This window comes from Monodelphis domestica, chromosome 5, assembly GCF_027887165.1.
Source record: "Monodelphis domestica isolate mMonDom1 chromosome 5, mMonDom1.pri, whole genome shotgun sequence".
NCBI lineage: Eukaryota > Metazoa > Chordata > Mammalia > Didelphimorphia > Didelphidae > Monodelphis > Monodelphis domestica.
In genome coordinates this window covers 45552244-45624332 of record NC_077231.1, presented here as the reverse complement: position 1 = coordinate 45624332, position 72089 = coordinate 45552244, and the positions used below count along the sequence as shown (strand labels likewise).

At 37.7% G+C, this 72089-nt stretch overlaps 1 protein-coding gene and 1 pseudogene across 1 annotated transcript; both read left to right on the top strand.

Annotated features, from left to right (window-relative positions):
* Window positions 1-21573: 21573 nt before the first annotated feature.
* Window positions 21574-38348, top strand: LOC100021232 (lysozyme C-like). Its single transcript, XM_001373409.4, has 4 exons — window positions 21574-21767; window positions 23356-23520; window positions 33425-33503; window positions 38161-38348. The coding sequence occupies exons 1-4, from the start codon at window positions 21632-21634 to the stop codon at window positions 38225-38227; spliced, it is 447 nt and encodes a 148-aa protein (XP_001373446.1). The 5' UTR covers window positions 21574-21631; the 3' UTR covers window positions 38228-38348.
* Window positions 38349-70537: 32189 nt separating this feature from the next.
* LOC100619465 (neuronal acetylcholine receptor subunit alpha-3-like) overlaps window positions 70538-72089 on the top strand; it is a 9993-nt pseudogene continuing 8441 nt past the window's right edge.

The following is a 72089-nucleotide window of genomic DNA, read 5'->3' as shown; positions in this document are numbered from 1 at the left end:
CACTTGACAATGTCTCCATAAGACACTGACTCTTCTGCTTCTATTCCAGAATTTAAGTACAGCTACTAGAATAAAGAGATGGTCTTTGGGGAACAACCACCTTGGGTAGAGTATGTCGGCATGGGACATGCTTTACAGGAAGTCATCTTATATACAAAAACTAACTCTGATATTCCTGGCATTTACTATTTTGAGAGACAATCTAAGGACAACAATCAGGCCAACAATTTGTTTGTGCCTTTCAATTGGACTGGACTAGTTGAGGCACCCCCAGTGTGCCTCTCACAAGACCATCCTGCATGCCTGCCCCTCAGATCTCTGCAGGCGCATTATTATGGTCATCCTGACCTGTCAGACTCTTTCTGGATAGGACCTTATCGTGTAGACAAAGGGGTAAAATATGAAGGTTAAGGCCAACTACAATATTTAGGATGGTTGGGGGAATCTTGTGATAGTATTTGGGGACAAGAAAGACCTATTTGTCCATATGTGATGGGATATGAACAAAGAGACACTATTAATGTGTTTCCGCCTTTGCTATCATGTAGATCTAAAAGGGCATCATGTATTCAATGGAAAAATATGACTTGGGTGTCTTGGCATAACAACATAAGGTGTGTTGGAAAGAAACTGGATTCTTATAAATTTCATGATTGTTTTATAGGATTCAGCTTGCCTTTGTGGGTGACGCCCCCAGAGCTAATTGGTTACATTCTGCTAATTTCACACAGATTTTGACTGATTATGGAAAGACAGCCCTGGCATTGGATAAAGTAAATATGTCTCATTATGTTAATGTTACTTATGATAGAAAAGTCCAAAAACCAGTAAATAGAAGTGTTACATTAGACATTCAAGCTTTCCTAACTGGAATATGCTTTTATAACTACAGTAAAAGATCATCCTGAAGCATTGAACATTACTGAAATAACACACAAAGGAGTTAGATATTGGAATATAACCTGCAGCAATTGTAGGGTCAGTCATTGTGTAGGATCACAAGGGAATGGGCTGGTCTTAATCATCAAGCTACCACACATGGCCATATGGTAGTCCAGGGGATCAAATTCTTCATGTATTACAACAAAAAATAACACAACGACGTAAACAATGTATTACTTGTATTGCATTAGGCATAGTAGCATTAGTTTCTGCATTGGCTTCTACTATAATAGGTTCTGTATCTTTGGCACAATCAGTTTCTAACTTACATACTCTTGAACATGATGTCAATTATTTGAAAGCATTGGCTGCTAATATAACCTCAGCATTAGAAAGACAAAAAGAAATTGATATAAGTTTTTACAAAAGTATTATGATGTTATAGAAAAATATGATTGACCTAATGAATGAAGTAGAATATTTGTCATTGAAAACACGCATGAAAAGTGATTATAGATATACTGCATTTTGCTTGCTACCCATAACAGTAAATAATGACACAGAAACATTGGAAAAAAATTAAATTACAATTACAGGGATTATGGGACCATGAAAACATCACCAAAGATATTAACAATCTCAGTATATTAATTCAGAATAGTGATTCATCCTTACAAGAGGACCTTGAACTGCATATTGCAGATTCTTTGTATAATTGGATTGAAACAAAAAAGGGATTGTTGTCCCCCTTAGTTCATGATATTACTCTTCTTGTAGTTGGTGCACTTGTGATTTTGTTGATCTGCTTATGCTTGCCTTGTTTACTAAAAGCTTTAATGACTAGTTTTGCTGTATTGCAAAAAACTATTAATCGGACCCTGTACCAAAGGGAATTGGATGGCATAAACAAAAAAGGGGGAATTGCAGTGAACCATTCATGACCTCATGGAATAGAGTTCCTCTTCCCAGGTGTTTGTGGCATACCATTCCAGAATGCCAAGAGTACACCAAGACATAGAAATCTTAGTTCAAGGCTGCATAAACAGTTCCAAGAAATCCTGGGAATGGGCTAACTCCCCAGTTCACATTCTGGGGGCGATTGGGGAGGATAGATTGTGTCTCTCGAGAAGAGCTTTAAATCTGGTGTGCTGCTTTCAATAAACATTCATTATCCTTTCTTTGATAATGTTCCAGTCTTGCTTTCTTGCGACTCTGTAGCTTTCCTTGGACAGCTATAAGCTGCCCCCCGACAGTTCTAAACTGTCCCATATTGCAACTCCATAGATGTCCCCGACAAGACATCATATTTCAAGACACCTTAAAAGCTAACTTCCAAGGTCTCTTAGAACCAGAGGGCAAAGTGGAAATTGAAAAAGTCCACTGATTATCTCCTAAAAGAGTCCTCCAAACAGAAACTCCTAGAAATATCATAGCCAAAATCCAGAATTTCTAGGTCAAAGAAAAAATACTACAAGGAGCCAGAAAGAATTTAAGTCAGAGGAGCCACAGTTAGGATCACACACAATTTATCAGCTACTACTATTAAGTAATGGAGGAAATGGAATATTTCAGAAGAAAAAGGATATGAATTCATCCAAGAACAACTTGCCCAGCAAAACTGTGTATAATGCTTTTGGGGTGGAAGAAATGAACTTGTAACAAAAATAGAATGTCATAGAATGACATTTTTCTTTTATCCCAAGGGCAGGAGACCTGGCCCAATTGAATGCTTTTCCTCTTTCTCTGGAAGGTAGGAGATCAGGCAGTAGATCTGGCTGTCATGGATAGAATGCTGACCTTAGAGTCAGGAAGATGCTAGTTGTGACCCACCACTGACATTTTCTTATTGTGTAATCCTCAGGAAGGCACTTAATCTCTTAATGCTTCATGCAACTCCCTAAAATGATTAATTGCAGAGAAGATGTTAACCAGCTTTGGTAGGAGTTTCCTTACCTACAACTCCCTATAGTAAGGAAGCAACAAGTCTAATCCTTAACCCCATTTCCTGTAGTAGTCAAAAGGCAATTCATTCAATTTTTGGATAGTTCTATTTGTTATCAAGAGGCACCTTGATGGCTCAAGGGATAAATCACTGGACCAGGAGTCAGATAAACCTGAGTTCAAAACTGGCCTCAATTATTTCCTATTGTGCAACCCTGGGGAGATCACTAAAGCTTTTTGCTTTAATGCACCAGAGAAGAAAATGTGGAACCACTTTAGTAGCTTTGCCAAGAAAACCCAAGGCACAATAAGGTCCTTGGAGTCAGAAAGAGTCAGTCACAACCGAATGACTGAAGGACAGAAACTGTTCTCAAGTTTGTCCTCATATTGACTAAAATCTACCATAATTTCCATGCATTGCTCCTAGGCCTTGTATTTAGACTAACCCTACAATCAGCTCAAGCAATCCCATTCCATTCCATTTCCAACAGAGTGCCTGTTCTGTCATTCCCACTCAATCACTTGTTTTCCATCTTTCCCTGTCTAGTGGCTCATTCCCTACTGTTTACAGTTATGCCCATTTCTCCTATCATCAAAAAAACCCTTGATCTATCCTTCTATCCCTGATATCATCCTACATCTCTTCTGCCTTACTGCTAAACTCCTTCAAAAGGCTGTCTACAATCTGTGCCTCCATTTTCCTCTTCTTGAAAGAAATAAAACTTCCCAAGCCAAAGATCTGACTTTATTTTGTGGGCACAAAATACCCAAACCAGAGGTCTGTAGTCATGCCCAGTTCTATGGTCTGAGATATCCAGGTTCCAGGTCACATGGATTTTATAAGCATGGACAGTGATTCACTAGTAGTGATGAATAGGATCAGGTGTTCAGAATATGGGCTCTGAATGAGTTCAGAACAGGGGTCCTGAATAGCCTAATGAGGTACCAGCAATAGGGGTTAGGACCAGGGCATTCTCTCTCTATTTCTCCTTTCCCTTCTCAGGTGTCTTGTTATGACACTGCAAGACTTGGGGTCAAGTTTCCTCATGTCACAGCCTTTAGAGCATGTGGCAAAGTAAGGGGAAGTACACAGACTCTTTCATCATTGCCGAGGCTTTTAATACTGTTCCTATTCTACCTTATTTGAATGATACAGCTACAGCTTCTCAAACTGTTATAAATTAAAATTAAAAATTGCTCTACAGAACCAGAGATAAGGATCTTTGAAGAAGGAAAGAAAGAAAGGGAAAAAAGAAAGGAAGGAAACAAAGAAACAGAGAGAGAGAAAGGAAGGAAGAAACAAAGAAAGAGAGAGATAAAGGAAGGAAAAAAGAAACAAAGAAAGAGAGAAAGAAACAAAGAGAAGGAAGGAAGGAAGGAAGGAAGGAAGGAAGGAAGGAAGGAAGGAAGGAAGGAAGGAAGGAAGGAAGGAAGGAAGGAAGGAAGGAAGAAAAGAAGGAAGGAAGGAAGGAAGGAAGAAAAGAAGGAAGGAAGGAAGGAAGGAAGGAAGGAAGGAAGGAAGGAAGGAAGGAAGGAAGGAAGGAAGGAAGGAAGGAAGGAAGGAAGGAAGGAAGAAAGAGAGAGAGAGAGAGAGAAAGAACAAAGAAAGAGAGAAAGAAAGAAAGAAAAGAAGCATTTGAATATATATTCAATCTATACCAGGCACTATACAAAGTGATTTATGAATTTTATCTCATTTGATTCCCATCAAAACCCTCAGAAGTAGGTGTCATTATTATCTCCAGTTTATAGTTGAGGAAACTAAGACAGGTTAAGTGACTTACCCAGTGTCAAAAAACTAGTAAATGTCTGAGGCTGGATTTACACTCATTTCTTTCTGACTCCAAGTCCTGAAGTCTATCCATCTCATCGCCTTGAGTCCATGACCTTGAGGGACTTTGTTAGATAGGCATAATGCAGGGAGCAGGAATTTTACTTGGGCAGAGCACCATGGACAGTGAAGATCCTAGTGGCAATTAGAAGTGGTGGGGGTTCTAAGCACAGCAGACTGTGGAATGATCCATGGCCCAGGAGCCAGGGTCAGAAGAGAAATCAGCAATATAGATGCAAGTAGAGTGGGCATCGCAGCATTACTTGGGACAGTCGAAAAGGCAGATCTGGTGTGACCCTTTCTAATTGTAATCAGGAACTGATGGAATTCTTTGCTAGGAAGGGTTTAGAAGCTCAAAGGGTGGATATTGGGGAGTGACTTACTTTCTGGAGATTTCAGGGAAGGGACCTCAGACAGCTCTTTCTTAGGGAGGGCTTAGAGTACCACAGGGTGGATGATGAGAGGTGGTCTGTTCTCTGGTGATGGCAGGACCATTCATTCAACCTACTCTGAATAATGGAGACAATCTCTCAGTGGAGGTCTCTAAAGGGGCAAAGATTTGGTCATTCACCTTCCACTCCTATGGGAGGTCCCAACTCCTGGGCTAGGTACCACTGTCTGATTAATAGCACTTAGGGAATATTGGGAGCAAGTTTGCCCCTGGGGCAGACTGCATGCAAGAGAGCTGGGACCTCTTAGCTCCCTTCCTGCATGCTTCCTGGTAGTCTAAGACAAAAACCACTCCCAAAGCAAGTTTTAAGTCTACAGAAGTCTCTCCCTCAAACTTCACCAGCACATCCATCAGTATGACCAAGACAGGGCTAGGGACTGGTCAACAGAATCAATGACATTTTCTATGAGGCTACTTTCTATGATATGACTAAGGAAATTGCCTTTAACTCACTGTGAAGTGACATACAAGCATCCCGTTTCATTGCCACTTTGAACCTGATCCAATAGGAGAGGCTAACATGAAACCCAGCCCCAGTGCATGACTGATTGGCAATAGTTAAGTGAAGAGAAGAAGGGAAATCAGAGAAAGGGAGCCTTGAGGCACCTTCCTGCTTCTGCACCCTCTGAGGAAGCTCCTGTTGCCATAAGGGGAATTGGATGCTAAATGGTCTGTGGGCACTAGGTAAGTAGGAACAGGTGGAAATGTGCTGGGTCTTGAGGAATCATGCTGAGAAGATGAGAACTGATGGAAGCTGTGGTTGGTGGGATTTTCATTGGGTTTGTTATAGGAGGTCAGTCAGCAAATAAGGCACTGTTAAAGCACTTTTGGTGCCAGACACTGTGCTAAGTCCCTGGGACAAAGGAAGGCAGTAAAATGACCCCAGAATCTCAAAATATAAATGGGGGGGGGGGGAAGCAAACATAAAATACAAGAAAAATGGAAAATAAATAACAGGGGAGGCACAAGAATTCTAAAAATCCCCAATTAAATACCAAATTGGAAATTATAAAAGTTAAAGGTGAGGATAACAAAACAAAATGTAAGAAAAGTATCGGATTGCTCTATTGAGCAAACTGAGTTTTGGTTTTATTTTTTAAAAAAGCAACAAAATATAAAACCATTGGTTAATATTGTAGGGGTTAAAATTAGGAGGTTGACAAAGATAAGAGAGCAGTTTAACAAACTTTTGTTTTACTTGAGAAAAAATAATAGACAGAAAGAATGAATAAGAGAGATTTAACTATCTACCCTAATACTACCTAAAAACCACCTAAATCTTCTTATAACAACCTATAAACTACCTAAAAACTATCATTTAAGAGACTCTCACTAATAAATCTTCAGCCTAGCCTATTAAATATTATTTAATATTGTATCAGAAATGCTAGCAATAACAATAAGAAAATAGAAATTGAAGGAATCAGAATGGGAAGAGAGGGAATAAAGCTATCTCTTTTGCAGATAATGTACTAAACATATAGAAAATCCTCGAGATTCAACTAAAATTAATTGAAACTATCAATAATTTTAGCAAAGTAGTAGGAAATAAAATAAACCCATAAGTCATCAGCATTCTTGATCAGTCAATAATGTCCTACAAGAAGGGATAATAAAAGACAACCCATTTAAATTAACCATTGATAGAATTAAAGACCCAGTAGTATATCTGCCAAAACAAACCCAGAAACTACATGAACATAAAACACTTTTTACACAAATAAGGTCACGTTTAAAAAGTTGGAGAAATATGAACTCTTCATGGGTGGATAGAGCCAATATAATAACAATGGCAATCCCACCTAAACTGATCTACTTATTCAATGCCATCCCAATTAAATTACCAGAAAGTATTTGATTGGATTAGAAAAAAGTCAAAATCTTTTGGAAAGACAAAAGGTCAAGAAAATCAAAGAGATTCATGGAAAAATGTAGTGTAGGGGATCTAGCAGTACCGGATTTCGAACTTCATTGTAAAGCAGCAAATATCAAAACTACCAGGTACTGGCTAAGAAATAGAAAAGTGGAACAGTGGAACAGGACAGACAGACAGCAAACAGTTGTAAAAGATCACGGTAACTTTGTGTTTGACAAAAATAAAGATGCAAGAGTCTGGGATATAGATTCACTATTTGGTCAAAATTATTGGGAAAACTGGAAAGCAGTCTGGCAGAAATTAGATATAAGCCAATATCTTACAACATTTACCAAGAAATGATGAACATGGATACATGGCCTAGGTATGAAGGGAGGTATCAGAAGCAAGTTAAAAGAATAGGCAACGTGTTATCAATCAGATTTATGGATAAGAGAAGAATTTATGAATAAGCAAGAAATAAAACGCATTGTGAGGTATAAACTGTGAAAAATGCTCTAAATCATTATTGATTAGAGCAATGAAAGTCAAAATAACTCCGGGATATCATCTCACACTTATCACACCTATCACATCTATCTGATTGACTCAAATGATAAAAGGGCAAAATGACAAGTGTCGGCGGGCATGTGGGAAAAGAAGGACACTAATGCGCAAATGCAGCTCTCTGTGTGGTGGCAAAGAATTAAAAATGGAAAGGATGCCTAGCAATCAAGAATGGCTCAGCAAGTTGTGGTATCCATTCATGATGGAATGCTGTTATGCTGTAAGAAATGACGAACTGGTTAATTTTGGAAAAACCTGGGAAGACCTACATGAAATAATGAAGAATGAAATGAGCAGAACCAGGAGAACATAATATAACAACAGAAATATTGCTTGAAGGGTGACTTGTGCATGTTCACCTCCAGAGTAAGAACTGACAAATAGAAGTAAATCAGACATAATTTTATGTATATGCATCTTTTCTCAAATGATGCCTTCTCTAATGGGAAGGGAAAGAAGGGAGAGAGTTAACTGGGTATATTAATATAGCAAGCAAACAAACAAATATATACTTTTAAAAAGCTTACTCCTCTTGTTTTACAAATAAGGGAACTGAGTTCCAGAGAAGTAATCATAACGTTCACAGAGCTAGTCTCTAAAATGGAAATTCAAATCCAGTCTTTCATATCTTGTGCCCTAACACATTGTAATGAAATTCTTGTTCAAGGCATAGTTTGGACTTTATGGAACTCAAGGCTCCTTCCTAGCTCAATTCTGTGATTCTTAAAAAAAAAAAGTGTGCAGTTTTCACAGCAGTTTTTGTCAAATAATGGGGTTTTGTCCCAGAAGATGGGGTCTTTGCCATATGTTGTCTTGCTGAGGTCACTTACCCCCAAGTCTATTCCATTGAACCTCCTTTCTGTCTCTTAGCCAGTACCAAATTGTTTTGATGACTACTGCTTTATAATATAGTTTGAGATCTGGAACTGCAAGGCTACCTTCCTTTGCATTTTTTTTCATTATTTCCCTTGATATCCTTGATCCTTTGTTCTTCAGAATGAACTTTGTTATGGTTTTTTCTAAATCAGTAAAAAAAAAATTTTGGAAGTTCAATGGGTATAGCACTAAATAGATAGATAAGTTTGGGTAGGATGGTCATTTTTACTATATTGGATTGTCCTACCCGTGATCAGTTAATGTTTTTCCAATTGCTCAAGTCTAGTTTTAGTTGTGTGGAGAGTGTGTTGTAGTTGTGTTCATATAGTTCCAATGTTTGTCTCGACAGATAGATTCTTAAGTATTTTATTTTATATAAGGTGATTTTGAATGGGATTTTTCTTTCTAATTCTTGCTGCTGAGCTGTGTTGGAAATATATAGAAATGCTAATGACTTATGCAGGTTTATTTTGTATCCTGCAACTTTGCTAAAGTTGTTGATTATTTCCACTAGCTTTTTGGTTGATTCTCTAGAATTTTTTAAGTAGACCATCATATCATCCAGAAAGAGTGGTAGGTTGGTCTCCTCATTTCCAATTTTAATACGTTCAATTTCTTTTTCTTCTCTAATTGCTACTGCTAGTGTTTCTAGTACAATATTAAATAATAGAGGTGATAATGGCCATCCTTGTTTCACTCCTGATCTTATTGGGAATGCATCTGGTTTATCCCCACTGCAGATGATGTTATCTGATGGTTTTAGATATATACTGTTTATTATTTTTGGTGTTTTTAATAGGAATGGGTGTTGTATTTTATCAAAGGCTTTTTCTGAATCTATTGAGATAATCATGTGATTTTTGTTGGTTTCCTTGTTGATATGGTCAATTATGTGGATGGTTTTCCTAATATTGAACCAGCCCTGTATTCCTGGTATAAATCCTACTTGATCATAGTGAATGACCCTATTGATCACTTGCTGGAGTCTTTTTGCTAGTACCCTATTTAAGATTTTTGCATCTATATTCATTAGGGAGATTAGTCTATAGTTTTCTTTCTCTGCTTTTGACCTGCCTGGCTTTGGAATCAGCACCATATTTATGCCATTAAAGGAATTTGTTAGAATTCCCTCTTTGCTTTTTATGTCAAATAGTTTGTATAGTATTGGGATTAGCTGTTCTTCAAATGTTTGATAGAATTCACTTGTGAATCCATCAGGCCTCGGGGATTTTTACTTAGGGAATTCTTTGATGGCCTGTTGGATTTCTTTTTCTGATATGGGATTATTTAAGAATTCTATTTCTTCTTCTGTTAGTCTAGAAAATTTATATTTTTGTAAATATTCATCCATATTGCCTAGATTGGCATATTTATTGCCATATAATTGAGCAAAGTAGTTTTTAATGATTGCCTTAATTTCCTCTTCATTGGAGGTGAGGTCCCCCTTTTCATCTTTGATGCTATTAATTTGGTTTTCTTCTTTCCTTTTTAAAATTAGATTGACCAGAACTTTGTTTTTTCAAAGTACCAGCTTCTAGTCTTATTTATTAGTTCAATAGTTCTATCACTTTTGATTTTATTAATTTCTCCCTTAATTTTTAGGATCTCTAATTTGGTTTTCTTCTGGGGGGTTTTCATTTGTTCGCTTTCAAGTTTTTTATTTGCATTTCCAATTCATTGATCTCTGCCCTCCCTAATTTGTTAATATATACACTAAGGGATATGAATTTTCCTCTGAGTATGGCTTTGGCTGCTTCCCATAAGGTTTGAAAGGATGTCTCACCATTGTAATTTTCTTCAATGAAATTATTGTTTCTATGATTTGCTCTCTAACTAACTGATTTTGGAGTATCATATTTAGTTTCCAATTAATTTTTGATTTTGCTCTCCATGTACCCTTACTGACCATTATTTTTATTGCCTTATGATCTGAAAAGTTTGCATTTATTATTTCTGTTTTTCTGCATTTGTATTCCATGTTTCTATGCCCTAGTGTGTGGTCAATCTTTGTGAATGTGTCATGTGCTGCTGAGAAGAAGGTGTATTCCTTTTTGACCCTACTTGTTTTTCTCCATATTAACTCTAATTTTTCTAAGATTTCATTCACTTCTTTTACCTCTTTCTTATTTATTTTTTTATTTGATTTATCTAAATTTGATAATGGTTGGTTCAGGTCTCCCACTAATATAGTTTTACTGTCTATTTCCTCCTTCAATTCTCCTAGTTTCTCCATTAGAAATTTGGGTGCTATACCATTGGGTGCATACATGTTGATTAGTGATATTTCCTCATTGTCTATACTCCCTTTTAACAGGACGTATTTACCTTCCCTATCCCTTTTAATCAGGTCTATTTTTGCTTTAGTTTTGTCAGATATCATGATTGAAACTCCTGTCTTCTTTCTATCAGTTGAGGCCCAAAAGGTCTTCCTCCAACCTTTAATTCTGACCTTGTGAATATCTACCCACTTCATGTGTGTTTCTTGAAGACAGCATATGCTAGGGTTTGGGATTCTAATCCACTCTGCTATTCTTCAATGTTTTATGGGTGAGTTCATCCCATTCATGTTCAAAGTTATGATTTTCACTTGTGAATTCCCTGGCATTTTGATATCCTCCCCTAATGCTGATCTTTCTTCTTTGGCTATATCCTTTTAAACCAGTGATTTACTTTAGACCAGTCCTCCTAGTCCCCTCCTTTAATATGCTTCCCTTTGTAGCTCCTCCCTTTTTGTTCGCTTCTTGTTTGTTTGTTTGTTTTTAGGGTCTGTTATCTTTACTCCCCCCTCTCCTTCCATTCCTGTTTATACTTCCTCCCCTTTACCCCCCCCCTTAATTTTCCCTTCTCCCTTACCCTGTTGGATAAGTTAGAATTCAAGATCCCCATGGATCTAGATGCTCTTCCCTCTCAGAGTTGATTTCACTGAGAGTAAGTTTTAAGTAATACCAATTAGCACTCTCTTCCTCTCCTTCTTATAGGAGAATTCTTCCCTTCCCCTTCCCATATGTATCTTTTTTGTGAGAAAGATTATTCTATTCCATTTTTTTCTATTTCTTCAAGTATATCTTAGTACCATCAACAATTCCCCCCTCCCTTTTTCTTTCTTTCCCACATTTCTCCATATTGTATTAATGCCCCAATATTTCCCTATGAGTGATTCTTCTAATTACTCTAATAATGCATACAATTTTTGAGAGTTAAACATCACATTTTCCCCACTTATTAATAGATATAATTTAAAATGTAGTCCTTATAGAAGAGAGTTTGAATAAAAGAAAAAGATAACATTTTTCTCCTTTTCCCTTTCCTTCATATTTACCTTTTCATGTTTCTCTTGCTCTTTGTCTTTGGATGTCAAACTTTTCACAGAGTTCTGGTCTTTTCTTTAAAAATACTTGGAAATCTTCTATTTTGTTGAATGCCCATACTTTCCCCTGGAAGTATATAGTCAGCTTTGATGGATAGGTGATTCTTGATTGAAGACCCAGTTCTCTTGCCCTTCTGAATATCATATTCCAGGCCTTGCGGTCATTCATTGTGGAAGTTGCCAGGCCTTGTGTGATCCTGATTGGTGCTCTTTTGTTTCTAAATTTTATCTTTTTGGCTTCTTGTAGGATTTTTTCTTTTGCTTGAAAGCTTTGGTCTATGAACTCTTTCAATGCCTATTTTGCCCCCTTGCTCGAGAACCTCAGGGCAGTTTTCTTAGATGATATCTTGTATTATGATGTCATGATTTCTGTTTATTTCTGGCTTTTGGGGTATACCAATGATTCTCAGATTGTTTCTCCTTCCTCTGTTTTCCAGGTGAGTCACCTTGTCAATGAGATATTTTATGGTATCTTCTAATTTCTTAGTCTTTCATCTTTGCTTTATTAATTCTCACTCTTTTGCAAGATCATTGTCTTCCAATTGCCTGATTCTGACCTTTAAAGACTGGTTTTCCTTTTCAGTTTGGTCTGTTCTGCTTTTTGAGTCTTCAAGCTGTTTTTGCAATTGCTTGTTTTCGTCCTTCAGATTGCTGAGTTCCTTTTGCATTATTTCCCATTTTTCTTGCCAGAAGGCTTCCATCTTTTTGATAACCTCCAATTTATATTCTTCAAGAGCTTGTGGGCAATTTCCATTTGTTTTGGAAGGTTTTGGAGAATTTATTTGGGTTTCCTCTTCTGCTATTTCCTCTGTAGTCTGTATTTTTTCTCCGTAAAAAATATCCAAAGTCAACCTCTTCTTCTTGCTTTTCTTGTTGTTGGGATGTTGCTCCTGGGTACTGTTTGCCATCTCTATGGCTTTTTTCTCCCCTTTCCAGTCATAAATCTGACTGAGGAGGGCTGGCTCTCTGTGTATGGGTCTAATGATCAAGGCTTTTGCCTCAGGCAAAATCTCAATTCTCTGCAGCTGCGCTGTCTTCCCGGGGTAGCCCAAGGTCTGCCCTCCCCTGCCTGCTGGGGTTTCAGGTGTTACTGCTCTCAGGGGTAAGTCTTTCTTTAGTGGTATTTAGTTAACTTCCAAGACCTATAGGTGCCCCTTGATCACTTTGGGGGTGCCCTTAGCACACTTATTGATTATGGTGTGCTGGTTCCGAGTGCCCATGATCTGAGCTCCCTTTGCCCACCTGCCAGGGTTTCGGGTGTTACTGCTCACAAAGGTAAGTCCTTGGTGGTCTTAGACTGCTCCCCAGACCTGGAGATGCCCGTTGCTCAGTCCTGGGGTGCTCCTCCCTCACTTGTTGATTCTGGCCTACACTGACTTTAACTCTGGCTCTGTAGGTGTGGTGGGGGAGGGTAGGTCAGCTCAGGTTTGGGTGGGAGATTTTCCCTTATAGTGTGGAAATGCCCAAATCCCATATACCTTCAGTGCTGCACTGTGGAGTTTCTCCATTCTTATGAGGATGGTTTTTGGGGGGTCTTTTGAGGTCGTCTATATCGTTGGGTCTGAGGAGGGGAAGCGAGATGCATGTAATCTGCCACCATGCTTACCCAGAAGTACCCGACACGGACATTTCTATTATACACTCCCTTCTCTCTTCTGATACTGTTACCCCAATGGTACTGATTCTTATCATCTTATACATAAACCATTATAAAATGATGGTGTTCCAGCTTCAAGTCGCTCCCCACTCTAGTCCTTCCTCTAACCATCTTTCAAGTTAGTCCTCCCCAAAGAGATCTGACCATGTCATCTCAATTCAATCCCATTCAATAAATCCCAGTAGCTCCCTATTACTTTTTTTTTTAAATACCCTTGTCTTCTGTCTTAGAATCTATACTTTCAAATATTCGTTCTAAGGCAGAAGAGCATTAAGGGTTAGGGATTGTGGGTTAAGTGACTTACTCAAAGTGACACAGCTGGGAAGTTTTTCAGGCTACATGTGAACCCAGAGCCTCCTGACTCTAATCCTGGATCTCTATCCACTGAGCTACCTACCTTTCCTTGCTCCCCATTACTTCTAACATCAAATGTAAAATCCTCTGTTTAGCTTTCAAAATCTATCCTAATCTGGTTTCTTAATTTTCCAGGTTTTTTAGACCTTACACCAAATATTCTGTGATGCACTTGTATTTGCCTCTGTTATTCCTTGAACAATGCACTCTGTCTCTTGACTGGGCATTTTTCCAGGCTGTCCCCCATGCCTAGAATGCTCTTTGTGCTCATCTCTACATCCTGGCTTCCTTCAAACTACACATAAAGTACCACGTTTTAGGGAATACTTTTCTTGACTCCTCTTAAAGTCTTCCCTCTCTTAATGGCCTCCAATTGATCATTCATTCATAGATATTTGCATGCTGTCTCCCCATTAGACACAGCTCCATCAGAGCAGACATCCTCTTTTGCCTTTGTTTGTAATTCCCAAGGCTTTGCACAATGCCTGGCCCTTAGTAGGTGCTTAAAGAGGCTTATTGACTACCTGGGTCAGACATGGTCAGGAAGTTCTCAAAAATTGAAGGCCATGCCAATGGAGGCTGGATGACCACTTCTCATGAATACTGTGGAAAGGAAGGCAGTTTGTTATGGTACAGAATCACTCTGAGATCCTTTCCAATTCTACATTTCTCAATACCTTTATTATTGTGTCCATGAGGATACCATGAAGTACTTTGTCAAATGCATCAGCTTAATTCCTCAATTCTCTGTATATGACATTCCCTTGAACAAAAACCAATCAACAAAATTGAGGTGAATTTGGCATGAATTGTTCTTAGTGAACTTGTGATGTCTGCTCGTCATTACTATCTTCTTTTCTGAGTGTTCACAAATTATCAGATCTCAGATTTGGGGATGAGGGTACAAGGTAACAGAAGATAGGAAAGGTATAAGGAGGAGGTCAGGAAGGAATTCCAACTCCCAACAGAAGGCCTTTAAAAAAATGAAAGATAGATCTAAAAGCCAGAAGAATGAATAAGAAGAAGGATGAAGATTATGCCATGGAATGGACTTGAAAGAGTGCTGTGAAAGGTAAAATCACATCTCTTGTACAAAATGACTCATGTGAAAAAATGTTTCACATGCTTGCACATGTAAATTCTGTATCAGATTTCTTATCCCCTCAGTGAGGTAGGAAGAAGGGAGCTAGGGAGGACAGAAAGGAAGAATTGGACTTAGAACTCAAAATGTTAAAAAATTAAGGAATTGTTTCTACATGAAATTGGGGAAAAGTAAAATATTGCTTTTAAAAAAGAGTATGGACTCCTGAAATTCAGAGTGAGCTGAGGGGAGTATCTTAATACCAGTACAAACAAAGAGTCTTAAAGGAAAAAAAAGTATTCCTCTTCTGCAACAGGCAGGTGGGGAAATTCCTTAAAAAAGGATTCTTGGGATGCTGAGTAAGTCCTCTGAGAGTCCTTTCAGCCTGTGCCACTGAATGTGGCATCCATGAGGATATGTGACTTTAGGCTTTCAAGGTAGAAGTAAAGATCCCAGACAAGACCCCCTCCTCCTTTGTAGCCTCTAAAGCTCCTAAGTGTTTGAGGCTGGATCTGAACTCAGGTCTTCCTGATCCCAAGGATGCCACTCTATGAACTGTATGACACTTAGCTGCCTTTCCACTGATTAGCATCCCACTATCATTTTAACCAGTTGATATTTCCTCAATACCATTGAAAACAAGTAGACATCAATTAACATTTACAAAGGGATATTTGCTGAAAAATAACAATAGCAAAAAAGACCTAAGGCTATTTCCTGAAAAAATAAACTAGAATTCCAAGAACCAAAACAAGGATCATCTGCACATTGAGGGCTCATCCTGTCCTTTGGCTTTTTTGCATTTCCATTGCATGACACTCTACCTGATATCTACTTGGCAACTAATAAAGTTTATTGGTGGATGGATAGGATAGTCCCCTTTTTTCTGCTCCTACTAGCTGAATACTTTGCCTCTGGGTGTTTGGCTTGGATAGTCATTGGGAAAGAGTAAGAAGCTAGAAACTGATTTTGCACACACTCTGTGTCCTTAAGAGTCATGCCGGAAGAAGATATATAATATAAATCTTTTTGATGAATTTTCATCAATTTTGCATTAGCAATGATAATGATTTGCATATCCATCAGGTACAGGTAGGCATGGGCAGTCCCTAAAGCCTGAATCTGAAGCTTTTCTAAGTGCCAAAGGAACTTGTCAGAATATTTTTTATAGAATTTGGGAGTCCATTAGATTTCATGGGTGCAAGGTAAAGAGATAAGTACCTAAGAATAAAATACTAAATCCTTCCCAGAATCCTAGAGACCTTTCTGGACAAATGTGCCCCAAACCCATCAGATTGTTTGCTAAGAAAAGAGAAAGCTACGTCAATTTTAAAAGAAAATGGCAGTTAGGTGGCTCAATATATTGAAAGCAAGACCTAGATATTGAAGTAGTCCCAATAAAGGAAGATAAAAATTGAAGAAGATAAAGCAGATCAATCCCTTCCTGCATTTTTAGAGAACAGACCCAGCTTCCCTCCCCCCAGGAGGTCAAGCTGTTTATGAAGACAGCAGACCAGTCTCTACTTAGCTTGGGGGTGAGAATTAGAAAGGGCAGGAAGACAAAGGAATTTCAGGACTATCAAAGAGGTCAGGATGGAAGCAAGATAACATATGGCTGACTAGGGCTAAGTGACTAAAATGAACAGCTCCTAAATAATAGCCCCCACATAAATCTGAGGATTGTCTCCTCATCTCTGACCCCACATTCCTGTGTCAGTGATAGGGTTTGTTTGATTAAGCACCTATGTGTAAAAAGAAATAACTTTGTATCCTGTAACCCTATATAACTGGTTCCAAAATGTTAGACCGATGCAGCTTCCACTAGGGAAGTCTATCACACCTGGCAGATTATTTATTTGTTTTTTTATTAATAAAGCGCAGTTCCAATAATTGAAATTCTGGATGTTTGAACTCACTTTGTGAAGTGCATCACTTCAATATGAAGGTACGGGACTCAAAACTGACCCTACCTTTGTGACCCTGAGTAAGTCACTTAATTCCCATTGCCTAGACCTTTACACTCTTCTCACTTGGAACCAATACACAGTAGAGATGCTAAGATGGAAGGTGCTCAAATGGCAGGAGTGGTTGGAGATTTCAGGGAAGGGACCTCAGACAGCTCTTTCTTAGGGAGGGCTTAGAGTACCACAGGGTGGATGATGAGAGGTGGTCTGTTTTCTGGTGATGGCAGGGAAGGGGGACCATTCATTCAACCTACTCTGAATAATGGAGACAATCTCTCAGTGGAGGTCTCTAAAGGGGCAAAGATTTGGTCATTCACCTTCCACTCCTATGGGAGGTCCCAACTCCTGGGCTAGGTACCACTGTCTGATTAATAGCACTTAGGGAATATTGGGAGCAAGTTTGCCCCTGGGGCAGACTGCATGCAAGAGAGCTGGGACCTCTTAGCTCCCTTCCTGCATGCTTCCTGGTAGTCTAAGACAAAAACCACTCCCAAAGCAAGTTTTAAGTCTACAGAAGTCTCTCCCTCAAGCTTCACCAGCACATCCATCAGTATGACCAAGACAGGGTTAGGGACTGGTCAACAGAATCAATGACATTTTCTATGAGGCTACTTTCTATGATATGACTAAGGAAATTGCCTTTAACTCACTGTGAAGTGACATACAAGTGTCCCGTTTCATTGCCACTTTGAACCTGATCCAATAGGAGAGGCTAACATGAAACCCAGCCCCAGTGCATGACTGATTGGCAATAGTTAAGTGAAGAGAAGAAGGGGAAATCAGAGAAAGGGAGCCTTGAGGCACCTTCCTGCTTCTGCACCCTCTGAGGAAGCTCCTGTTGCCATAAGGGGAATTGGATGCTAAATGGTCTGTGGGCACTAGGTAAGTAGGAACAGGTGGAAATGTGCTGGGAATCATGCGGAGAAGATGAGAACTGATGGAAGCTGTGGTTGGTGGGATTTTCATTGGGTTTGTTATAGGAGGTCAGTTAGCAAATAAGGCACTGTTAAAGCACTTTTGGTGCCAGACACTGTGCTAAGTCCCTGGGACAAAGGAAGGCAGTAAAATGTCCCCAGAACCTCAAAATAAATTTGGGAGGTGGGGGAAGCAAACATAAAATACAAGAAAAATGGAAAATAAATAACAGGGGAGGCACAAGAATTCTAAAAATCCCCAATTAAATACCAAATTGGAAATTCTAAAAATTAAAGTTGAGGATAACAAAATAGAATGTAAGAAAAGCATTGGATTAATAGAGCAAACTGAGTGTTGGTTTTATTTTTAAAAAGCAACAATATATAAAAACCATTGGTTAATATTGTAGGGGAGCTCTGGGGATGATATCACATGAAATTTTTCAAAGTTTCACTCACTTCCTCCCAAAATGTCAGTTACCCAAAGACCACACAGATCAAATAGAAAATAAAACCATTTATCCTGGCCAACAACAAACACAAATTGGGAAAGTAAGACAGATGGGAATATTCTAGAGAATACTCATAATGAATGAACTTTCTCACCAGGAAAAAAAAAGAGTCCAAGATCTAACTCAAGTAGAAATCCTCAAAGATATCTAATGGGATACACTGGGTACAGGGACACGTGTGGTCAAAATACTGGTTTCTCTGTGTATGAGCTTCTTTCCAGAATCATTCTATCCCTTCAGGGACTTCTTCCTGCAGAGTATCTGGAAGTAGATGTTTCTTCTCTGTAAGCTGAAAACCAGAAGACCAAGATACTTCCTCTCTTAGGTTTTTTCTAACTCCACTCCTTACTCAGGCAAAGAACATAGAGCAATCTAATCTCCACCAGTTAGGAGAATCTTAAGCAAATGGTATTGAATCCCTCATTACATTAAAATGAAAACAAATTTGTCACTTATGGAGCAGCCACAGCAGAGAGCACTCTAAACCAGTTTTCGTTTGAGACATTGGTAGGAGATAAGGGGAAGAGATTGGATGGAGGAGAATAGTAATAAGAAATTGGGAAGCAGAGGATAGAGAATATGTTTGAATGATGACATGTTTGAATTCAGACTCTCTGGGATGAGGAGGGCATGACCTGGAGAGAGTTTCTTCATCTCTGAATAATAAGCCCAAGTATCAGCATTCGAAAGGCTATTTAGACTCAGAAAGAGTCCTCTCAGGGTGTTAGGCTATTCTGGCAAGGAGACCAGAGGGAGAAACTGATAGAATGGCATTTCTTCCCTTCCCCAGAAGACAAGAGTTCCAACTCACAGAATGACATTTTTCTTTTATCCCAAGGGCAGGAGACCTGGCCAAATTGAATGCTTTTCCTCTTTTCCTGCAAGGTAGGAGATCAGGCAGTTGACCTGGCTGTCATGGATAGAATGCTGACCTTAGAGTCAGGAAGATGCTAGTTTGTGACCCACCACTGACATTTTCTTATTGTGTAATCCTCAGGAAGGCACTTAATCCCTTAATGCTTCATGCAACTCCCTAAAATGATTAATTGCAGAGAAGATGTTAACCAGCTTTGGTAGGAGTTTCCTTACCTACAGCTTCCTATAGTAAGGAAGCAACAAGTCTAATCCTTAACCCCATTTCCTGTAGTAGTCAAAAGGCAATTCATTCAATTTTTGGATAGTTCTATTTGTTATCAAGAGGCACCTTGATGGCTCAAGGGATAAATCACTGGACCAGGAGTCAGATAAACCTGAGTTCAAAACTGGCCTCAATTATTTCCTATTGTGCAACCCTGGGGAGATCACTAAAGCTTTTTGCTTTAATGCACCAGAGAAGAAAATGTGGAACCACTTTAGTAGCTTTGCCAAGAAAACCCAAGGCACAATAAGGTCCTTGGAGTCAGAAAGAGTCAGTCACAACCGAATGACTGAAGGACAGAAACTGTTCTCAAGTTTGTCCTCATATTGACTAAAATCTACCATAATTTCCATGCATTGCTCCTAGGCCTTGTATTTAGACTAACCCTACAATCAGCTCAAGCAATCCCATTCCATTCCATTTCCAACAGAGTGCCTGTTCTGTCATTCCCACTCAATCACTTGTTTTCCATCTTTCCCTGTCTAGTGGCTCATTCCCTACTGTTTACAGTTATGCCCATTTCTCCTATCATCAAAAAAACCCTTGATCTATCCTTCTATCCCTGATATCATCCTACATCTCTTCTGCCTTACTGCTAAACTCCTTCAAAAGGCTGTCTACAATCTGTGCCTCCATTTTCCTCTTCTTGAAAGAAATAAAACTTCCCAAGCCAAAGATCTGACTTTATTTTGTGGGCACAAAATACCCAAACCAGAGGTCTGTAGTCATGCCCAGTTCTATGGTCTGAGATATCCAGGTTCCAGGTCACATGGATTTTATAAGCATGGACAGTGATTCACTAGTAGTTATGAATAGGATCAGGTGTTCAGAATATGGGCTCTGTATGAGTTCAGAACAGGGGTCCTGAATAGCCTAATGAGGTACCAGCAATAGGGGTTAGGACCAGGGCATTCTCTCTCTACTTCTCCTTTCCCTTCTCAGGTGTCTTGTTATGACACTGCAAGACTTGGGGTCAAGTTTCCTCATGTCACAGCCTTTAGAGCATGTGGCAAAGTAAGGGGAAGTACACAGACTCTTTCATCATTGCCGAGGCTTTTAATACTGTTCCTATTCTACCTTATTTGAATGATACAGCTACAGCTTCTCAAACTGTTATAAAGGAGCCCTTAGAAGTGATTAAAAGCTATTTAATTAAATTGCTTTTTATACTCTCTTCTTCTTACTTTCCATCTCACAGTAAATACTCTGAATCGGTTTCAAGGCAGAAGTTCATGTCCCCTAACCAAAAGGAAGGCATCCTGGACCCTCTCCTCATCTCCTTCTATACTGCTTCACTTACTGATCTCACCAGCTCCCATGGATGTAATCACCACCTCAATTCTGACTGTTCTCCAATCTACCAAACCTGCCCCAGCCTCTTTGCTGACCTCCAATTTCACCTCTCCAGCTGCTTTTCTTTAAAAAAAATGTTTGTTTTTTTCTGAACTCATTTTGTTTGTTGTTTCTTATGGCATAGTAGTGTTCCATTACTACTATACACCACAACTTGTTCATCCATTCCTCAAGGACAACCAATAGCTTCCAATTCTTTGCCACTGCAAAAAGAGCAGCTATTAATATTTTGGTATGTCTGACTGCTTTTCCAACATCTCAAACTGCATTATTTAGGCTTGTTTTTCTCCACTGGTAATAATAATGATAATATTGTATATATGCATTCACACATCTGTATATGAAAAGATTTAAAGTTTGCCAATTGCCCTGCATATATTCTCTCAGACAAGTGAATAAAAGTTTCAAACTAGTTTAAGTAGAAATGATTTGGGCAGCTGTTTACCACTTCTGAGTGATTTTGTAGAGAGAACTTCTTGGGCATGGATTGTGAAGAGGCTGGACCAGACTGAAATCTGATTTTTGTCTGGTGTGTGTGTGTATATATATATATATATGAATTATTTTATCCCTGGCCTTCACCTGTTAAAGAATGATTTATTCCTTTGGCTTTAAATTTGAAACTAGCCTCTTGGCAAATGGATTTGAGGCTATCTTCCTCTACTACACTATCTGGGGTAATCTGAGGTAGCAATGGGCAAGCAGGATCTCTCCCTCTTCCCACCCTCAGGATTAATCTCTAGAATGCAGCAATCAATCAATCCATTTTGATTTCCATGTAGTTCAGGAGGTGGAGCCTTCCAACAGCAGGAAGAACTTAAGAGAGAAGTTAAATACCGGAGCTCAGCTCAGGCTCAGGAGTTAGACTGCTTTGACTTCTCAGGCATCATGAAGGTCCTGATTCTTTTGGGTCTTGTCTTCCTCCCCATGCTAGCTCATGGCAAGGTCTACAAAAGATGTGAATTGGCAAGAGTCCTGAAGCAAAATGGGATGGATGGCTACAGAGGTAACAGCGTGGACAACTGTAAGTCTACTTTTTTGAAGATATTCACAGGCAAGAGGGCAAAGAATGGGGGATTGACAGTTTCAAAGTGTTTCATCCTTTTTTTGGTCCTTGCTTTAAAATTTCTCTGGGTGTTAATTTAACTTGAAATGGAATTAAACAATTTAAAAACATCAACTGATCAACCTAGAAATGAAATTTGAAGGAGTTTGGTTTTAGGGGTGGGGAAAAAGAATTTCTCTCTTAAAGGCTTCAAAGAGGATCCCTTGGGTCCCTGGAATTCACTGAAAGGAGTCAGAAAATTTATCTTCCCCTGGACCTGTGTAATCTGAGTCTCAAATTGTCTACTCAATTCTTAGTCCCAGAACCCAGCTCTCCAGTTCAGTGCCTTCCAGGATTACTGAATTGACGGGTCCGGGCATTCCCTGGCACAATGTGCAGAATTTCAGAAGGTGGTGTGGTGTCTCTTAGAAGAGAGTTCAAATTTGGGGGACAAGATCCAGAAATTCTGTACAAAGCAACTCTTCTGCCTCTGGGTGCAATTCATCAGAAGTGTTCCTTCATTCCAATTTAACTGCCTCCAGCTCTGTTTAATAGCATAGACAGGCATAATACTTATGTATGGATAGAGCATTAGTTTCAGGAGTCCATGCATATCTTTATTTTTATTCATTTGTTTTCCTTCTGACTTAAAAAAAAAAAACCCTTCCCTTCTGTCTTAGAATCAAGACTGTGTATTGGTTCCAAGGCAGAAAAGCAGTAAGGGGTAGGCAATTAGAGTGACTTGCCCAGGGTCACACAGCTAGGCAGTGTCTGAGACCAGATATCAAAACAGGTCCTCCCAATGGTAAGCCTGAAACTCTATCCACCTAGCTACCTAGCAGCACCTCCATCTGTATCTTTAAAGTCCAACACTGAGGCAGCTAGGTGGCTCAGAGGATTGAGAGCCAGGTCCAGAAATGGGAGGTCCTGGATTCAAATCTGGGCTCTGATACTTCCTAGCATCCCTTGAAACTTAGTCCACATCTGACCTCAGACACTTCCTATCTGTGTGATCCTGACTAAGTCACTTGATGCCCATTGCCTAACTCTCACTGCTCTTTTGCCTTGGAATCAGGAAATAGTATCAATTCTAAGACAGAAGGCAAGGTTGTTTTTTTTTTTGTTTGTTTGTTTGATTTAAGTAAAAACAGAATAGAATAAAAATACACACAACATGTCTTTGTTTCTCTGATTTGTCCAAGACTTCCTTTGTACTAATGGGGCAAAACAGCTACACCCCACTATATAAAAGTCCAAATAAGAGCTACAGACTAAAGAATGAATGGCTCATTAACCAAAGGATTTTCCTATAAAAGAATTCTCCCAGTTCCTTAAATATGATGATTGTACATATTAAATTTATTCACGAGGCAATGAAAGAGAATTCAAATAAAAGTATTCCTAGTTAGTGCATATTGAACATCAATCACAATCACAAATGATGCTTTCAGAGATAAACATCGCATCTTTTTAATGTCAATGATAAAGGAGGATTAAAGCCTGTTAGTTATCTTGGAAAAAATAGATTGGAGACAAATTAATCATTATGAAAATGAACTCTTCACAGGGGTGTGCTTGGCAAAATGGGAAAGTGATTTTGACACAGAAGCCACAAATTACAACCCTGGAGATCAAAGCACCAATTATGGAATATTTCAGATCAACAGTCACTATTGGTGCAATGATGGCAAGACTCCTGACGCTAAGAATGTATGCGGCATCTCATGTAGAGGTGAGTGGGATCTTACGGATCGAGATGGGCAATATGACTGCTTGGCAAGGTGGATGCAAATTAAAAGGCACATGAGAGAAAAAGTTCTGGAAAGCCAATAAGAAAATCTTCACTTCTAACATATTGGCTCGGGAGGGAAGAGAAAGAAAATAAATCATGGAAACATGGAAAAATATTTTTAAAAATTAAAAAAATTTAATTCTTACTTCTCACTCATTTTTATCCCCTGGCTTATGATTGCCAACAAAGGATGTCTTCTCCTTATGAAGATATTATTTCTTATGTTTTGCAGGATAATACATATATAACCCAGATCAAACTACTCGCTCTCTCCAGGAAGGGGTAGGGAAGGGAAGGAGTGACTCAATTTGGATCTGATAACTTCAGCAAACTTAGGTGGAAAATTGTTATTCTGTGTAATTGGTGAAATAAAATATCTTTTAAAAAATAGAAAATATCCACCTCCAGAAAAAGAAATGTTGGAGTCAGAATGGAGATGGAAGCAGATGATTTTTCCATTGTTTATTTCGGTTTAGATTGGGGGGGTTGGGTTATAAGGTTAGTCACATAAAAATGAGCAATATGGAAATATGTTTTGCATGATAATACATGTATAACCCAGATTGAATTGCCTATCAGTGAAGTAGTTTACTTCAATAAGTGAGTCCAGACACCCAGAAGTTCAATTAATGGAACCAATATTTGTTTATTAATCTATTGATTAATAATATATACCTATCTGGCCAGGGCAGCCTTCCCAGTGAAAGCCACCCCAAGGCAAATACAGACAGTTTTTATAGGTTTACATACATGACAGAGGCAAGAAGGTAAAATGAGCTCATACAGAGCTAATGAAGGATCTATGGCTTTAAGTTTAAAATAAGTGAAATGTGGCCTTAATGACCAGGGCAGACCAACCAGGGCAGTCAAGTCTTATCAGACACAAGCCAGATGTACCACGTACTGGGGAGGATGGACCTTCCTTTGTATATCTTGTCCTACACCTGGTTTATCCCTTCCTTGAGGGGGCCAAACCCTGGTTCTGCTGACCATCTGTTGTTACAGCCCAAGAAAGCCCATTTCTTAAGCCTGCTTTCTATAAGGGAAACTATACTTTATTGATTACTACCTTTACCAATTGATCAGGGGCTTTGTTTTGCTCTACTTCACCAGCATCAGGAGGAAGAAAGGAAGGAAAGAAAGGAGTTAAGTTCAATCAGATATCTTAGGAAAACTTGCGTGAAAATTTTCTATAACAAGTATTTTTGGTAAAAAGAAATCCATAAATTTAAAAATAAAATACTGTTTCTTACCCATGGGGCCTATTCAATTGGCAGTCAGAAGGAATGGGTAGAATTCTTTGGTTTCTCTTAAAATTTCAGTCCCTGAAATAAGCTTCCAAGAAATTCCTGTCATGGAAATTCATGTTACTTCAGGCTGATTCTGCATATTTTATCTGAATATTACATTAATGTCTGACTTCTTAAGAATATGTCTCTTTTCTTGCTGTCAACACAGATGGCCTATTAGCCTAAACCCTCAGAGTTCTCATCAAGTAAGTTATTCAGAATACACGCATGCCATCAGAAATGGCCGGTCCTTACTGAGTGCGTTCTGCCAATCAGAGCTGTAAGAGACAGAGGACTTTTCTCTGCTCCTGGTTGTCCTAAGCAGAATCATGACTTCTTAACAACTGTTGCTTCTGACTTCTGGTCAAGATGGCGGTGTAGAAGCAGCGAAAGTTCAGACCTCCGAAACCCTTCCCTACCGATCTCAAACGAAGTGCTCCTAGGCCACCGAAATTCAAGCTGAACAACAGGATAGACCTGGGGAAACCTCCTCCTGGACCTGGATCAAAAGGTACCGCACCCCAAAAGCCAGAACCCTAGATCACTCAGATCTAAGGGGTAGACAGAAAGAAGGTCCCAGGACCCATCTCCCCCCCAACCCAGAGTGCTGAGCCCAAGGCAGCAGCGGGAACCTCAGGGCTCTGAGGACTCACCTTGAAAGCAACCCGAGCCAGTCTCCGGAGCGCCCAACACAGACGGCAGGGAAGCATAGAGAGAAGGGGGAACCCTGTGGCCTCCTGGCTGGGTTCTTCCCTCTGGGTCTCGGGGGAGGTCCCAGCTTCGGGGCACCAGCTGAGCCCAATCCCATCGGGAGCCCTCAGAGCTACTGAAAGGACAGAGGGCTCAGGGCTGGCAAAGGGGTGGCTCCGAAGAGCCTACCTTGAAAGTAACCCGGGCCAGTTTCTGGGCACTCAACACAGACTGAGGAAGAGGAGGTTGCTGCTTTTCTCTTTCTTCTTTTTTGGCTCCGGGATCATTCAGCCCACACTACCTGAACCTAATCCCATCAGGAGCCATCAGAGTCCAGGCAAGCCACTACCCCTCCCCCCTTAGAGAGCAGGGTCTTCTGAAAGAACCAGCTGAACCTAATCCCATCAGGAGCCCTCAGAGCTACTGAAAGGACAGAAAACTCAGGGCTGGCAAGGGGGGTGCTCCGGGGAGCTTGCCTTGAAAGTAACCCGGGCCAGTTTCTGGGCACTCAACACAGGCTGTGGAAGAGGAGGTGGCTGCTTCTTTTTTTTTCCCTTCCCTTTTTTGGCTCTGGGATCTTTCGGCCCACACCACCTGAACCTAATCTCATCAGGAGCCCTCAGAGTCCAGGCAAGCCACAACCCCTCCCCCCTTAGAGAGCTGGGTCTTCTGAAAAAACAGAAACCTAGAGGCGAAGTCAAGATGGCAGCCTAGAAGGAGCATAGACCTGGCAGCCTGGCTAGAGCTTTAGAGATCCTCCATATCTGCTCCAGCCGTCCAGGAAGTTTAAAACTCAGAATAAACCCATCCCAAATAAGCTGAACTCAATCCCATCAAAAGTCTCCAGAACACAGGGAAGCCCAGGCTCCCCATCCATCCTCACTGACTGCTGAACTTTAAGCCAATCAAAAGCCTCCAGAGGACAGGAAAGCTCAAACCCCCAACAACCCTCCCTCAGAGATTACACCAAGAGATCCTCTGTTAAAGCTCCAAGAGGGGAGACTGATAGAAGTCCCTAAAAAACAAAAAAAATGAGAGGAACAAGAGCACAGACAAATACAGGGAGGAAAGAAGGGGTGAATTTGAACAAACAACAGAAACAGAAGAAAGAAACTACAATAGACAGCTACTACTCACCAAATGGAACAGAGATCAGCAAACGATAAACCAGAAATCCCAGCGAATTGGATACAGGCTGTGGAAGAACTCAAAACACAGCTAAGAGAGGCTGAAGACAATTGGGAAAAGAACTTAAAAATTAAGATAAGTCATCTGGAAACAGAGGCACTTGAACTAAAACAAGAAAATAGTGTCCTGAAAGCCAAAATCATCCAGCTGGAAAATGAGGCAAAGGAGATGAAAGATGAAGCAAAGGAGATGAAAGACGAGATAAAGAGGATGAAAGACAATCTTCAAAGAAACTCAGACCAGAAGGAAAAAGATGACCAAAAAGCCAAAGATGAAATCCAATCTTTAAGAACCCGAGTAAAACAACTAGAATCAAGTGACCTCACAAGGCAGCAGGACACTATAAGACAAAACAAAAAGAATGAAAAAATTGAGGAAAATGTGAAGCATCTCATTCACAAAACAGACGATTTAGAAAATCGTTCAAGAAGAGACAATTTAAGAATAATTGGACTACCAGAAGACCACGACAAAAGAAAAAGCCTGGACATAATACTAGAGGAAATTATCCAGGAAAACTGTCCCGAAATCCTAGAACAAGAGGGGAAAGTGGAGATTGAAAGAATCCACAGATCACCCCCTGTTTTTAATCCCCAACTGACAACACCAAGAAATGTTATAGCCAAATTCAAAAACAATCAGATAAAAGAACAGGTATTACAAGCTGCCAAAAAGAAACCATTCAGATACCATGGAAACATGGTGAGGATAACACAGGATCTTTCTGCATCCACACTGAAGGACCGAAAGGCATGGAATATGATATTCCGGAAAGCAAGGGAACTAGGCCTACAGCCAAGAATAAAATACCCATCAAAACTGACTATATTCTTACAGGGGAAAGTATGGTCATTTAACACAACAGAGGAATTCCAAGCATTCATAAATAAAAGACCAGACCTGAACAGAAAATTTGAAGTCCAACCACAGAATTCAAGAGAATCATCAAAAGGTAATTAAAAAAGAGGGGAAAAACAACAACAACAACAAAGGTTTTTTTTAAGAGACTCAATAAGTTAAAATGATATGTATCCCTATAAGAAAAGAGGTCATTGGCAACTCTTAAAAACTGTTGCTATCACCTAAGCAGCTAGAAGAACTATACTCAGAGGGAAGGGACAAACTGTATAGGATGAAAGGACAAGACATAAATAGGTATATAGAGATATGCATGCATAAATACATATACATGTGTATGTATATATATATATACATGACTAAAGCTAAAAAAGAAAAGAGGTTATGACTAAAAGAAATGGGAAAAGAAACAAATGGGGGTAAATTTATATGTCACAAAGAAGCTCATGGCGGGAGGGGGGAGAACATTGATACACTGGAAGGGTAAAGAGGTCGGAGATAGGAAATATTCAACTCTTACGTACTTTGAAACTGACCCAAAGAGGGAAGAACAATCCAATCCATTGGGGAAGAGAATAGATTTGCGCCCTATAGAGGAGTAGAAGGGTAAAAAACAGACTGGTGGGGAGGGAAGCAGTACAAGGGAGGGAGAGGGTGGGGGGGGGAATTTTTAAAAAGACTACAGGGGAAAATAAGGGAGGGAATTAGAAGGGAGGGGGGTAGAAAGGGAAATACAAGGGGGACTGATTTAAAGTAAATCACTGGACTAAAAGGTAGAGCTGAAGAAGAAAGGTTAGAATTAGGGAAGGATATCAAAATGCCAGGGAGTCCACAAGTGACAGTCATAACATTGAACGTGAATGGGATGAACTCACCCATAAAACGTAAACAAATAGAAGAATGGATTAGAATCCAAAACCCTACCATATGTTGTCTCCAAGAAACACACATGAGGCGGGTAGACACCCACAAGGTCAGAATTAAAGGATGGAGTAAGACCTTCTGGGCCTCAAGTGACAGAAAGAAGGCAGGAGTGGCAATCATGATATCTGATAAAGCCAAAGCAAAAATAGACCTGATCAAAAGGGATAGGGAAGGTTATTATATTTTGTTAAAAGGGACTTTAGATAATGAGGAAATATCACTAATCAACATATATGCACCAAATAATATAGCACCCAAATTTCTAATGGAGAAACTAGGAGAATTGAAGGAAGAAATAGACAGTAAAACCATATTAGTGGGAGACTTAAACCAACCATTATCAAATTTAGATAAATCAAATCAAAAAATAAATAAGAAAGAGGTAAAAGAAGTGAATTAAATCTTAGAAAAATTAGAATTAATAGACATATGGAGAAAAATAAATAGGGATAAAAAGGAATACACCTACTTCTCAGCACCACATGGCACATTCACAAAGATTGACCATACATTAGGTCACAGAAACATGGCACACAAATGCAGAAAAGCAGAAATAATAAATGCAGCCTTTTCAGACCACAAGGCAATAAAAATAATGATCAGTAATGGTACATGGAAAACCAAATCAAAAACTAATTGGAAACTAAACAATATGATACTCCAAAATCGTTTAGTTAGAGAAGAAATCATAGAAACAATTAATAATTTCATCGAGGAAAATGACAATGGCGAGACATCCTTTCAAACCTTTTGGGATGCAGCCAAAGCAGTAATCAGAGGTAAATTCATATCCCTGAGTGCATATATTAACAAACTAGGGAGAGCAGAGATCAATCAATTGGAAATGCAAATAAAAAAACTCGAAAGTGACCAAATTAAAAACCCCCAGCAGAAAACCAAACTAGAAATCCTAAAAATTAAGGGAGAAATTAATAAAATTGAAAGTGATAGAACTATTGATTTAATAAATAAGACAAGAAGCTGGTACTTTGAAAAAACAAACAAAATAGACAAAGTACTGGTCAATCTAATTAAAAAAAGGAAGGAAGAAAAGCAAATTAACAGCATCAAAGATGAAAAGGGGGACATCACCTCTGAGGAAGAGGAAATTAAGGCAATCATTAGAAATTACTTTGCCCAATTATATGGCAATAAATATACCAATTTAAGTGATATGGATGAATATATACAAAAATACAAACTGCCTAGACTAACAGAAGAGGAAATAGAATTCTTAAATAATCCCATATCAGAAAATGAAATCCACCAAGCCATCAAAGAACTTCCTAAGAAAAAATCCCCAGGGCCTGATGGATTCACCAGTGAATTCTATCAAACATTCAGAGAACAGTTAATCCCAATACTATACAAACTATTTGACATAATAAGCAAAGAGGGAGTTCTACCAAACTCCTTTTGTGACACAAACATGGTACTGATTCCAAAACCAGGCAGGTCAAAAACAGAGAAAGAAAACTATAGACCAATCTCCCTAATGAATATAGATGCAAAAATCTTAAATAGGATACTAGCAAAAAGACTTCAGCAAGTGATCAGAAGGGTCATCCACCATGATCAAGTAGGATTTATACCAGGGATGCAGGGCTGGTTCAATATTAGGAAAACCATCCACATAATTGACCACATTAACAAGCAAACCAACAAGAACCACATGATTATCTCAATAGATGCAGAAAAAGCCTTTGATAAAATACAACACCCATTCCTATTAAAAACACTAGAAAGCGTAGGAATAGAAGGGTCATTCCTAAAAATAATAAACAGTATATATCTAAAACCATCAGCTAATATCATTTGCAATGGGGATAAACTAGATGCATTCCCAATAAAATCAGGAGTGAAACAAGGATGCCCATTATCAACTCTATTATTTGACATCGTACTAGAAACACTAGCAGTAGCAATTAGAGAAGAAAAAGAAATTGAAGGCATCAAAATAGGCAAGGAGGAGACCAAGTTATCACTTTTTGCAGATGACATGATGGTCTACTTAAAGAATCCTAGAGATTCAACCAAAAAGCTAATTGAAATAATCAACAACTTTAGCAAAGTTGCAGGATACAAAATAAACCCACATAAGTCATCAGCTTTTCTATATATCTCCAACACAGCTCAGCAGCAAAAACTAGAAAGAGAAATCCCATTCAAAATCACCTTAGACAAAATAAAATACCTAGGAATCTACCTCCCAAGACAAACACAGGAACTATATGAACACAACTACAAAACACTCGCCACACAACTAAAACTAGACTTGAGCAATTGGAAAAACATTAACTGCTCATGGGTAGGACGAGCCAACATAATAAAAATGACTATCCTGCCCAAACTTATTTATCTATTTAGTGCCATACTCATGGAACTCCCAAAAAATTTCTTTACTGATTTGGAAAAAAGCATAACAAAGTTCATTTGGAATAACAAAAGATCAAGGATATCCAGGGAAATAATGAAAAAAAAAACTAATGAGGGGGGCCTAGCAGTCCCAGACCTCAAACTATATTACAAAGCAGCAGTCATCAAAACAATTTGGTACTGGCTAAGAGACAGAAAGGAGGATCAGTGGAATAGACTGGGGGAAAGCGACCTCAGCCAGATAGTATACAATAAACCCAAAGATCCCAGGTCTTGGGACAAAAATTCACTATTTGATAAGAACTGCTTGGAAAATTGGAAGACAGTGTGGGAGAGACTAGGAATTGATCAACACCTCACACCCTACACCAAGATAAATTCAAAATGGGTGAAAGACTTAAACATAAAGAAGGAAACCATAAGTAAATTGGGTAAACACAGAATAGTATACATGTCAGACCTTTGGGAAGGGAAAGACTTTAAAACCAAGCAAGACATAGAGAGAATCACAAAATGTAAAATAAATAATTTCGACTACATCAAATTAAAAGGCTTTTGTACAAACAAAAGCAATGTAACTAAAATCAGAAGGAAAACAACAAGTTGGGAAAAAATCTTCATAAAAACCTCTGACAAAGGTTTAATTACTCAAATTTATAAAGAGCTAAATCAGTTGTACAAAAAATCAAGCCATTCCCCAATTGATAAATGGGCAAGGGACATGGATAGACAGTTTTCAGATAAAGAAATCAAAACTATTAATAAGCACATGAAGAAGTGCTCCACATCTCTTATAATCAGAGAGATGCAAATCAAAACAACTCTGAGGTATCACCTCACACCTAGCAGATTGGCTAACATGACAGTTATGGAAAGTAATGAATGCTGGAGGGGATGTGGCAAAGTAGGGACATTAATTCATTGCTGGTGGAGTTGTGAACTGATCCAGCCATTCTGGAGGGCAATTTGGAACTATGCACAAAGGGCGATAAAAGAATGTCTACCCTTTGATCCAGCCATAGCACTGCTGGGTTTGTACCCCAAAGAGATAATGGACAAAAAGACTTGTACAAAAATATTCATAGCTGCGCTTTTTGTGGTGGCAAAAAATTGGAAAATGAGGGGATGCCCATCAATTGGGGAATGGCTGAACAAATTGTGGTATATGTTGGTGATGGAATACTATTGTGCTCAAAGGAATAATAAAGTGGAGGATTTCCATGTGAACTGGAACAACCTCCAGGAAGTGATGCAGAGCGAGAGGAGCAGAACCAGGAGAACATTGTACACAGAGACAAACACACTGTGGTATCATCGAACGTAATGGACTTCTCCATTAGTGGTGGTGTAATGTCCCTGCACAATCTGCAGGGATCAAGGAGAAAAAAACACTATCCAAAAGCAGAGGACAAACTGAGGGAATAGAAACACCAAGGAAAAGCAACTGCCTGACTACAATGGCTGAGGGGACATGACAGAGGAAAGACTCGGAGCGAACACTCTGATGCAAATACTAACAACATGGCAATGGGTTCAAGTCAAGAACACATATGATACCAGTGGAATCACACGTCGGCCACGGGGGGTGGGAGGGAGGAAAAGAAAATGATCTTTGTCTTTAATGAAAAATGCATGGAAATGATCAAATAAAATACTATAAAATTAAAAAAAAACAACTGTTGCTTCTATGAGGGAGGATGCTTGAGGCTGAAATAGTCCATTCTAATATGTATTCTACAGCAGTGGTATATATTTGTATTTGCAATCATAACTCACAAAACTATATGTGAAACTGTATCAATAAAAATTTCCTTTATTCAGTTACAACCCCCAGCAGGGAAAAATCCCAGTGACACAAAAGGGAGACCTCGCTCCGTGTCTCTTTCTCTACCCATCTCTGTGTCTGTCTGCTTTTCTCTCTGCCTTTCTCTCAAGCATCCCCTTCTCAAGAACACATCTTCCATTGGAGAAAGCAAACAGTTATCTTAAAGAAATGAAAAATGAAATGTGGGCTCTGTGCAAGAGTCAGAGGACAGGAAGGAACAGTGAGGTATGAGTTTCACCAGTTCCTTTCCTCACAGCAGTGACTGCCATCACCATTCATTCTGCTTGGGATCCCAATAGTTCCCCACTCTTCACCTCCAGGCTTTTCCCAGCATCTCCCCTGTCCTCTCTTGAGTTCCTTTTCTGGAGGAGGGTGTGAAACCTCTTGGTCAGGGAAGCAGTGGCAAGGAGATGGTAGCAGCCTCCCTTGACAAGTTTAGGCTAATAGGTCAGCTATCCTGACAGCAAGATAGGGGACATCTTTTTCTTTTAAGTCAGATATTAATAGAATGGGTAGAATTTTCAGGATCAGCTTGAAGTAACAAGAATTTCCATTCCAGTGAACCCTACCCTCAGGAAATTTATTGGAAGCTAATTTCAGCATCTCAAAATTTATAAGAGAAATCAAAGAATTCTACTCATTTCTTCTGATTACCAATATAACGTTCTTACATTATCTCTGATTTCTATTTCAGATCTTTTAACAGATAATATCACCCAAGCTGTAAACTGTGCAAAGAGGGTTGTCCATGATCCCAGTGGCATTCTGGCATGGTATGTTTTAAATCATTATAAAGAATAATTCATTTTCTCCTGTAATGGGTATACTCAATGAAGGAGGATGCTTAAAGCCAAAATAAAGCCCATCTGAATATGGATTCTCTAACAGCAACCACACTGTAGAATATAATCATATTTGTAATTATTACATACAAAACTAGATGTGACATCTACAAATGACCCTTGGGTTGTATAGTGCTATTTTCTGTAAGCCTGCTGAAAGATAGTATGTCACTTTAATAATCATCCAGCAAAGTAGCACAAGATTGGAATTTCCCACAGCTCTTTGCTTAAAAGTTACTTTTTCTGAGACATTCTAAACAAAATCCTTTCCTAAGACACAGCAGTACTGGTCACCAAAAGTTGCTCAATTTGAAGATGTTAAGTCTACCCTACAGCCATTACCAAGCCCATACTCTGCCTGTTCTGGCATTGCAAAGCAGCTTATATTTATTTTTGAACTCAGCCCATTCTGGCTGGGTTCAAAATTAAATCTGTTCTGATTTTAAACAGAATGTTGTTCAAAATATTACTATATAATGTCTGCTCCTTGACTACCTCCTAAGCCACTACTTCTTTTGGATTCTATTCTTCTACTTCATTACACACTGAATTCATAGATTTAGAAACTTGGAATTCTATGATTATATAAATTATATAGACTAGAATAACATGGAGTAGAATAAAGCAAAAAAGGAATTAGACAAATTAATTCATGTCCAACCATTATTTTTTTTTTAATTATATTGAATTAGTCAATTTAGAATATTTTTCCTTGGTTACAAGAGTCATGTTCTTTCCCACCCCTCTCTTAATCCCTCCTGTAACTGACACACAATTCCACTGGGTTTTACATGTGTCCTTGATCAAGACCTATTTCCATATTACTGACGTTTGCACTAGGGTGATCTTTTAGAGTCTACCTCCCCAGTCATATCCCCATCGACCCATGTGATCAAGCAGTTATTTTTCTTCTGCGTTTCTGCTCCCACAGTTTTCCTCTGAATGTGGATAGTGTACTTTCTCATAAATCCCTCCAAATTGTTCTGAATCATTGCATTGCTACTAATAGAGAAGTCCCTTATATTCAATCGCATACAATGTTCTCATGGTTCTGCTCCTCTCACTCTGCATCAATTCCTGGAGGTTGTTCCAGTTCACACAGAATTTCTCCAGTTCATTATTACTTTGAGCACAATAGTATTCCATCACCAACATATACCACAATTTGTTCAGCCATTCTCCAGTCACAGGGTATCCCCTCATTTTCCAATTTTTTGCCACCACAAAGAGCGCAGCTATGAATATTCTCCTACAAGTCTTTTTCCTTATTATCTCTTTGGGGTACAAACCCAGCAGTTCTGTGGCTGGATCAAAGGGCAGACAGTCTTTTATCGCCCTTTGGGCATAGTTCCAAATTGCCCTCCAGCATGCCAATCATCTTCTGATTGCCCTGTGAGATCTCTTAGTGTAGTTGGGAAGAATCTGAATAACACTTCCTAATAGGAAAGGAATAATGGTAAGGGCATTCACTTCCCATCTTAGAATCATGACTGAAAAAGAAGTCAGCTTCCTATCTTAAAAACACAACAAGATTTTCAAAAATGATAGTCTTGGTTATTTGAATTTTTTTCCTAATTGTTCCCACTTTTAATTTCTTCTCTAGTTTGGGGACTCCTCATTGCCTACACTTGCTTTACACAGTTCCTTGTTCAGGTCTCCTCGTGGAATAATAACTTCTTTTCCTGCATCTCACAGTTTCTATGCCTCTCCATATGTTAATCCCTTACTCTTTCTTCCTGCTTCTTTCCCATCTTGGTAGTCCAAACATCTAGATATACAGAAAGGAAAAAGGAAGAGAGAAAGAAATTGCTGAGTGTATAGATTGTACCACTTATCTTATTACCATTCTTACCACCCCTCCTCCCATAGACAAAAAGTTTCTCAAACCAATATCATCAGAAATTGTTCTACCAATATCTTGTTCTCATCAAGAATCATCTCTATAGAGTATAAAGGAAAAAGACAATTCAAAGAGAAGGAAAGGCAGAGAGAGGGACAGGTTATATAAAAATTCATTTAAATTATCTTTGCAACATGATTATAAGGATCTTTCAACTTAGAAAAAATGGTGAGCAGTACTATGTACAGAACACTGTTCTGTGCTGAGATACAAAGATCAGACCCTGACCTCATGGAGCTTACAGTCTCATAGGAAGTTATGTCATATACTTAGATAACTATCATTAAAAATGATACCAAAGTCCATAAGTGAGATGCAAACTAAATCTAACAGGAGAGAACTGCTACTGATTCCAGAGTTCACCAAAAGTTTTGATGAAAAACATAGTTATGATCTGGACCTCCAGGAATGGATAGAGAAGATCAAATGATGAGAAGTTAGCAAATTCCATGCCTATTGGATAGTCCAAGCAGAGTAGGGGTAGGACAACAATAGGACATGCACAGAGAATAGGAAAAGTACTAGGTCTTAAAGGTAGGACTTGAGTAAATAATATGAAATAAGGCTGAAAGAGTTTAGTGTTACCAGATTATGGAGAGATTAGAGTGCCAGGCTGAGTTTGAATGTTATTTGGTAGGTCATAAGAAGTAATTAAAGAACTCTCGTCAATCCATGCAATAATCAGATTCATGCAACTTAGAGCAAAACTTCATTTGTAATACTCATATGAAGATCTGCTTATTGAGTCCAAGTCTATTGAGCCTTCCACCATCAGTTTAGGATAAGGTTAAGTCTTGTTCATTTATGTGAGCACTGTAGCTGTGGTTCTCATCAATAACTATCCTTACTTATGTTTATATTGTATAATAATGGAATACCCATGTAAGAGTAAATCCATATTATGCAAATGTAAACTGAAATGCAATCTATTTTAATTTGCTCAGACTCCAAAGATGAATTCTTCTATGGTACTTCACACTTTTTATATGAGATGGGAAAAGGGTCCTGGCAGAAGGTAGAACTTTAACTGAGTCTTGAAGAAAGCCCAGGGAAGCTACAAGGCAGAGATTAGGAAGGAGTTTTCTAGATGGGGTGGAGGCTGCCAGTGGAAATGCTCAAAATTAGAACATAGTGTATCACAACAGAGAAAAGAAAAAAGATGTCAATGTGACTAGAATGCAGAATATGTAAGTATAAAAGAAAGGATGGGGTGGGAAATGTAAGATATATGATTACAAACATAGGAAGGGGCCAGGCTATGAGGGACTTTGAATGCCAAACATGGGATTTTATAATTGATCCTAGAGGTGATAGCTATCTGGAGTTACTTAGGGGCAGGGAGGAAGAGGTAGAAGCAACACAAACCTTCTCTTTAATAAGATTTGATAGTTAAGTTGAGGATGGACTGGAAAGAGAAGAGACTTGAGAGTAAAAGATAAACCAAAACGCTATTGCAGTAGTCCAGGTATGAAGTGATGAGGGTCTTTATCAGAGTGGTGACAGTGCCAAATGAATAAAGGAGAATTTTAAAATGACAGGTCTTGGCAACAGATTGGATATGTGATTTGAGAGTAATGAATCAAGGATAATATCTAAGTTGAATAGGGTTTGGGCTATAATAGGGTAGAAGAATGTTTCTTCCCATCTGTCAACTTGCTTTGAATTTTTTCCTTAAGCAAAGAACTAGGGGCAGGGGACTCAGTGGATAGAGAGCTGGTCCTGGAAATGGGAAGTCCTGAGTTCAAATCTGGCCCCAGATACTATGTGACTCACACAGCTATGACTCTGGACAAGTTACTTAATTCCATTTCTAGCCCTTACTGCTCTTCCACTTTGGAAGTGATACCTAGTATTGATTCTAAGACAGAAGGTAAGGGTATAAAAACAAAATTTAAAGAAAGCAAAATTATGTGTTTAGAAGGCATAGTTTGAAAATCCAGGTTATCACCAAATAGTTCTTACATTCAAATTCCATTCAAGGCACTGTTAGATACCTGAGACAAAAAAGTATGTGTTTAGTAGGTATAGTTTGAAAATCCAATCCATCAACAAGTAGTTCTTACATTCAATTTCCATTCAAGGCACCTGTCTTCAAGAAACTTACAATCACATACAATCAAAGAGGTAATTTGATGGTTGTGATGCAAAATGTATTTGGGCCAAAGAGAGATACTAAAAAATATGAGGCGAAATTTGAATAGAGAGAGAATACTTTCATTTGGGGGGATCATGAGAAGCTACATGGAGGAGATGACCCCTAAATAACCTGGAAGAGAGGGGAGATTTTAGAAGGTGAAAATAGAAGGGCAGGGATAATGGATCATTCTATACATTGGGGACACCATGACAAAAGGCATAGAGATGGGTAAGGTCTGGACAAGATCAGGAGACAATAAGTAGTAGAGCCAGAATGTAGAATCATGGATCAAATATTTAGATTCTTAGTCATAAAGAATCATAGAAATTTCAGACCTGGAATAATCTTTTCCTAGAGTTCAACATTATCTTTCAATTAAGGAAACCAAGAACCATAGTAGTAAATTCTATTAAAACTTTTTTTGTTTTTTTATAATTCTATCTGCATAAAATTAAAAATATCTCTATTCAAACATATCAAATTTCATATGAACACTGTTCCAAATTTAGTCTTGCTAACTTTTTCATTATTTGGTCTCCTTTTCTCTGCAGGAAGGCATGGAGAAACCATTGTCAAGGAAGGGATGTTTCCTCTTATATCCAAGATTGCCGTCTGTAGACTGCTGGATTCAAATTCTTCACCTTGTCTTGATTTCTCTTCATTGAAGGAGCTTTTTCAGTTAAATGTTGTAATCCCTCAATAAAATGTTCTCAAATAAAGCAGACATAGAAAGACAAAATCATCTTTCAAGAGGTTTAATGCTTTAAAGTAGTTTTATGTCTAGCTACATTTTTTAGATCACTTACAGCATTTGTCTAAATTCCTGGTTAGCACAAAAACCTTTGGATTATTCCATTTTGGAGGTAAAGAAACAACTTAGCATCATGAAGACAGACATTTCATAGGTCTGGATAAGAAGAAATGTTTCCTAATGCCACATCTTAACATGGATTTGTAAGTGGAAATTCTGACCAAGCACTAGCTGGCACCTTATTTCTTCAGAAACCAGTGGAAACTGCTAGTGGGAAAAATGAAGTAGGAGTCTTTCTCAGACAAATATTTAATGCAAGCTTGAAAAGTAGATATTGTTTATATTCAAGAACCTCATCTGAATAGTATAAAACATTTTACTCAATTTTTTTTCTAAAAAAATATTGTTCTAGAGGGATATTACAGTTCGTGGCTAGATGATACCAACATAATAAAAATGAAAATGCATTTATTGATTAGATTCCCATACCAATTCAAATACAGAAGGACTAAATCATCAACCCAGACAAAATAACAACCAAATGAATTATGAGGAACAAAAATTCAGAATATCAAGAGAAATCATTTTTAAAAAGAAAGAGAGAATAACACTTCCAGACTTCAAGATCTTTTTTAAAATAGAAATCATCAAAGTCATTGCTGCTGAATTAAAAAATAGCAAAAAAAATGTGAGGCTCCAAAGAGTTCATGTGTGCTTGTGCTTGTGTGTGCATTGTAAGAAGAAATTTAATTAAGCAACTTTTAATCACTTATAAGGATTCCTCTGTAATTGTTTAATAAGCTATAACTGTGTGATTTAAATAATTTATCATAGGAATAGTATTAAAAGCCTCTGCAATGATGAAAGTGCCTGTATACTTCCCCTTTTTTGCCACACCCTCTGGAAGTTGTATCATGGGAAAACAGGGCCCCTCTCTTCCAGTGTTATAACCAAGTCACCCTAGAAGGGAAAGGAGAAAAGAGCAGGGCAGTCTGGTCATCTGGAATGTGGTTTATCACTGGAATCTATTATTAAAGAAGACCATTGCCTCAACCTGTTCAGTACGTGCTCTGGACATACTGTGAATTTTAAAACTATTCCACCCTAATCAGACCATTCTTTAGAAGATGTGATTTAGCTATTTCCTGATCAGTAACAATGGAGATACTTGGAATAAAAGAATCAGGTCTTGGAAACTCTACATTCTCCACCCTATTCAGTTTAACAAGATTTTTAAGGTCTGCATCAAACTCAAGATTTAATTATCTGAGGAGATGGCCTTCAATAGACATGTGCAAAGAAAGGACAGACCTCTGGGCTGTCCTAACTCAAGCTAAGTCCTCATTGGTATAGATGAGATGGAGAAAAGTGATGTAAAAATGTTCATATAAGGCCTGTCAGTTCCTGCCTCTTTCTCTTTCCCCAGAGAGATGACTCTGGCTGGCAGCGTGCTAAGCATTCCGACATCTTGGAGTGTTGGGTGGTGAGTTTTGCCCTGGAGCTGATTTCAGGTTTGGGCACCTTAGCTGAGCCCCTTTGGAGGTCAGGCTGATTCCTTCCTCCTTCATACTCCAAACCCTTATTCCCTTATCTCCTGATTTCCCTTCCCGATATTAATCAGGCGGGGGGAGAGGGAGAGAAAAAACCTACTCTTTTTTCTTCTTCTTAATCTTATCTACTAAATCAATTAAATCACCATAAAATTTGACAGCTGACTTGGGTATTTTATTATTTGGGTTTTTCATTAGGAATTTTATAAATAAAACCCTTGGTGACCTAAATTAATCATACATTCAGTCTTCTCAGCCATAATTTCACCCTTTACAATACTCAGAACCCATATTCTGAATGCCTGATCTTGTTCATAACTTCTGTTGAGACATTGCCCATGCTTATGATATCTATGCAATCTGGAAACTGGGTGTCTCAGATTGAACTGGAGAATCTGTAGATCCCTTGTTTGCCTTGCCCATCAAGTAAAGTCAGACTTTGCTCAGAGAGTACTTGGCCCAGTCTTTTCCTTTCAGTGAGTGTGTGGGCATGTGTGTGTGTGTGTGTGTGTTGCAAACCCTGGATCAGTGGAATACACTAGAAATGGAAGGATCAGAAATAATTGACTTCAATAACCCCAGCATCAATAAACCTAAAACAAGTTACCAAGGGAAAAACTCCTTATTTGAAAGGTTTTATTAGAAAGCAATCTTGAAGAAATTCAGTTTAGGTGAGTATCTGGCACATAACGCAATGAATTCAAAATAGTAAAAGATCCAAATATTAAAGATAAGACCATGACAAATCCGAAGGGAAGCTGATCTTGTGCTTTTCATAGCTGTGGCTAACAGGGGAATTCTTTAAAAACAAGGGATAACGCTACTTACAAGATACAAGTCTTAATTCCATGAAATTGAAGAACTATTACATGAAGAACATGAATACAAGTAGGATAAGAATGGAAGTAGCTGGCTGGGATATAACCTCAGTTGTTTATTATCACTGATAATGACCTAATACATGGAATGTATAGACCACCAGCAGAAATACATGTGGCAAGTTTATTGGTCACAGCTAGATATCTATAGAGTTGAATCGGGCAGATGGATTAGATCACTCACAATGGAAGTCAATGATTAACAGGATGGATAAACAATGGATTTAAATTACCTCCATGGCTTTGAACAGTTTTCTACAGGTGACAATTCAACATGTCCATGTGTGACCCAGCTTCCCACAGAATACTGTATCTTCTCACAGTATTCCTGCATCAGTAATCTCTTGGAAAAAACCATCCGGTATTTTGGGGAGAGAAGGGGTTGAGTTCTCCTGCTGAGGGAGGGGTATGCTAAGTGTCTAGCTGTTTCTAGGCTGTGGCTACCCAGAGAACTTGCAGACTGGGGTCCACTCTCACTACTGGGGGCTACATCTGCTCCTTTATATCGAAATGTAACAAATGGAAACAAGGTGAGTGCATGATTTGTGTGGATTGTGTAAGCCGAGAAAACTAAACTCTATTTTGCTAAGTTCTATTTGCTTGGAGTTTTAGTTCTTATCAGGGCTCTTTTCAGTATGCTCTTTGACCACAATAACTTGTCAAAAGCAGATGAAGAAAAGTTGTTTTGCAAGTCTCCAAGGCTTCAGTTTGAGAGCTGAAAATGTTTGTAGCTCTTGCCCAGAGTCCTTAGCCTTAAATCAGGAGGTCCGATCCTCGTGGCATTAAGATCTCCGTCCCAATAAGGCCTCTTCGTCTGAGCTTTTGCATAGCCTTAATGGAGGCTTATGATATTGAGAAAAAGTCTTTTTTGCTTCCATAACAAACATCACTTATCACAGCTTAGAACAGCCCAATATTTGTGTTTCAGAAATATCCAACTTTTAACGGTGTCCAATTCCTTTTCCCATATGTCAAGCAAATATTTTCCCTTACTTATAAATCGAATGTTTTATTCCTAAATATCCATGCTACTAAGAATTAGTCTGTGCTGCTGTGATTACTTGCTTCTGTTTTACTTATCAATTCTGCAATAAGTGAGTGCTGTGAAATGTTTGGGTTAAGTCTAGCTAAGTGTCGATCTATTATTCTCTGCTATCTTCCAGTGAAACAAGAGTGAGGTGACACTGAACTAATAGAAGGGGAAATACACTTTGAAAACTTACATTTGACACAGAAATAATTATACCTGCTATTAGATTATAAGGCGTACATCATTGTAAGTTACATTTTTCAAGGTAGCTGAGTCACAACAATAGTAATAGTTGGGCTGGAGTTAGTATTAAGGTGAGCTGTTCTTTTGATTTATTTCCAAGTCATGAGCTTTGGTGACTTGGATCTTTGGAGTAGACCTCTGGGTTTTCCATATTCAGCTGTTCCCCAAAGGTTCTCTGCTGTAGGGATTCATTGCCTACGTAAATAAAAACAAAACCTTGACCCCAAAGTAAAGCCTCCACTCTGGTGTTATATGTATGTTCCTTTGGACTATAATATTGGTAAATCCTTTCTTTTGTTTCTAAGTTGTATTCTAATGGGTATACTATGATGGATTGCTTGGTTGAGCTTTTTAGAGAAAGGGCCAAGCGTTTTGGGGAAAGTGGGCAGTGTTTTTGGCTTCGCAAAACTGCTTCCTGCTAAACTGGAGCAGTGTGGATGATTTGCTCTCAGCAGATGATTTTCTCATGGTCCAGACTCTATCTAAAAGGGCCTAATTTGGAAATGTAAGCCAATTGTATTGTTTTAATTATTTTGAATTAAACTTTCACTAACACCGGTTTGATTAATGGTAAGTTGAACTCACGGTTGTTTAAAGAAGCTTTTTCACTCTTGGGTAAGCACTGAGTTAGATTTATGGCTTTGACTAGCTAGGAAAGTTTGAGCTGCAGACTTCAAAGTATAATGGTTTGCAAGCAGGAGCTGTGATAGATGGTAACAAGGCACACAGTATATACAGAATTTTGACATCATGATCAGGGATTTTCCAAGTCTTGCAAAATTAAGATGTTACTTTCATCATTTAGGAAATATTTCTGCATTAACTGATTAAATTTTATCAATACTACACAGATGTAACATTTGTGGTATATATTTTGCTGTCAAGGTTTAATTCATAAACAGAGGAGAGGTACATAGTTTGCATATTACATTTGTACACATAGCATACATACTTCATTTTACACATAGTTACACATTGACAAATTGTAATTTAATGCATGTTAATCTTCAATGGCATTTCACAATAGCAGATTAATAATATTTGATCTTCTTTTCCCTTAATATCTGTAATTTTTTATTTTGATCCTGTAATAGATGATATTGGAGGGGGTGTATTTGATGGATAAATGATAACTAATGGATGAGGTAGTTATCTTCTTTTGCCTACCCTCCTCCCTTTTTATATCTCCCTTCCTCTCTCTTCTAATCTTCAGTTCTCCCCTCTTCTTCAGTTTCCCCTTCCCCAGCCTCCTTCTAAGTCACTCAGGGTGAGCTATGATGTTTCAGAGGAAATACTCTTTTCTCTTCTTTTATTCCAAATAAGAGTTTACTGGGGAAAACAGGAAAGGTAGAGGATGAAGGTAAGAGGGTTGGGGGTTTTCCTATTATCTACAGTGAGTCTTAGGTTGGAGGAGATTGAGAGAAATGACAATTCAGTCATTACCATTAAACAGAGCTAGTCAGAGAGAGATAAGTGGACTATTGTCCTTCTTCTTCTGCCTTCAAATCATCCAAGCCACCTCTAACTTGATTATCCTAAGTCCCAGAGATAAACCCAGCTTCTTCTTTCAAAGTCACCACCATCAGCCAAGAGGCCCAGAAAAACAGTCAGCAGTTAGTTCTTGCCTTCCACTATTTCCTGGTAACATTCCAATTGGAATTTTCCTTTGATTGATAGCTAACCAATCTCCAGCTTCTTGTCTTGCTGCATGCCTTGTAATTTCTCTTCTCTACACTCCTCCCTTTTTGTCTTAAAAAAATTGCAACCAGAAATTTTTAATGAAACTTGCCTTTTAGACATATTTTGTTATATTTCTAACTATCTAATTCTTAACCCAGTACTATATTAAATATTCCCTTACCCTCCCAAAATAATAAATCCTAAACTTACCTTAGCTATTCTGTCTATCTAGTTCTATGTTAAGTTTTGAGTATAGGATAAATGGTTTAGGTAATAAGGATTTTACATGAGCATGGTTTTGACATAATAACAAATCATGGAACAATTTTAAATTCCAACAAGTTGAACAGTATTTTGAATATGTGACTATCTTATTTCCTAATATCCAGAAATTCAACTAAACAAAATTTTCTATTACTAACAATTACTCACCAACAATTATAATGCAATCTAACTTCTATTCTTAGGTAGTCTTATGTCTGTCCCTACTTCCCTAAGACTTTGAACAAATTTTTCTAAACTGTCCCTATAGCTTAGTTATTGGAACATTTATAAATTATTCTAATATAGTTAGTTTGTTAGTACATTAGTATCTATATGTGTATATAAGTTGTATTTATACACATTTACATATGTACATCCACATACATTGTTCTAGATTTCTGTGCAAACTCATGCAGATAAGAAATATCTTCGTTTGAATTTTCCACAGAAATGTATATATCAGTGTGACTTTTGTGTTTTGCAACTATGCATATGTTGTATACTACCAATTCAATGAGATATCTTCCTACATTTTATTTTAGTGTAGCATGTGTTCCATGCATGTCACATTCTTACATAACCTCATGATCACAAGACCAAACTTTCAAAGTCCTTCCATGTCCTTTGATGTTGATTGTAGAAACTCTGTGCCTTTTGTCATCTGATCAGCATACCACTCTTGTCTGCTGTCCATCTTGATTGTCGTCCTGTGTTCTTCAATTCAGGACAAACTGGAACAATCAGGAACATACTGGAACAATCAGGAACATGCATGCATATAAGGTTTTTACATGTGCATGCATGTAAGATTGAAAATTTCATTGTGTATGGAAGTAAGCTATGACTTCTTCATGAGTGCTTGTCAGAATTCATTAGTTATTCTTCGTGTGGAAGTAAGCATTACATGTGTTCATCTTCATGTGTGGGTGTAAGCAGTATAGTATAATTTCTTAGAATTTTGTTAAGAATATGAATTTTAAGTTTTCTTATCTTTTTGCCTTTTGAATTTTTCACAAGGAGATTTATTGTATGTTGTCTTTAGTTATGTCTTGGAGATAGAATTTGGATATAACGTAATTCGTTTGATCATGTAGTTATGTATTCATTTGAAATAACATTGTTTCTTTCTTTTCTGTTATTATTATAGGCTGAGACTTTGTATAAAATATATAGAGGCTTTTCTAAGGAGTTAAATTTTTTAAATACATATTTTCCTTTTGTCTGTGTTACTGGCTGTATTTCTTTCTGAAGCTGTTTTATTTGCTTCAGGGGATGCTTTCCTGTTATCATTTTAACATGTGCAATACTCTCTTGTCTGTAATTTCTATTGATACTGTAGTCTTGTGTGTGCTTTCCTTTGTTTTCCATTCATAGGCTTTCATTTTAACATGTGCAATGCTCTCTTGTCTGTACTATCTGTTGATATGTAGTCTTGGGTACTTTCATTTGTTTTCCATTCATAGGCTTTCAAGGACTGTTATTGATTTTTGATTGTTTTTTATGGCTACTAATGTTTCTGCTCATGACTAGGGCATCTTTTTTTTCTTTTATCAGATGTCATTTGTATGTATCTTCAATGATGACATGATCACATTGTTGTTTCTTGTGAGATATCTGAAACTATGAGGTAATATCTTCATGATATACCCTCCCTCTCTTCCTTCCCCAATATAGATTTTTTAAGGTGAAGATTGAGAGATATGGATGGTACTCTATGCACTGCATGATACCTAGCTGCCCTACCATTGATTAGCATCCCACTATCAATTTAATCAGTTGGCATTTCCTTAATACCACTGATAAGAAGTAAACATCAATTGGCATTTACAAAGGGATAATTGCTGAAAAGATAATAGGAAAAAGACTAGGACTGTTTCCTGAAAAAATAAACTGGAAATCCAAGAACAAAAAAAGAAAGGATTTGGAAAGGACCACCTTGAGGGCTGGTCCTAGCCTTTGCCTCTTTTACCATATTTAAGTCTTGACACACTACCTGCATCTACTTGGCACCTAATAAAGGTTATTGATGAAAGGATTAGGATAGCCCCCTTCTTCTGCTCCTACTAGCTGTATTCTTTGCCTCTGGGTGTTTGAATTGGATAGTCACTGAAAAGGAATCAGAAGCTAGAAATTGATTTTGCATACACTCTGTGTCCTTAAGAGTCATGCCTGAAGAAGATAAATAATATAAATCTTGTTGGTGAATTTTCATCAATTTTGCATTAGCAATGATAATGATTTACGTATCCATCAGGCACAGGTAGGCATGGGCACTCTCTAAAGCCTAGGTTTGGGGCTTGTCTAAGGACTGTGCCAAAGGAACTGTTAAGAATGTTTTTTATAGCATTTGGGAGTCTTGTGGATGGAAGGTAAAGGGGCAAGTACCTGAGTGGAAAATACTAAATCCTTCCCAGAATCCTTGAGATCTTTCTGGTCAAATGTGCCCAAAACACATCAGATGATTTCCTAAGAAAAGAGAAAGCTACTCAATTTTAAAAGAAAGGGGCAGTGAGATGGTTCAATGGATTGAAAGTCAGACCTAGATATGAAGGTTATGGTTAAGTCACTTAATCCCCATTGCTGAACCCTGACCACTCTTCTATCTTTGAACCATAACCCAGTTTAGATTCTAAGATGGAAGGTAAGGGTTTGGGGAAAAAAAAAACACTTTGTTTTTTAAAAGAGAGAGCTTCTCTTATTCTAGTGTAGTATAATTTTTTCTCTCTGGAATTTCTAATATAAGATGAGTGAGGAGCCCCTGGGGGATGATCTTCATAGTAAGGCTTACACCAGGGAGACAGCAACAGCTCCCAGTGCAAAGCAGAGGGAGTCAGTGCTCTGACTGCAGGAATAAATGAATCTGAGGCAGGAGCTTGGACCCAGCAGAAGGAGACATTAGCAATACAAAGACTGCACCACTGGGGGTAGTGCTCAGGTCCCAGCAGTGGCAAGCCCTAGCACAGGTCAAGCCCAGGAATTATTGTTGAGACTTCAATAGGACATAGAATGCCTTCAGGATCACTCAGCCCAAACCAGGGGCAAAATGGTGTCAAACAGAGTAGCCAGTGATTAGGCCCAGGAAAAGGAAAGAAGTGACAGGTTCCAGTTGTGGCAGGGCCCATAGGAGTTCTTGGTCATTCAGGGCCAACTTAGGAAGGAACATGATTCTAGCCCAGCAAAGGGAGACTCTCCATCATTGCTCTACAGAACCAGAGATAAGGATCTCTGAAGAAGGAAAGAAAGAAAGGAAAGAAAAGAAAGGAAGGAAACAAAGAAACAGAGAGAGAGAGAAAGGAAGGAAGAAACAAAGAAAGAGAGAGATAAAGGAAGGAAAAAAGAAACAAAGAAAGAGAGAAAGAAAGGAAGGAAAGAAGGAAGGAAGGAAGAAACAAAGAAAGAGAGAAAGAGAGAAAGAGAGAGAGAGAGAGAGAGAGAGAGAGAGAGAGAAAGAGAGAAAGAGAGAAAGAGAGAAAGAGAGAAAGAGAGAAAGAGAGAAAGAGAGAGAAAGAAAGAAAGAAAGAAAGAAAGAAAGAAAGAAAGAAAGAAAGAAAGAAAGAAAGAAAGAAAGAAAGAAAGAAAGAAAGAAAGAAAGAAAGAAAGAAAGAAAGAAAGAAAGAAAGAAAGAAAGAAAGAAAGAAAGAAAGAAAGAAAGAAAGAAAGAAAGAAAGAAAGAAAGAAAGAAAGAAAGAAAGAAAGAAAGAAAGAAGCATTTGAATATATATTCAATCTATACCAGGCACTATACAAAGTGATTTATGAATTTTATCTCATTTGATTCCCATCAAAACCCTCAGAAGTAGGTGTCATTATTATCTCCAGTTTATAGTTGAGGAAACTAAGACAGGTTAAGTGACTTACCCAGTGTCAAAAAACTAGTAAATGTCTGAGGCTGGATTTACACTCATTTCTTTCTGACTCCAAGTCCTGAAGTCTATCCCTCTCATCGCCTTGAGTCCATGACCTTGAGGGACTTTGTTAGATAGGCATAATGCAGGAAGCAGGAATTTTACTTGGGCAGAGCACCATGGACAGTGAAGATCCTAGTGGCAATTAGAAGTGGTGGGGGTTCTAAGCACAGCAGACTGTGGAATGATCCATGGCCCAGGAGCCAGGGTCAGAAGAGAAATCAGCAATACAGATGCAAGTAGAGTGGGCATCGCAGCATTACTTGGGACAGTCGAAAAGGCAGATCTGGTGTGACCCTTTCTAATTGTAATCAGGAACTGATGGAATTCTTTGCTAGGAAGGGTTTAGAAGCTCAAAGGGTGGATATTGGGGAGTGACTTACTTTCTGGAGATTTCAGGGAAGGGACCTCAGACAGCTCTTTCTTAGGGAGGGCTTAGAGTACCACAGGGTGGATGATGAGAGGTGGTCTGTTTTCTGGTGATGGCAGGGAAGGGGGACCATTCATTCAACCTACTCTGAATAATGGAGACAATCTCTCAGTGGAGGTCTCTAAAGGGGCAAAGATTTGGTCATTCACCTTCCACTCCTATGGGAGGTCCCAACTCCTGGGCTAGGTACCACTGTCTGATTAATAGCACTTAGGGAATATTGGGAGCAAGTTTGCCCCTGGGGCAGACTGCATGCAAGAGAGCTGTGACCTCTTAGCTCCCTTCCTGCATGCTTCCTGGTAGTCTAAGACAAAAACCACTCCCAAAGCAAGTTTTAAGTCTACAGAAGTCTCTCCCTCAAACTTCACCAGCACATCCATCAGTATGACCAAGACAGGGCTAGGGACTGGTCAACAGAATCAATGACATTTTCTATGAGGCTACTTTCTATGATATGACTAAGGAAATTGCCTTTAACTCACTGTGAAGTGACATACAAGCATCCCGTTTCATTGCCACTTTGAACCTGATCCAATAGGAGAGGCTAACATGAAACCCAGCCCCAGTGCATGACTGATTGGCAATAGTTAAGTGAAGAGAAGAAGGGAAATCAGAGAAAGGGAGCCTTGAGGCACCTTCCTGCTTCTGCACCCTCTGAGGAAGCTCCTGTTGCCATAAGGGGAATTGGATGCTAAATGGTCTGTGGGCACTAGGTAAGTAGGAACAGGTGGAAATGTGCTGGGTCTTGAGGAATCATGCTGAGAAGATGAGAACTGATGGAAGCTGTGGTTGGTGGGATTTTCATTGGGTTTGTTATAGGAGGTCAGTCAGCAAATAAGGCACTGTTAAAGCACTTTTGGTGCCAGACACTGTGCTAAGTCCCTGGGACAAAGGAAGGCAGTAAAATGACCCCAGAATCTCAAAATATAAATGGGGGGGGGGGGGAAGCAAACATAAAATACAAGAAAAATGGAAAATAAATAACAGGGGAGGCACAAGAATTCTAAAAATCCCCAATTAAATACCAAATTGGAAATTATAAAAGTTAAAGGTGAGGAAAACAAAACAAAATGTAAGAAAGGTATCGGATTGCTCTATTGAGCAAACTGAGTTTTGGTTTTATTTTTTAAAAAAGCAACAAAATATAAAAACCATTGGTTAATATTGTAGGGGTTAAAATTAGGAGGTTGACAAAGATAAGAGAGCAGTTTAACAAACTTTTGTTTTACTTGAGAAAAAATAATAGACAGAAAGAATGAATAAGAGAGATTTAACTATCTACCCTAATACTACCTAAAAACCACCTAAATCTTCTTATAACAACCTATAAACTACCTAAAAACTATCATTTAAGAGACTCTCACTAATAAATCTTCAGCCTAGCCTATTAAATATTATTGAATATTGTATCAGAAATGCTAGCAATAGCAATAAGAAAATAGAAATTGAAGGAATCAGAATGGGAAGAGAGGGAATAAAGCTATCTCTTTTGCAGATAATGTACTAAACATATAGAAAATCCTCGAGATTCAACTAAAATTAATTGAAACTATCAATAATTTTAGCAAAGTAGTAGGAAATAAAATAAACCCATAAGTCATCAGCATTCTTGATCAGTCAATAATGTCCTACAAGAAGGGATAATAAAAGACAACCCATTTAAATTAACCATTGATAGAATTAAAGACCCAGTAGTATATCTGCCAAAACAAACCCAGAAACTACATGAACTTAAAACACTTTTTACACAAATAAGGTCACGTTTAAAAAGTTGGAGAAATATGAACTCTTCATGGGTGGATAGAGCCAATATAATAACAATGGCAATCCCACCTAAACTGATCTACTTATTCAATGCCATCCCAATTAAATTACCAGAAAGTATTTGATTGGATTAGAAAAAAGTCAAAATCTTTTGGAAAGACAAAAGGTCAAGAAAATCAAAGAGATTCATGGAAAAATGTAGTGTAGGGGATCTAGCAGTACCGGATTTTGAACTTCATTGTAAAGCAGCAAATATCAAAACTACCAGGTACTGGGTAAGAAATAGAAAAGTGGAACAGTGGAACAGGACAGACAGACAGCAAACAGTTGTAAAAGATCACGGTAACTTTGTGTTTGACAAAAATAAAGATGCAGGAGTCTGGGATATAGATTCACTATTTGGTCAAAATTATTGGGAAAACTGGAAAGTAGTCTGGCAGAAATTAGATATAAGCCAATATCTTACAACATTTACCAAGAAATGATGAACATGGATACATGGCCTAGGTATGAAGGGAGGTATCAGAAGCAAGTTAAAAGAATAGGCAACGTGTTATCAATCAGATTTATGGATAAGAGAAGAATTTATGAATAAGCAAGAAATAAAACGCATTGTGAGGTATAAACTGTGAAAAATGCTCTAAATCATTATTGATTAGAGCAATGAAAGTCAAAATAACTCCGGGATATCATCTCACACTTATCACACCTATCACATCTATCTGATTGACTCAAATGATAAAAGGGCAAAATGACAAGTGTCGGCGGGCATGTGGGAAAAGAAGGACACTAATGCGCAAATGCAGCTCTCTGTGTGGTGGCAAAGAATTAAAAATGGAAAGGATGCCTAGCAATCAAGAATGGCTCAGCAAGTTGTGGTATCCATTCATGATGGAATGCTGTTATGCTGTAAGAAATGACGAACTGGTTAATTTTGGAAAAACCTGGGACGACCTACATGAAATAATGAAGAATGAAATGAGCAGAACCAGGAGAACATAATATAACAACAGAAATATTGCTTGAAGAGTGACTTGTGCATTTTCACCTCCAGAGTAAGAACTGACAAATAGAAGTAAATCAGACATAATTTTATGTATATGCATCTTTTCTCAAATGATGCCTTCTCTAATGGGAAGGGAAAGAAGGGAGAGAGTTAACTGGGTATATTAATATAGCAAGCAAACAAACAAATATATATTTTTAAAAAGCTTACTCCTCTTGTTTTACAAATAAGGGAACTGAGTTCCAGAGAAGTAATCATAACGCTCACAGAGCTAGTCTCTAAAATGGAAATTCAAATCCAGTCTTTCCTATCTTGTGCCCTACCCACATTGTAATGAAATTCTTGTTCAAGGCATAGTTTGGACTTTATGGAACTCAAGGCTCCTTCCTAGTTCGATTCTATGATTCTTAAAAAAAAAAAGTGTGACCTGAATAGAAAAAAAAACAAATATATTGTCAAAATTTATAATTATGCCAATTGATTTTATCAATTTAAAGTCCTTTGATTTTCTAGAAACTAAAATTTGTTTTTCTTTTACTTCTTTTCACTGACAATTCTTTTTTTATATTTATAAATATTTTTTTCTCCAAATACATGCAAAACATTTTTTTTATTCATCTTTTAAAAAAAATTTTGAGTTTCAAATTCTTTCAGTGGGGTCCCCACTTCATGACTCTATTTGAGGTTTTCTTGGCAGAGACAGAAGTGGTTTGTCTTGTCTTTCTCCAGCTCCTTTTACAGATGAGGAAACTGAAGCAGACAGGGTTGAGTGACTTGCCCAGGGTCACAAAGCAGAAAGGTACAGGGCACTGCAGGATACGGATAAATAGGGTTGTATTGGAGCCAAGTCTAACTATCTCAATGAGGGTGGAATTTTCTCTTCCCACCCTCCCATTTGTTGGTTACCCCTTTGGGGCGAGGCAAAGGCCCCCGATTTTGGAAACCATTGTACCACCATACTACCTCCAGTATATTACCACCAAGAATAACAAATACAAAGAATCTGCAGAAATATAGAAAGGCCTGTATGTATCACACAATGTAATCTAGGGTGGGAAAATGGAAGGAAAAGTGTGTAAATGCAAAATCACAAATTTCAGGGTGTGTTTTTAATGATTTGTTTTCCATTAATACCCACACATTTAAGCATAGTTAAGAAATTTTATTGTAAGCTTGATGTGTTCATGAGAAATGAAAGTCATTTCAAAACTAAAGTTTGATAGACCCAAAGACCACAAATAGTTCTGGGGAAACTATTTTGTTTTGTAATGTAGTAATGAAATGTAATGTAGAAATGAAATGTAATGAAAAACTATATAGTTCCCAGCCTGGGAACTAGCATGTTGCCACTAGATCCTTTGGCTTGAAGAATACATGCGAAATCCTTCAAAATAATGTCTAAAGTTTTTCATTTCTGTCAATAGACCTGGGTGGTCTTCTAGTGTGGATGGTTGGCTTTCTCCTCTCAAGTCCTGCGACTTCTGGCTTCTCCAGGGTTTCTCTTGCTTGACTGCGTGGTCTATAGATAATGGCAACAAGAACACAAAGTTTTCAAAGTGAAATTCTTGCACTAAGAAAGATGCAATAGGCAAATAGTAATCACACAGGATGTTAACAAAGTCCTTTCCTGGCAATAAAAACTGGGCAACAGCCAACAAAGGAATCAAACTAATTCTTCACCAGGAAACCAGAAACATCTCAATACAAATTTCAAGGAAGATTTCCTTTACCCTGGGTTAAAGTTTTGCATAAATGTCACCATGACAAAAGATAAATGACCTTGTGAATTCTCACTGGGCAAGAAACCAATGTCAAGAACCCCACGCTAAATAAATGAATCAACAGGAATTTATTAGATGCCAACCATTTGCCAATCATTAGACTAACCACTAAAGAGAGAAATACAAAAGTGAGACTCTCCTTGTCTTCAAAAAGTTTCCATTCTGCTGGGTTGGTTGCATTTCAAACCTATTAAAATAAGAACGTTTCCAAAATAATGGGTCACTGATGTAGCAGATGGCTGCATTTGCTGCAAACTAGCAAAGATAACAACAATAAAAGCAGAAGTCAGTGCTGGAGAAGCCATAGTAAGATAGCACACACATATGGGTTTTTTTTAATTCTTTTTTTATTATGAGCTTAGAGGAAAATTCCATTAACAAAGAATGAAAAAAGTTGTAGATGAATATAACAGGATATCATCATGTAGTAAGAAGTGACAGATAGGAAAAACATGAAGAAGCAAAGGAAGATTTGTATGGATTGTTATAGAATAAAACAAGTAAAAGTAGGACCAATACACAATGACTAAGCAAAGTAAATGGAAAATTTTCTCTAAAAAAAAGCATACTCTACTTTTTGGAAATTTTATTGGAAATAAATAATTATAGAAATTAACTAACAAAATATAATCTGCTCTTCAAAGCTAAGAATTGCAAACATTTCTTATAAGACAAAGTTCAAATCTGGAGTGAGAGAGGAATGGAACATTCAGAAATTTATTTCTGGGGGAAGCTTGGTAGCTCAGTGGATTGAGAGCCAGGCCTAGAGATGGGAGGTCCTAGGTAAAAATCTGGCCTCAGTCACTTCCCAGCTGTGTGACCCTGGGCAAGTCACTTGACCCCCCATTGCCTAGCCCTAACCACTCTTCTGCCTTGGAGCCAATACACAGTATTGATTCCAAGACAGAAGGTAAGGATTTAAAAAAAAATATTTCTCTCTTTTTCAAGGCAATTGGGGTTAAGTGACATGCGCAGGGTCATACAGCTTGGAAGTATGAGGTCAGATTTGAACCCAGCTCCTCCCAATTCCAGACCTAGTGCTTTATCTACTCTGCTACGTAACTCCTTCCTCTTTTATTTATTTCCTATTTACCCTGTATGTAGCTTACTATGTATATATTTATTTGCATGTAGTCTCCCCCATTAGATTATAGTCTCCTTGAGAGCAGGGACTGTCTTCTGCCTCTTTTAGTATTCCCAGTGCTATCACAGTGCCTTGCACATTAAGGGTTCTTAATAAATGTTTATTGACACTTCCTAGCTGTGTGAGCCTGGGAAAGTGTGGAAAGGGAACAAGACTGACAGTTGGTGGGGAAAGGGGCAACTGGGGGTGGCAGTTGGGTCTTGTGACTAGCACTTCTTCCTTCCTGCCAGACTTCACTTCCTTCCTGGTGTTGGAGGAGGGAGGAGCTCATGTCAGCCCAGTCTGGAGTAGAGTACCTCTACTCTGTTCAGCCTGAAGACACAGGCTTCTGAAGGTTAGAACTGTTCTTGTTTGCTTTCTGTCTACTGCTAAGATCCTGAATTTGACAAAGCTAGCACAGATATAGAGTAGATGGGAGGGGGGGAAACCTTCCACCAGCCTTTGAGGCCTGGCCTCAACTCTGAAGCTGGGAAAAAAAGTCCAACCATATTTAAGGGCATCCCTCGCTTCTTTCCTGATACCTCTCCAATCCAAACTGGTTATTAAACTTTATTTTATTTGAATTCACAGTCAGATAAGTGGACTACTTTTTCTGGGGCATAGAGGGAGCTGAACATCAGTTCAATCATTCAACGACAAACAGTCCTTATCGGATCCCTGCTGCTTCCTCTCGGCAGGGGGCATGTCTCTCCTTTGCCCCAGCAGCAATATTCCCTCTCTCCCTTCAACTCCTCTATACCCTACTACAGACTTTCCATTTATCCCGTGTTTTTTTCAATCCCCCCATCCTTTCCTAATAAATATTACACAAGTCACTTGATTCCCATTGCCCAGCCCTTACCACTCTTCTGCCTTGAAACCAATACACAGTATTGATTCTAAGATGGAAGGTAAGAGTTAAAAATAAAATGTTTATTGAATTGAATATAAAAACAAAAAAAGGCATGGATGAAACTGTTTTTATGAGGGGAAGAAAAGTGAATATTACCAATCCCAAGGATGAAAGCTTAGTCTAGATTCAAAAATCTAGTAAAAAAAAAAAAAGTCCTTCTCTATGGGAGAAATGTATTTGCCATTCCCTTCTTCCATTTAATATAATCTAATCCTCGTTGGCAATAATACATCCTGCACATATTGCTAACCAATAGCAGAGGAAGTTAGGTCTTCACATATCCCAGATTCATTACTTCTTCTGGAATAAGCATTTTTCCTGATTCCTCAGCTCTCCAATCCTGTCCATACATGGATGTGGTCTAGATTCACCAAATTATGGGAAGTTGCAGGACTGGTTGGCCAACAAAGAAAGTTCAGAATCAGAAGTGAGTCAACACAATGGCTAAAATACGACTGCTGAGATCATCTTCAGTGAGACTGGTTTGGATGTGTAATTGGGCTTTCATACAAACCTGGAACATTCTGCAGGCTGCTACAATTGTAGAAAATTGGCAGAAAGAATGACCAATGTGACATGGGACTGAGTACTTGTATGAGGGATAGAGCCAGTGCCAAAGCTTTTTCTCTTTTTGTTCAATTCTATTTTATTTTCAGTTCCACACTTGCCCTCCCCACTACCCTTCCCCCAGCATTGAGACGGCAAAAAAGATAAAGAACTCAAACAAATATATATAGACATGTGAAACAAATTTCTGTACCAGCCAAGTACCCCCATTCCCCAAAAAAGGCAAGGAAAAGAAATGGAAGAGATTCTAATTATGCTTCAATCTGTACTCCAAATCCATTAGTTCATTTTCTGGAGATGAATTACACAGTTTTTCATGAATCCTTTGGGGGGGGGGGAGTAATATACTGTGTTAATCTTTTAAAGTTTATTATTGTTACACGATTGCTGTGACAGTATTAGTTGATCTTCTGATTCTGCTCACTTCACTTTGCATCAGTTCACATGAGCCTTTCTAAGTTCTTTTTTTCTGAAACTATCACCTGTCTTATAGCACAATAGTATTCCATCACAGTTCTATACCATAACATGTTTATTCATTCCCCAATTCATGGTTATCTCTTCAGTTGCCAAATCTTTGCCATCATAAAAAAGAGTTCCGACAGATGTTTTTGTATCTTTTCCTCTTTCTTTGACCTCTTTGGGAGGACAGCTGTAGTTGCGGTATCACTGGGTCAACTGGTAGGTAGACTCTAATAGTTATTTGGGCATAATTCCAAATTACTTTTCAGAATGGTTGGAAGAGTTCAGAGCTCCACCAACAGTGCATCTGTCTATCTATTTTTCCATATTCCTTCCCTGTTGGTAATATACAAAAATATTGCTGATTTGTGTGCTTTTATTTCATATCCTGCAACTTTGCTGAAGTTGTTCATTTTTTAAATCAGTTTTTCAGTTAACTCTCTAGGGTTCTATAAGTAAATCAATGAATCATCTGCAAGGAGTGACAGTTTTCTCATTGCATATGCTTATTCCTTTAATATCATTTTCATGAGTTATTGCTTTTACTAGTATAATATTGAATTATAATGGTAATGATGGGCATTCTTGCTTCCCCTTGATCTTTCTGGAAGGGCTTCTAGTTTATCCCCATTACAGATAATGCTTGGCATTAGTTTTAGATAGATACTGGTGGGTAGTTGCTTTCTAACTTGAAAAGAACCAAAATGACATCTCTGCTAATGCTTTTTCACTCACATAAATTATGTTTAAGTGAGGCAGAATTACACAAAGTTATCAGCTTTACTCTCTCTTCTAGAGTCTTCAAAGTCTACTAGGGTATCTAGGTGACACCGCACTTCCTAGCTGGATGACCCTGGGCAAGTCACTTAATCCTGTGTGCCTCAGTTTCCTAATCTACAAAATGAGCTAGAAAAAGAAAAGGCAAACGACTCCAATAGCTCTGCCAAGAAAACCCCAAGTGAGGTCACAAAGAGATGAGCAGGACTAAAAATGACTGGATAACAACAGAACTAGGCATTACATTTCCCAAATCTTTGCCTGACTCTCTGCCATGAATAAGCTGATGGTCCATCTCCTACACTCCCTTTTCTTAGTCCCATTAGTTCAGAAAAATACTACTTATATTAAGGAAAATGATTTATTCTTATGCTTTCTAGTGTTTTCCATAGGAATCGACATTGCGTTTTATTTATTGCAAGATTTTTTCTATATTTAACAAAATAATCATGTGATTGTTGTTAAAATGTTTGATCATGTTTAAAGTTTTCCTTCTATATAAGTAGCTCTGAATTGTTGGCATTTAGTCTGATCCTAGTATATTATTTTTGTGATATTATACATATGTGTTTGTGTGCATCTGTACTATGTATATCCTTGCTAGTATTTTATTATAATCTCCTTGCTATCATTTTATTTAAAATTTCTGAATTTTATTTATTTATTTTATTTATATATATTATTTATAAATAAAAATATATTTAGAAATAAAAATATTTATTAGGGAAATTGGTGTATTAGTTTCTTCTTCTGTTCAGAATCTCTGGTGTAGGTGTTATCAATGTTCTTTTAGTTAATCTCATTCCTGACTTTCCCAGAGGTTAAAACAAGGAACTCAACTAAATAAATTAACAAATCCAGAAACTGGAGGTCTGAATTTGAAAGAGGACTGTCCTATCAGAAGACTTGCAATCTCTGAAAGCCTCATATGAATATATGGATCTGTGAGTGTGTGTAGTAAAGCAAGTGGTTTCTCTCTCCCCATCCTTATCCTCTAGGAAGAAGTAGGACAGATGAGATGCAAATAACTGTGACAAAGAACCATTTTGAATAGTTGACTGAAGCTTTGGAGGGAAGTTGATTTGAGTGTTGGGGAATCTAAGCTAAATTAAACAGGGTGAAAATGGAGCCCTAGCCTCTCTCCCTTTCTTTGGCACCCCGACAGTCTTTGGATTTTAAGGGGAGAAAGGTTTATTCTTAGACTTGAAGCTATCGCTTTGCTTCTTCCCCCAGGTTCTGGTTGAATAAGAATGCAGACAAAGCCTTTGGTTTATCTGTAAGATAGGGAGGTAGAGGAAAGTGAACATGAGCACTCTGGAGCCATTCTAGGGTCTCTTGACTCCTGACATTCAGGTGACCCTTGTCTTTTGCCCTACCTGAAGTCAGAGTCCTCCAATTGGAGAGACGTTGGAAAGTGACACCACTAAAAGCAGAAACTGGAGTACCAGGAGGAAGTGGGGGCTTTCCCCCCTAGGAATCCAGAGTAAGAAGACGTGTCCTTGCTCTCTGGAGAGAAGGCAAGGCAGTTGGTCATACATGGGTGGCTGGTGCCCTCTCTTTCTCTGGCCCCTTTTTTATTATTTAATAAATAATTATAGATTAAATTATAGTCTCCAGAAAATTTTAATCATAGTAAACTCCAACATTAAACTTTATAAATTATGTTTAATCTAAGTCTGGGTTAACTACTTTGAACCAATTAAAGTAGAGAAAAGTACTTTATGGTATGAAATGCTACACTCATATGAATTTTTTAATAATGATTTATAAAAAGCTTTGGTTTCTAGAAGTTTGCATACTTAAGATCTGGGTTTTGTTTGTAGTATTTATCTACTGTATTTTTTAGATGAATTTTTTTCTAGAACAACCTTAAATGCTTCCAACTTAAATGTTAGCCACTACTGTTGAAAGGTGTTCTAACCATTGATTCCCCCAACAGCAGAGATTATAGAACTTGTGATCCAGATATCAGAATCTCCAGCAAGAGCCAAAAGAAAGGCTCAGGATTTATGCTTTAAATGCATGAGTTTATATTTTGGTGTTTTCCTTATAGCTTTTGGGTATTGTGAATGTGGAAAATATTGCATACAGTGCTGTTGGGTTTTTTTTTTTAAATGATGCCAGTAATGGCATGCTTTTTTTTTTTTATCCAGAGCATCTCTTGGGATCTGAATACTATGATTTTTAAAAGCTTAAGTTATTCCCTATTTGTCCAAAGAATATAGTGCTCTTCTGATTAACATGTGTGTGTTCTGGATTGTCAAAAAGTTAATTTGGATTTGCTAAACTGCAAATCTGACTAGTATATTGCAAATGGAAAAGTTCTGCAAGGACTAAATATAGATCTCTCTGTCTCTATGTCTCTCTCTCTGTCTCTCTCTGTCTCTGTCTCTCTCTGTCTCTCTCTGTGTCTGTGTCTGTCTCTGTCTCTCTCTCTCTGTCTCTCTCTGTCTCTGTCTCTCTCTGTCTCTCTCTCTGTCTCTCGGTCTCTGTCTCTCTCTGTATCTCTGTCTGTCTCTCTCTGTCTCTGTCTCTCTCTGTCTCTGTCTCTCTCTGTCTGTCTCTGTCTCTCTCTCTCTGTATCTCTGTCTGTCTCTGTCTCTCTGTGTATCTCTGTCTCTGTCTGTCTGTCTCTCTCTCTCATTAAAATGCTTTGTGACTAAAATAAAGAGCCTTGAGTGTTAATCCAATAGTCCAGGTTCATTTGGCAAGCAGCTTCTGCCTGAAGGAAAATGAGGATCATTTGGGGCATAGCTGATGCTGATGCAATCTTTCCTGGGAACTTACAGGGAGAGTGGAATAAAGAGGTAAGACAGGTGGATGGGTTTGGCACAAGCTCACTTCCAACACACCCTCCTTGAGGAAGTACTAGAAAGAATTACAATGTAGAAAAGTAAATAGAATAAAATATTATGGGGAAACTCGGTGTAATGTCTTCTAGACCAATCTATGTGAAAACTTAGGAGCTCTTAACGCAATGCCTGACATTCAGAAGTATAAAAACTCAGTTTTGATTTGATTGAAAGATATCATGAAATTGGGACCAGCTAGATTCTAAAAGCAAGGGAGGGTCCCTTCAAAGCAACTAAAATTTAGAGGCCCTGATGTAATGCTTGAAAGCCTCATGAAGAATAATGCTAAATAACTGAAAATTCTGAAAGAGTTCTAAATTAACTTATCTTAAAAGCGTTTTTAGTTTATCAATATGTACAATGAGTAAAAATGCTTAATTTGATGCCTATTGTGAAAATAGTAACTTCTTTTAAATCTAGCTTCTTTGAGAGTTGTAGAGTAAGAGAAGACTGTAACTTATACCTTTGAAAATTAATGTTTTACTGTAATTTTCATTTTTAATGATCCAGAAGGCAGGAATAAGACCTATTTATGACAATAAAAATCTTACATAGAATGTGGTTAGTTTAATTAGTTCACAATGAAAACCAAAAGGACCGATTAGATTTTTAATTTTGAGACCCCAGATGTAATCTTCTGCTATAATTTATAATCTCTTCCATTTAATAACAATCTGTCATTCATCCATGAGAATGACTATATAAATCATCTATTGTTCCCTATTTATAAGTGGTTATAATTGACCAGCATCTTACATTTTAAGAGAAATTAGACAAATTTATTTTGATCACTAATTGAGCTTTTGGACATGTTTGGTTAATTGGGAGGGGTGTAATCATTTGTTTACCTCTGGATTTGGAGTTTTTTTGGACTAAGAAGTTGATTTTCAGATACCTTTCTGGGGGGGGGGGAAAGCCTACTGATTCACATGTTGCAGAGTTTAAGTCCACACTCTTTAGCAATATAAATGGTAGCCACTGTAGTTTTAAGTACTCTATTCTGGTTTAGAGGAGATAGTTTTTCCTTAATCATCCTGTACAATCTTTGGGTTTTCTGGGAATCCTTAAGGATTCTGCTTTTCCAAAAATAAAAGGTCACACTTTGCAACCAAATTTATTGGGAGTTTTTGATGTAATTTTCCAAAATGCAACCATCATGTAGAATTTTTCTGTTTGTTTTTTAAACCCAAATGACTGCCCTTTTGTGTTGTATTGGATTTATCTCATCCCTTTTAAGCCTGGAAGATTTATTTTATTTAGTTTCCATCTTTGGATATTTTTTTTGGAACCTCTGTAAAAGCTATTACTAAAAAGGATTTCCCAACTAAGTATTCCCTAGAGACATCCTGTACATACCAGTTTGGTAAGATAGATTAATAGCACTATTAAGGTTAAGTTTGCTAAATATCTGAAGGATTTCCCTTTTTGCTCTATTGCAGAAGACTCATTCAAATCTCTGCAACTCTACCTATCCCATAGTCCAGGCATTCCATAGGGAGCTACCCCCAGAAAAGGTCACCCTGCAGCTGGAATCTGAAGATAGAGTCTCTAGAAGGCACAGGTGCAAGAACACCTTCTAGCCAAATGGTAAAGATTTCACCTAGTCTCAGAAGCCTCTAACCATGGCTAAGTGTCCTCCCACATCATCCCCCCTCGCTCTCCCTAAAAAGTATATAAGCCTCTCGAGTTCTGCTGGGTGTCATGTACCTAGTCTATTCTGATCCACCACTCTAGCTCTCAGCCAGTACCAGATTGTTTTGATGATTACCACTGCAATACAGTTTGAAATCTGGCATGGCTAGGCTTCTTTCCAGCACGTTTTCCCCCTTCAATTCCCTTGAAATTCTTGGCCTTTTTTCTTCCAGATTAAATGTAGCTATTATTTTTTCTAACTCTATAAAATAATTTTTTGGTAGTTTGATTGGCATGGAACTAAGTCAGTCAATTAATTTAGGCAGAATTGTTATTTGTCATTTTTATTACATTGACCTAGCTGATCTGTAAGCAATTATGGCTTCAGTCTGATTTTATTTGAATATTTTGTCATTGTATTCATACAGTTCCTGATTTATCTTGGCAGGCAGGCCCATGAGTATTTTGGGTTGTCTATTATAATTTTAAAGGGAATGTCTCTTTCTACCCCTTGCTATTGGACTTTGTTGGTAATAGCTAGAAATGTTGCTGGTTTATGCAGGTTTATTCTATATCCTTAGACTTTGATAAAGTTGTTAATTATTTCAACAAAGCTGTAGTTGGTTTTATACGGTTCTCCAAGTATACTATCATATTATCTGCAAAGCAATAGTTTTGTTTCTTCATTTTTAAATTTCTTTTTCTTCTCATTATCCTAGCTAGCATTTCTAGCACAATATTGAATAATGGTGGTGATAATGGGCATTCTTTATTCACCCCTAATCTTATTGGGAAACCTTATAGTTTTTCACCTTTATAGATAATGCTTAGGTAGATACTACTTGTGACTTTATGGAGGACTCCCTTTATTCTTATGCTTTTGTGTTTTTAATAGGAAAGAGTGTTGTGTTATGTCAGAAGCTTTTTTTTTCAGAATCTATTGAGGGAGTCAAATGGTTACTGTGGGTTTTGTTATTGATATAACTCATTTACCTAATATTGAACCAGCCCTGCAGTCTTAGAATAAATCTCACCTAGTCATAGTGTATGATCTTTGTGATATATTATTGTAGCTTCCTTGTAACCATTAAAAAAACTCCTGTCAATATTCACTAGGGAAATTGATCTATAGTTTTCTTTCTCCATTTCTGTTCTTCCTGATTTGGGCATTAGCGCAATATAAAAGAATTTTTTAAGACTCCTTTGCCTATTTTCTCAAATACTTTATATAGTATTGAGAGAATTCACTTGTGAATCCATCTGGTCATGTGGATTTTTTCTTAGGTAGCATGTTCATTTTCTTTAAGATGAGCTTAGTTAAGTATTCTATTTCCTCCTGTTAATTTGGGCAATTTATTTTTCATAAATATTCATTTGTTTCACTTAGATCGTCAAGTTTATTCTCATATAATTGGGCAAAATAGTTCCTAATAATTGCTTAAATTCCTTCTTCATTGGTGATGCATTTAGTTTTTTCATTTTTAATGCTAGTAATTTTTACTTCTTTCCTTTTTCAAACCAAATTAATGAGTGGTATATCTATTTTACTTTTTTCTTCATAAAACCAGTTCCTACTTTTGTTAGTTCAATGAATTTCTTATTTTCAGTTTTATTCATCTCTCCTTTGATTTTCAGGATTTGCAATTTGGTGTTTTATTGAGAATTTTTTATTTGTTCTTTTTCTAGATTTTTGGTTCTTTCATGCTGTTTCTATTCTTTATTTTATTGATGTAAGCACTTAGAAATACACAATTCTCTCTAAATGCTACTTTGACTGCATCCCATAAATTCTAGTGTCATGTCATTGCCATCATTCTCTACAATGAAATTATTTATCATTTCTATTATTTGTTCTTTGACCCGCTCATTCTTTAGGATTAGATTATTTAGTTTCTAATTAATTTTTATCTACATTTCTGTGACCCTTTATTGAATGTAATTTTCACTGAATTATGACCTGAATGCATTTAATATTTCTGCTTTTCTATATTGTGAGATCTTTATACTCTAATATATAATCAATTTTTGTGGAGGTGCCATATACTACTGAGGAAAAGGTATATTACTTTCTTTTCCCATTCAATTATCTCCAGAAGTCTCTTATATCTGACTTTTCTAGAATTCTATTCATCTCTTTAACTTCTTTCTTATTTATTTTTTTTGTTAGATTGTCTAGTTTCGAATGGGGAAAGTTGAGGTTCCTCACTACTATAATTTTACTCATTTCTTACTATAACTTATTTGTATTCTTTAAGAATTTGAATGCTATACATTTTGGTGTATACTTATTTAATATTGATATCACTTCATTGTTTATGATACCTTTTAGCAAGATGTCATTTCCTTCACTTTTAACTAGATTTTTTTTTGCTTTTGCTTTTGATGAGATACAGATTACTATCCCTGCTTTTTATTCAGCTGAAGCATAATAGATTTTGCTTCAGTTCCTTATCTTTACTCTGGTGTGTCTCTCTGCTTTAAATGTGTTTCTTGTTAATAACATATCATAGAATTCTGTTTTTTTTAATCCACTCTGCTACCTGCTTCCGTTTTTATGGGTGAGTTCAATCCATTCATATTCACAGTTATGTTTGCTGTGTATTTGCCTCCATTCTGTTTTCCCAGTTATCTTTCTCTTTCTCCTTTCACCCTATCACCCCTCATAAGTGTATTGCTTCTGATGACTGTCTCCCCAAATCTGCTCTCTCTTATATCAGTGACCCACATTCTTTTATCCTCCTCCTATCCTACTTCCCTATAGGGAAAAAAGATTTCTACACCCAACTGACTATATATCTCATTCCTTCTTTGAGTCAATTCCAAAGAGAGTAAAGTTCAAGCATTACCGACCCATTCCATCTTCCTTTCAACTGTAGAAGCTCTTGTGCCTTTTTTATGTGAGATAATTTATCCCCATTCTACTTCTCCCTTCCCTCTCCTCTCCATGCAATCCTCTTTCTTACCCCATAATTTTATTTTTTTGGATATAATCAGATTTTCATAAGCAAATTATTCCCATGCCTTCTGTCTATGTATATAGACAAAACTTCTAACTCCCTAAATATTTTTTTTTAAATGAGAGAGGGCAGCTGGGTGGCTCAGTGGATTGAGAGCCAGGCCTAGAGACAAGAGGTCTTCTTTCTGATTGTTTGCAGTATTTTCTCCTTAACCTTAGAGTTCTGGAATTTGGTTATATTATTACTTAGAGTTTTCATTTTGGGATCTCTTTCTGAAGGTGATCAGTAGATTCTTTCAATTTCTACTTCATCCTTCAATTCTAGGATATCAGGACAGTTTTCCTTGGTAATTTCTTGAAATATTTTGTCTAATTTTTTTATCATGACTTTCAGGTAGTCCAATAATTCTTAAATGATCTCATTGATCTATTTTCCAAGTTAGTTGTTTTTCCAATGATGTATTTCACACTTTCTTTATTTGATTTGGTTTTATTGTTTTTTAGTATCTTGTGGAGTCATTAACTTCCACTTTCCCAATTCTACTATGTGAGGAATTATTTTCTTCAGTGAGCTTTTGTACCTCCTTTTCCATTTAGCCAGTTTTACTTTTTAGGAAGTTATTTTCTTCAGTGGATTTTTATGCATCTTTTCCCATTTTTTTGTGCTGTCTTTCTTGAGTCTTTTTCACGATTCTCTCATATCACTCTCATTTGTTTCTCCAATTTTTCCTCTTCTCTCTCTAATTTGATTTTTATAACCTCCTTTGAACCATTTCAATAATTCTTTTTTGGTCTGAGACAAATTCATTTTTTTTGAGCCACTGTCTATAGTTGTTTTGACATTGTTGTCCTCTTCTGAGTTTGTGTTTTTATCTTCCTTGACACCATAGTAACTCTATGGATAGGTTTTTTGTTTTTTTTGGGGGGGTTGCTTTTTTTTCTAGTATACTTCAATATTTTTAACTTTATGTTGAAGTTGGACTCTGCTCCTTGGGTGGAGGTGGCACTGTTCCAAGCTTTGGGTTTTTTGTGATGCTATTTTCAAAGCTAATTCTGGGGAATCTATAATTTTTCAGTTCTTCTAAGGTGGTATGATCTAAGAAGAGGTGTGATTACTGTTCTCCTGGCCTGGGCTCTGCTCTATCATCAAACACAAGAATTCTTTTCTGTCCTATAACTGTGGCAAGCATCCCCACTTCCTTGTGGTGGAATGCCATGGTATTTTAGTGCTCCTTTTCATCCTTGGACTGCAACCTGAGTTTGTGACTTTATGAGCAATGCAACAGTCTTATACCCAATACCACAAAAGTGTCCCCTTTAATTTCCCTCTGATCAGTTGTCTGTTCTCTTGCCATCTTGTGTGCTGAGAGCTCTGGAAATTGCTGCTGCTAATTTGATCACTCTTAAGGACTACACTGGGTAGCTGAGGTAGACCCTCACTGCTGATTTGTGCACTTAGACATCACTGTGTTGGACTGTGTTATACTCTCACCCCAGTGAGACAGACCTTTCTAAGTTGCTTTAGGAAGGAAAATCATTTTACCCCGTCTTTTTGTTGGTTCTGTTGCTTTAGAATTGAGTTATTTTAAAGTTGTTTGGAGGGGAATTTGGGATAGGTCAGGTGAGTTCCTGACTTTACTCCATCATCTTGACTCTCTGTTTTTTTCTTTTTTAATCAAATGAGATAATTGGTTTTTTGCTTTAAATAGTCTCTGGTTTTACCAATTCAGTGGGTTTTTTTTTTTAAATCTTCAGTGTTGTTTCTTCTTCATACAATTTCCAGGATTTATATTTTGATGTTTAATCACAGGGTTAAAATTTGCTGGTTTTCTAATGTTTTCAATTACATCCCAAATCACTTATCTGCCCTTTCTCTTTTACTAATGTAAGCTTTTAGAGATATAAAATTTCCCCAAAGTTTTAGGTTGTTTTGTTGTATTACATAAATGTTAGTATATTGTCTCATTGTCATCATTATATTTAATTAAATTATTGTTTCTGTGATTTATTTTTTCATCTACCATTCTTTAGGACTTACTTAGTTTCCAAATAATTTTTAATCTATTTTTCAAATGACCTTTATTTATAGTAATTTTGATCACTATGGTGAGAAAAGAATCCATTAAGTATTCTTTTTTGCAATTTTTTTGAGATTTTAATGTCCTGATATATGGTCAATTTTTTGGCTATGCCAAGACAAGCTGAGAAATAGGTATAGTCTTTTCTATTTCCATCCAATAGTCTCCAGAATTTTCTCATACCTAACTTTTCTAATAGTCCATTAATTTTATTAATTTCTTTATTATTTAGTTCATGGTGACATTTTTTCTTATTCTGAGAGAGAGTAAATTGAAATTCCCACTATTATAATTTTACTCTTTCAGCCTGCAATGCATTTAACTTTTCAGTTAAGAATTTAGGAGCTATGTCACTTGGTACACATATTATTAGTATTAATATTAATCCATTGTCTATGTTACCTTTTATTTCTATTAACTCTATTTTTGTTTTTTTTCTTTGTCTGAGATCATGACCACCACTCCTATCTTTTTTTTTAACTTTGGTTGAAGAATAATGGACTCTTCTCCAGCCACTTATTTTTATTCTTTGTGCATCTTTCTGTTTCAAAGCATGTTTGTCAGTTATGTTTCTTGTTAACAACATAGTGTTTGATCCTGATTTCTAATTCAATATGCTATCAACTTCTATTTTATGGGTGAATACAAACCATTCACATTCACAATTAAGATTGATATTTATTTCCCTTAAAACTATTCTATTATACTTATCCTTCTCTTTTTAACCCTGTCCCTTCCTTAAGACTATTTTGATCACTGCCTTCCTTAATCTTAATTTCTCATTTCCCCTCTCCCTTTCTTTTAATGCTCCCTCACCCACTTCCCTGTTGGATAAGATGAATTTCTATGCCCAGCTGTGTATGTGTATTCTCTCTTTCAACTATCAGATGAGAGTAAAGTTTAAGCCTGCTCTTCCTCTTCTCCACTGCATCCTCCATTATATAAACTCTTCCATGATCCCCTTTATGTGAGATAATTCTCTCCATTCTTTCTCTTTCCCCCTCTTCCAGGGAAGTCTTTTTCCCTATCCTTTCATTCTTCTTAGGAAATTATTCAAACATAATACGATCATACTCAAGTTCTTTGTTTAATTGGACTCTCTCCAAGATCCCTGGTAATGATAAAGTTCTGAAAAGTTACCTGTGCTATCTCCCTTAAGGTTAATATAAATAGGAGCAGCTAGGTAGCACAATGGATAGAGTGACAGGCCTGGAGTTTGGAGGAGCTGGGTTCAAATGTGGCCTCAGATACTTCCTACTGGTGTGACCCTAGGCAAGTCACTTAAACCTCATTGTCTAGTCTTTGACCTTCTGTCTTAGTTCTTGTAGCACACCAGGCATGTTAGCATCTTGGAAGTATGATTGATGTATTGATATTGTATCCTGTATATTCATTTACCAGACACATGGTCAGATCACTTAATGTTCTTTGTATTGAAAGGGACAGTCCAAAGGAGTAGCAAAGAACTAGCAAATTCCTGGACTGGGTGTTGACAGCCACAGTGCCCTGGCTCGGACTACATTCATTTACAAAGCATGGGTTGGATTGATCTCCTCCTATGTGATTCCCTCATTGTCAATGCTACCAATGTAAAAACCTATATCATGTCACGTATTCATTAATCACCTCCCACTTGACATTCCTAAGGTCCCCAATAAAGGCTGGGGAACTGGTGCGAGCCTCTTCTTCTCTTCTCTTACACGTCTTGCTCTCTCAGCCCTTGCTCTTGCTCTTGCACTTCTTAATCTTGCTCTTGACCACCTGGTCCATGGGGGATATCCCGGAGATCTCAGCTCCACACATGTGCTCTTGTTTCTCATACCTATAATTTCTCCACTTGCTTTCTCTTTCTAGAGAGGTGTTAAGGAGCTCACTTCTCCCCACATGTTTTAACTTGTGGTCTCTGAGCCTTTATTCCTGGGTCTCTTTCTCTGACTGCCTTACCTATCTCACATCCATAATCCTCTAGCCTCCATTCCCCTTCTCAGGGCACACCCACAGATAAATTATATAGGAACAGCTGGCGGATCCTATAGTTCTTAACAGACAGAAAGTAAGGGTTTAAAAAAAGATTAATGTAAAGAATTTAACCTTTGTTATCTCTTTATGATTCTTCATTCATATTTACCTTTTAATGATTTTCTTGAGTTTTGTGTTTGCATGTCAGATTTTTCCATTCAACTCTGTTCTTTTCTTCAAGAATGTTTGGAAGTCCACTATTTCAATAAATGGCCACCCACTACCCCCCACCATTATACTGTTGTGCTGGTAGGCTATTCTTGATTGTATTCTCTATCTTTTGCCCTCCAGAATATCATAAGGCAAGCCCTCTATTCCTTTAGAGTGGTGACTGCTAGATCTTGTATAAGTATCATGGTTTGAATTCTTTCTTTTTGACTAGCATTATTTTCTCCTTGACCTGGGAATTCTGGATTTAAGCTATAATATTCCTGGATATTTTGATTTGGGGGTTTCTTTCAGGAGGTGAATAGTGGATTCTTTTAATTTCTACTTTGCCTTCTGGCTCTGAGATAACTGGTAAGTTATCTTTTATAATTTCTTGAAATGTGATGCCCGGGTTTTGTCATTATTGTTATTGTTGTTGTTCATAACTTTCTGATAGTACCAATTATTCTTAAATTCTCTCTCCTTGATCTATTTTCCAGGTCATTTGTTTTTCCTTATAGATATTTCACTTTTTTCACAATATTTCACAATTTTTTAAACTTTTGACTTTTTTTTCCTGTTTGGTTAGTTCTAATTTGTAGGAGTTATTTTCTTCAGTGAGGTTTTTTGTACCTCTTTTACAGAGCTATTAATTCTCTTTTCATAAGTTTCTTGGATAGTTATTACTTTTCCCATTTTTTTCTTCAGCTCTTATTTAGTTTTTAAAATATTCTTTCTCTTTTAAAAATCTATTTTTCAAAAAACATATGATTGATCACTTGCTTCAACAGGGATATGATTGGGGTTTTTGCATTAAAAGATCACTCTATTGTAGATATGAATAATATGGAAATAGGTTTTGAACAATGATACATGTATAATCCAGTAGAATTGCTTGTCATCTCCAGGGGCAGGGAAGAAAGTGGGGTTGAGAAAATCATGAATCATGGAATCATGGAAAAATATTCTAAATAAATAAATTAATTTTTTAATCTTTTTTTCTAGCTCTCTCTTTAACTCTTCTGGGAATTTTTGTTGGACTTATAACAATCTGCATTTTTCTTTGTTTTGGAAACTTTGCTTACAAATGTTTTCAAGTCAATATCTTCTGTGCTTATGTCTTGAACTTCCCTATCACCATAAGTAATTTTCAGCTTCTTTTTTTTTGGTGGTAGGGGAGGATTTTGCTCATTTTCCCAGCCTACTTCTAGACTTTGGACTTTATATTAGTGTTGGGCTCTGTTTATTTGGGGTAGAGGTGGAGGGAGGATGACTGGCCTGGCCTTCTGCTGCTTTTACAGATCAGCCTGAAGGCACGCAAGTTTTCATTGCTTCCAAAGTGATATGATTCTTAGGTCACATAAATACATAAGAATTATGTTTATAGCCATCCTATTCTAACCTCTTCAAGTTTCTGGCCCAGGTTTGCATGTTTTGGCTTGTGTGTAATTGAGTTTTAGTAGCCTGATGGTGGACTCAGGAACTGTTAGCAGTATGGGAGGTTCTGAGAGTTCACCTATTATAGGCTTATATGCTGTGCTAAAACAAAGAACTGAGTTGCCACTCTGCTCCTTTTCTCACAGAAAGTTAGAACTGTCACTGCTCCACTCCTTTTCTCAGTCATACAGCCAAATTTTTGGAATTTGTTTTGTGTTCAATATTCAGCTAGGGCCCTGCAATTGGTCTTGACCACCCTTCTCCACAATGAATCTATAAGCCAGAATTGGGCAACAGAGTTGGCAAATGGTAACAGTTCTTAGCTCCCATCTCTGGTTCAGCGGTCCCCTAGAATCTCTTTCTGTCTTGGTGCTTCCTAATGCTTATCTCAGTTCTCTTTCCATCTCTGATCACTAGCTCTAAAAGAAAGCATGAGAGAAGAGGAATCAGGCTGCCTACCAAACTGAAGGTCTACAGAGCTGTCTCACTGACTATGTTGTAAGCTTACCAAACCTGCTAGAAAAACTGAACTTGAATTAAATCAGGAAGATCCTGAAGATTACCCAGCAAGAGAAAGTCCTGGGTACTAGGTCCCTTATAGAGCTAAACTGCCAAATATTCAAACTCTATTGTAAAAAAACACAACTCTAATAGGCTTCCCATGTAGTTTGGATGCCCAAAACATGCTTACCAAAAAAAGTCTATTTCACAGAGAACTAGAACATGGAAAGCACTCAAATGGTGGTCAGAAGAAGTGGTATGAAGACATTCTCAAGAACTTTAGAATTGACTGTGAAACACAGGAGCCACTGGTACAGAACCACCCAGCATAGCAGGTCCACATTAAAGATGGCACCATACTCCATGAACACAAGTGAATTGTAAAAGCACAAAAGAAATGTGAGCTGTGTGAATCTAGAGCCACTTCCACTCTCAATTCTAGTGGACCATCTATGCCTGATCAGTAGTAGAGTAGAGCCTTCCAAACTCATATTGGTCTGATCAGTCACAGCCAAACAGACCATACTGTGACTCTCACATAGTGATGCCATTGGTCTTCTTTAGAAAATGAAGGACAAACACCAGAACTGGTCATCTTCCACTTTGTGTCTTCATTAAATTATTGATAGAAATATTAGCTAGAATAGGGCAACAGACAAAACTCTGTGCTGAAATACTAGAAACTTCCTTCCAGTTTATATAAATTTGCTAATTATCTCTTTTTGGATTGTGCAACCAACTAGGAATCCAACTAACTGTAAACAATAGCATAGAATAGTAGGCAGAGTGAACTCAAGAAGAACCGACTTTTAAATATAGCTTCAGCCATTTCAAAGGTGGGTAACCCTAGGCAATAACTTTAAGCCTTAGTTTCCTCTTTTGTTAAATAGAGGAAATTGTAGCAGTTTCCTCCCAGAGTCATTGTGTGATTTCTATGGCAGGTGTGTAAAAATCTTTGAAAAGAACTACATAAGTGCTAGCTACTATTCTCTAGTTCCCTGATGAGGAAATCATGTAATTAAACAGATGGGAGGCAGCTAAGTATAGTGGATAGTGTTGATCCTGGAATCTGGAAGGACACTGGTCAAATCGCTTGACCTCTTTAAATGTCTATTTTCTCAACAGTAAAAATGGGAATAATCATAGCACCTACTTCACAGGGTTGTTGTGAGGATTAAATAATAAAAGTAAACTCAGATATTGCTATATTCTAGTAATGAATCCCACCCAAACAACTTTCAGTGGTATTATGAGTTCATATCTACCTTCTAACATTAAATTCTCAAATTCATTTAGTTGTCCATAATTAAGCATTGGTGTATAGCTAGCTCTATGAGACCATAAGTCTTGTTCTCAACTCTCTTTCCAATTATTTTCTCAAAATTCCTGGGAACCTCTCTAAGCTAGTTATCTTTTTTTGTCACACTTACTGTTCCAACTTTTTATCCAGATTTATAGTTTTGTCAGGGCTCCTCTCTCCCTCCCCATCTAGTTTCAACTCACAAGTCACTCAATCATACTGGTAAGTATGCAGTCAAATGAATTCTTCACAGTCCTCATTAGATAGACTCTGTTATTAATCAAGACATGATCTATGAACCTTAAACTCATTCTTCAAAACTATTTTTATAGGCATATCTAGGTGACTCAGTGGATAGTGGATAGTCAAGCCTGGAGACAGGAGATTCTGGGTTCAAATCTGGTTTCAGATACTTCCTAGCTGTGTGACCCTGG

Bases quoted from the DNA above. Each gene is read 5' to 3' on its own strand.
- LOC100021232 (XM_001373409.4), top strand. From the start codon at position 21,632: ATGAAGGTCCTGATTCTTTTGGGTCTTGTCTTCCTCCCCATGCTAGCT. The intron at 21,768-23,355 runs GTAAGTCTACTT...AACTCTTCACAG, and splicing joins AGGTAACAGCGTGGACAACT to GGGTGTGCTTGGCAAAATGG. The intron at 33,504-38,160 runs GTATGTTTTAAA...TTTTCTCTGCAG, and splicing joins CCCAGTGGCATTCTGGCATG to GAAGGCATGGAGAAACCATT.